Source organism: Notolepis coatsorum (assembly GCF_963971535.1).
Source record: "Notolepis coatsorum genome assembly, chromosome: 1".
Classification (NCBI taxonomy): Eukaryota; Metazoa; Chordata; class Actinopteri; order Aulopiformes; family Paralepididae; genus Notolepis; species Notolepis coatsorum.
Window position 1 is genome coordinate 152,150,430 of NC_140165.1, and position 72,089 is coordinate 152,222,518.

The 72,089-nt window shown below is 44.1% G+C and overlaps 2 protein-coding genes across 2 annotated transcripts; one reads left to right on the forward strand and one right to left on the reverse strand.

Annotated features, from left to right (window-relative positions):
- Window positions 1-987: 987 nt before the first annotated feature.
- On the forward strand, window positions 988-34,039 carry lrrc75ba (leucine rich repeat containing 75Ba; the record flags this gene model as incomplete). The annotated part of the gene is made up of 4 exons (XM_084315616.1): window positions 988-1,269; window positions 17,666-17,794; window positions 20,599-20,711; window positions 31,456-34,039. 4 exons carry the CDS (start codon window positions 988-990, stop codon window positions 32,039-32,041), a joined length of 1,110 nt encoding a protein of 369 aa, XP_084171742.1. The 3' UTR covers window positions 32,042-34,039.
- A 2,421-nt stretch (window positions 34,040-36,460) lies between these two features.
- On the reverse strand, window positions 36,461-43,598 carry ggt5a (gamma-glutamyltransferase 5a; the record flags this gene model as incomplete). Its single annotated transcript, XM_084315537.1, has 12 exons — window positions 36,461-36,952; window positions 37,133-37,243; window positions 37,404-37,510; window positions 37,745-37,836; window positions 39,033-39,217; window positions 39,984-40,114; window positions 40,594-40,740; window positions 40,988-41,148; window positions 41,301-41,484; window positions 42,464-42,559; window positions 42,671-42,798; window positions 43,414-43,598. The coding sequence occupies 12 exons, from the start codon at window positions 43,596-43,598 to the stop codon at window positions 36,806-36,808; spliced, it is 1,674 nt and encodes a 557-aa protein (XP_084171663.1). The 3' UTR covers window positions 36,461-36,805.
- Window positions 43,599-72,089: the final 28,491 nt, after the last annotated feature.

Sequence of the window (72,089 nt, forward strand, 5' to 3'; positions counted from 1 at the left end):
AGTAGACGACAGAGTACAGCAACTTGCAATGGACCTGGTCTAAAAGATACACTACTACACGACCAAGGTACCCATGTACATGTCAAAATACTTCCCAAAGGTCAGTGAATACCATGATCACAACACCAGAGGGAGCTCCACAAATCATGTTAAACCCAGATTCGGCTCAAACAAGGGACTAAACACGTTTCGCAATTATGCCACATCAATGTGGAACGCCATACCCACAGCTGTAAAGGAATGTAAATCACTACCCACTTTCAAAACCACTCTCAAAGAACACCTACGGGAGACTGCAATTCGAAACTGGCCCCTGTAAATGTCCTAACCCAACCCCCTCCAATGTACAGTAAATTACCTAGTATGGTTGTCAATATTCCAATGTACAGTTTTGCTTGTACAGTTGTACAGTGCACCCTTCTGTCCGTGTCAGGGAGCAAACAAACAACCTGTCGATATTAGTCAACCTCTCCAACACTTAAGGATGTTCCTGTGGCATATGACTCTGTGGGCTACCTGCACCATATTATGACCTGCACAGTGGGACATTTCAAGCATATAGGAGGACTTTCCAGACGCGCAACTCCACACAATGCTCTGATTGGTCGTATGCTCAACGAGCCTGGTGCTCGCCGTGCGCTGCACAAACCTAAACAGCAACGTGAAAAAGGGACAATGGGCGCGTCATCACCGCTGAAGCTGGCGCACGTAGTCCACGGTAGGGATAGGGAATCATAATAACAGGGATTTGTGTGTCACGGGCGCGCCAGAGACAGCTGATAAAAGAGGCTATCGAGGGGTATTCTGTAGCTCTGCACTGGATGCTCAATTTGATGACAACAGCGCGGCATTGGTTGCAGACAGACAGGTGAAACAGTATTATCAACTGAAAAGCATTTACAGATAAAACCATAGTTTGTAATGGGTTTAACCATTTGATATGGTGCAGACTGCAACGAAATTCTGTTTGCATCTCTAGAAAACAACATGGGTTCTAGACTAACCAGGCAGAGCAGTCTGGACGATGAGAATTTCTCCAAAAAGCGACGCAAGCATCTAGATAGCACCGGAGAAAGCGACAGGGGTAACCGGGGCGGCGGGGACTTTCTGTTTGCACTGATGCTGAAATCAGACAAACTGCCCGGGGTGCTGCGGAGGACGAACCATAGCCCATACACGAGGCGAGTGGCATGGATCAAAGAGATGCAGAAGCTACTTCGTGATCGCAAGATAGAGCAGGCAACCGACGTGCTCAAATTGCTGAGGAAGGTAAGGATAAACAACAATAATCACATCATCACATACCACCTGACTGGATGCCCACTATAAATTGTTTACCAAACGACACGAACGAAAGACAATATTTCTGTTGTCCCTGGCCCCTGCTTTGATTTCACGATGCAGCCTTATTCAAAATACACCATAGGCATATAGCATCAAATACAAAATAAACAAACCAAAAAACACTGGTCATCAATGTGCATAGAGGAATTAGGCGCAGTTTCGTTTACTGCATGAGGCCTCCAGGTCAATTGCAGTCCTGCCAGTGCAGCCAGCCACAGGTGACCGCTTAGCCAGGTGCCACTGAACCAGAGACACAATACTGTCACCTAACACTAACCCACTTTGTCCTGTCTGGATGTTTGACTGGTTATCTTTTGGCAACTGTGTGGCCTCACCTTTAACAATATACATGATAGACACTAGGCCGACATAATTTTTGTTCCCATAGCAAACACATTGTGACTGACAGAAGTTGTATATTCAGAAATACTGCAACGTGGACCCCTGCTGCTAGTACTGCACATCACCTTTATTGCTTGTATTTATTGCTTGTATTTTTCTTTTCCTATTCTTATATTTCTATATTCTATTGATGTTGCTGCTGCATGAGGAACCAAGACCAAAGGGTAAACGCAGTAAAGTAAAACAGTCCTCCTGATGTGGCAATAGATAATCTGAATCCAAATCAGAAGTGCACCACTCCAGCTCCTAAAGTGTGTGTAACATTGACATTTGACTCTGAAGGACAATCTAGGCATTTATTCAATACGTTCCCTGTATTTCCTGTATCGTCCACGTGAAGCCGGAGCTCTGTAACTGCCCCTGTGTAACTGCTTCTTCTTCCTCCCCACCTCCCGCCGTCTCCTCGTCTCTCCTTTTATGGATCTCACCTCTCCCTAGGCTGTCTGATGCATCCATTAGAGCAACATGTCCACTGCCACCCCTCTGTCTGCCTCCTAATGTCTCTCTCTTCCCTCTGTAATGGACCTCTGCTGTTGTTCCAGGAGCACGTGCGTTGAGCCCCAAAGCCTGGTATTTCTAAAGGATCCCGCACATCATATATTGATCTATCAAGATTCACTTTCATGGACAGTAGTTCCACAAAGTGAAATATCCAGATAGTACTGATACTGCAATCTTGTCTTGTAAGTGGTTATGTGCGAGTAGACATACTGTGGGGCGGCTTTGGCTCAGGGGTAGAGCGGGTCGTCCAATGATCGAAGGGTTGGTGGTTCGAATCCCGCTCAAGCCCATGTCCATCCCATCGCCGTTGTGTCCTTGGGCAAGACACTTAACCTACTTGCCTCGTATGAATGTGTATGCATGTGAATGAATGTTGGTGGTGGTCGGAGGGGCCGTAGGCGATGATTATTCGCCACGCTTCAGTGAGTCTGCCTCAGGGCAGCTCTGGCTGCAATTGTAGCTTACCACCACCGGTATGACTGTGTATGAACAAATAATGGACTCTGTGAAGCGCTCTGGGTGTCATGAAGAGCACTATATAAATCCAAGCCATTATTATTATTATTATTGTATATGTTTAACTGGAATCTGCGTAAGATATGGAATATTATTCAATGTTAAAATCACAGATTTGAGAAGATGCCGTCTTCATCAAAACTATTTGTATTATAACATAATAATAGAATATGTAGCTTTAATATTACCCCCCCCCCCCCCCACACACACACACACACACACCACTCTTTTTTCATTGACCAATGTTAATTACTCTGCAAGCTTGACAGAGAACAGAGTGGAACCTGCTTAATCAAGCCGAGCAGACAAACCGTGTAGCCCAGGTAGCATGACAGCTGCATCGCAGGGGACTAGCCGCTTGCCTCTTTTAAATGAGCTCCACTTCTATTAAATAAGCCCTGGTGTATCTGCACTCTGGGTATTGCAAATTGGCAGACGTCTCAGAAACTCTATTCTGGGATCTGTCTAAATCTCACATATGAGATTAGGATTTTGAGAACCAAGCATTATAATGGTGATGGCTACTGGCTATTGAAAGCTATAGAGTGGTAGAATTTGGAGAAAGCATTCTAGGGATTACAAAGGAATTGAGTTAATTGGCATACTGGCATAATTGTGGTGATATCTCTTATTTCAAAGCAAGAATCACTTTGTTAAAGTTCAAGTTCAAGTTTCTTTATTAGTTGTCATACAGAAATACAGAATACTTTTGCATGAAATGCTTCTTTCTGTTTTGCTCCTGAGAGTATGCTAGATAAAATAACAAGATAGTATAAAATAGTATAATATAAGTATAAAATAGTAAGTCAAGTACGTAAACATGTGTAAACAAAACAAAAATGTTCAATATACATATATACACAGTATATGTACAGTCTATACAGTACAGTGTAGAAATGGTGAGGTATCGCTTAGCTTGTGGTGCCACCTTGTGGTGGTGAGGTGCAATGAGGTGCATGAGATTGATGCCAATAAATATAAAGTGTGTTAGTGTCTAAAGTAGGGATGCACGATAATTATCGGGCCGATAATTATCGGGCCGATATCAGCAATTATGACGTCATCCCGATAAACTCGATAACGTTATTGATAGCTCCGATAACATATAATACATTTTTTGGTTAAAAGAAATCCGGTGTGGGTGGATTTGGATGAAGGGCGCTTGTTTTTATTATAGCCTCCTCCCGTTTTGCCAGTACTGTGGTAAAACTGATAGCGTGTGGTTTAGGAACGGGGAGTTTTTCACAAATCGAGCGCTCCCTTTCTTGGCTGTGACGTAGTCACGTTACATTCGGAGACAGACAGTCGATCTGCCAATTACGTCCCACGGCTTGCACCCACCTCTTCTTCTTACCACCAATCAGAAGCTCTCGTTCGTTTATTTACCTCCGGATTGTCAGCCATTACTCTACTCGGAGCTAACGTTATCTCCCCGCCAGCCACATTGACAAGTACCAGCGCTTATACATTACTGGCGTTGTCAGCATCGACTTTAGTAAAATAGACCCAGACTTTTGAACATTTCGTTCTCTCCGCCATTATGAGAGCAGAGCTGTCTGTACTGAGTCGGCAGCGCAGCACCCGTGTGAGTGTGTGTGTGTGTGTGAGTGAGTGTGTGTGTGTGTGGGAGGGAGCCCGCTCGCAGGGAGAGACAGAGGCAGGAGAGATAATAGACAACGGCCAACAAGATTAGTTTGCGACGTTTAAATTCCTCAAAAAAAACCTCCATAATTTCTCGAGTACCGATAGCAGTACCGATGACGTCGGAGCTTATAAATACTAAAAAAAAAAAAAAAAAATTGATAAAAAAAAATATATATATATATATATATATAGTTAAAAAAAATATTATAATACAATAAATATCGGGTATCGGTATCGGCTTGAGGAGCATAAAGTTATCGGTGTCAAAAAATCAATATCGTGCATCCCTAGTCTAAAGTGGGTGCTACAGTGTGTTGTTTATTTAAAGTGCGTGTGGATGTGTGTGCTGTGGTGTATTTGATGATCTGTTATTGTTCATTGTTCATTGTTCATTGAGCATCCTGATGGCCTGGGGATAGAAGCTCCTTCTGAGTCTCTCTGTGCTTGCCATGAGACTCCGGTATCGCTTGCCTGACCGCAGCAGTTCAAAGAGGCAGTTGTTTGGGTGGCTGGGGTCTTTGATTATTCTCTTAGCCTTACCCATACAGCGCTTGTTGTAAATGTCTTGGAGAGTGGGAAGCCCCCCTCCAATTGTGCGTTCGGCTGAACGGGCCACTCTCTGTAGTCTGCTTTGTATCTACTGTGTTTATACTTGCCCTTGTTAAAAGGGCATGCTCTGATGTGTATTTGCCAGCCTCCCACTCACACTGTCTGTTGTGTGTGTGTGTGTGTGTGGGGACATGCATCCGTCTGTCTAAGACTTTCTTCTCTCATTACAGCTTTATGTTCTGTATGTGTGCTTCAACCTGGCATCACAGAGTTTGCCTCATTAGGATCTGGTTGACTGAAGGTGTAGACTCACAACTAGACATGCAATGAAAGCAGATGGGGGGGGGGGGGGGGCATCGCTCAGTGCAATTTATCCACAAGGCACCTTAGCTGACTGTTCATTCTCTCTCTAGATTTTAAAGGTTATCTCTGCAATCTTCTCTAATTGGTTGCTTTGATTTGTGACTTATTACAGACTATACATTTAACTGGAAGAATCTGTTACAGCAGCTGTCTGTTCTGCCCCATTTAGACATGTATTTATTGCGAGTACAGTAGGGTTGCCGTGGTGATGTGACATTTTTACCATGAATAATAAACTCTTGACAACACTGGTATTACCAGTGACACCGGACATTTTACAAAATTACGCTCAATATCTTACTTTGATCTTTGATAAACCTTATGCTGCTACATTGATCCACTGTGTCTGTCCATCTACGTCTGTTTTTAATTCATTTCAATGACTAGTATCCACAGACAGAGTTGACATGTTATGTATTCTCTAATTAAAATATAAATGGACAGTAATACCTTTCTATCCGTTCATTGATGGATCAATGTAGCTGCAGCCTTATTTAGTGCATCACGCAAACATACTGTTGCTGGTCTGGACTGGTCCTCAGCTTCTCTTCAATCATCTCTAGAGCCTCCTTTCTCACCTTCAGGCGAAGTGAAATCTACTCTAAATGAAAGTGAAACTTAAGCTACTCTGTACAGATGGTCTTAATCGCATTTACTGAAAATGTAACCTTTTCAAATGCCACTGTTTGTTATTTATGACGGATGTGAATACTTGGTGATAAAAGGGTTTTGAGTGCCAACGACAAGATATCTCGTTTGTTCATGCCAACCGTTGAGTGCCAGAGAGACGAGAGATCTAGTTTTTTTTTTTTTAAACTTTGGCCATTCCCCTGGCTCTTTTTAGCGTTTATCGCATTTACTCTGGTCAAGAATGACCGACAGAAACAGGCTGAAGGGGTACAGATGGGGGGGAAGACACTCTGGGAAAGGCACGGCTGCAGTCCGGGATTCGAACTCGCTAAACCCCAGATCCGTGACGAGCACGGTTGTCCCCGGCGCCGAAATAGCGCTCGAGGTACGTGGTGAGCTACTGGAGCTCCCCCCAGAGAGATCTCGTTTTTGATCGTTTTATTTTTTATTAGCGATTTCCATTCATATTTCATCAATCTAGCCTCCCGTTACCACTGGAACTCTCTCTGAGCTCCATTGGGAAAATACCGCCCCCTATCTTCTCTCCCTGTGGTACTGCACCCCTTTGGATTAGACTGAATGAAACGCATGGGGGGGGGGGAATCCTGCTTCCTCATTTGACTTCTCAGGCAAGTCACCCGAGACGATTGGATCCATTGTGGAGCCACCCAGCGTTGGATCAATAAACGCGATCGATATTTGGAATGGCGATCAGGAATTTGAATAATCTTTTTGGAGAACATCTGATCTGAGGTAAGGAATCTATTTTACCAGTCTTAGGATAATCAGAACTTTTTTCACAGAGATATCAACGTGGGCCCTATGTGCGTGTGTGTGTGCTGATCAGGAAATAAGATAATCGATTTTTCAGCCCGCTTCTATAGCGTGCATAAGACTTATGCACGCTATAGAAGCGGGCTGAATAAATCTAGCGTTTATTTAAAAACTATTTATAAATAGGCAGAAAAATTACAAAATGTTTTGTATATTCCAGTAAAGGGCGATTATCACAGAATCTTCAAAAAATTTCGGGAACTTTCATAAAACGAGCGTTTTTCAAAATGGTATAAAAAACGGAAATGAACCGATTTAAAAAAAAAAAAAAAAAAAAAAAAAAAAATCCGTTTCGACAAAGTTGACTGCAAACAAGTCATTGATAAGCGACGGTCATATTATACACATAGCCATAATTTAAGATGTAGTTTATGCTTTCGCAAATATGAGAGCTCTATCATTGAAGTGGGCATTGGCACGCAACAGGGTTCTGGGGCACCGGAGCTCCGGCACGGAAAGTGTTAAGGCTGTCAATCTATAAAAATATTTAATCTGATTAATCGTATGATTGTCCATAGTTAATCACGATTAATCGCAAATTAATTGCATATTTTTTATCTGTTCTAAATCTACCTTAAACGGATGTTTTTCAAGTTTTAATACTCTTATCAACTTGAGAGTCAACAAATGCTTGCTTTATGCAGCAATTTAACACAAAAGGATGACCCTCATGCATTGCAAATTTGCATCAAATTCAAAACAGAGTGATGCACAAAATAACTTAAAAGAAAATAATAGTTTAAAACAATGAATAAAGTGTGCATGAAAGGGGAAAGAAAACATTAGGAACTTGTTACATTCACCCACACAAGGGCTGAGGACTCACCCCCCCGCCCCCCCCTCTCTCTCTCACACACACACTCCCAGCTCCCTTTCTCTCTCGCCCCTTCCTCATCTTTCACCTCTCTCTCTCTCTCTTTCATACACATACACACACACACACACACACACTTTGAGTCAGAAACAAACATAGTATCAATGAGAGTATCAATAATACACCTGAGTGAAGTCTAGAAAAAAAAAAAATATATATATATATATACCGTAATTCCTCTAATAGTAACCCCGGCTTGTATTTGTTTCAACAGTAGCGGATACCAGGCTTGTATTAGGAGGAGGCATGTATAAGAGAGAGGCCTATATTTCTAATTTTCAAACCGATCATAATGAATAAATCAACATTTTGTGTCAGTTTGAACCCAGTAAAATGTACTGGGTTCATTTATTGAAACCAAGTACTGTATGAAATACGGTAGTAAACAGTGCAATTACAGGTGGCCAAAAAAAGTTAAATAAAGTAAAATAGTGCAATCACAATACTGATATAATAATAATAATAACTTCATTTTATACAATTCTGAGGTAGGCTTACTCTCTTGGTAAACATTAACACCATACCATTATATGGTATTTACTGCACAGCCAGGCCAGCATATAACAACAATAACAAAATATATTGCCTATGGTAAATCCGTTGAGGGAAATACCGTAATTCCTCTAATATACATGAGACCCGGTTTTTTATTGAATACCGGTTACTATTAGAGGAATTACGGTATATATATATGTAAACGCTAATCTTGCGTTTAAAAAAATGTGTGGCATTAAAAGAATTGTGCGTTAACACGTTAATAACACGTTAACGTTGACAGCCTTCGTTTTTATATGTGGTTACAATCATTTTGTTTTTCAAAACAACATACAAAATTGGGATGTATCAGTCAGTAGAGGTGCATATTATATGGCATTGCATGCTAGCCTGAGTCTGATTCACAGGAGTGTGATTATATATGCCAAAGGGAAAAGTCTTTGCCTGAAGCAGCATGCTTCATTTTAGAGTCCCCCTGCACTTCACTTTCCAAGATAAAAGCGCCTGTAGACTGAATAACTTTTACTCCAGATTTGATGAAAATAACACAGAGCGTCCTGTTTTTACTCCTTCCAACCCCAGTGACTTGTCTGGGCTGACTGTCACAGAACATGAGGTGCGCAAGGTCCTGTCCAGTACTAAGGCTAGGAAAGCCACTGGCCCGGACGGCACTCCTCCCAGTGCCGTCAGACTCTGCTCTGAGCAGCTCGCCCCTGTGCTCACAGACCTTTTTAATATGTCACTGGAGCGCCGCCTTGTTCCAAGGAGCTTCAAGGAATCTACTATCATTCCGGTTCCCAAGAAATCACCTGTGACTTGTCTTAATGATTACAGACCTATTGCTCTAACCTCAGTTTTAATGAAATGTTTAGAACGGCTAGTGCTGAATTATATAAAAGGTCAGATTCTAGCGTCCTATTCTATGTTTCAAGTTCAAGTTTCAAGTTTCTTTAATAGTTGTCATACAGAAGTACAGAATACTTTTATACAAAAATAACAAAATGCTTCTTACTGTTACGCTCCAGAGACTGTGCTTAGACAAGATAAGTATGAAATAAAATAAAGTAGCATGTAAAAAGAAGTAAAAATAGAGATCACAGTGTTCAGTATAGACATATGTACAATGTTCGATGCAGACTAGAAGTGACTGAGTTACCATACAATATACTATGCAATATACTAATATACAATACTATATAGTGCAAAGCAGAAATGGGATGAGGTACAATTTACACTTACAGTAAGGTGTACGAGTTGTAGTGCAAATCCTTTACCAATAAATATAAAGTGTGTTTAGGTGATCTAAAGTGTGGAGAGTGGGTGCTGCAGTGTGTTTGTTTAAAGTGCGTGTGGATGTGTGTGCTGTGTGCATTTGATGGTTGTTGCATAGTGTTTATTGTTCGTTGAGCAGCCTGATGGCCTGGGGATAGAAGCTTCTTCTGAGTCTTTCTGTGCTCGCCTTGAGACTCCGGTATCGCTTGCCTGACCGCAGCAGTTCAAAGAGGCAGTTGTTCGGGTGGCTGGAGTCCTTGATGATTCTCTTAGCCTTGCCCCTGCACCGCTTGTTGTAAATGTTCTGGAGGGTGGGAAACCCCCCTCCAATTGTGCGTTCCGCTGAACGTGTCACTCTTTGTAGTCTGCTACGGTCTTGTGATGTGATGATTTCGATCACAGATTTTTGAAATATTGATATCAAAGACGCTGTCCAGCGTCAACGGCAGAATGAGCATGGCGGGGAATGACGTGTTTCAGCGTCAACGGCGATTAAAGGGTTAAATGCCTCCCGTGAGCCATTTAGCCAATGTAGCATTTATTTTTCAGCAAAGAAAGTGCAATAAAAGTGCAATAAACAAAACGGATACATTCACTGTGTTCTGCCTCTCATTTGTTGATGAAACAAAACTAACATCAACACAATTGACCACCAAGAGCGGAGTTTAGTCTCACAAAAAGATCGTCGCAGATTTTGTTAGCTTACGTGCTAACGTGATTGGGATATGCCAGTATAACAGTATAGCATTGTGGCTAGCAGCGAAGTTTGTTAGCTTACGTGCTAACGTGATTGGTATATGCCATTATAACAGTATAGCATTGTGGCTTGCAGCTTGGTAATGTTAATGCTAGCAGAATGAATGGATGTAAACTTTATTTAACAGATTGCAGAATGGGTACAATACGGCTCAATACAAACAATTGTTAAGGGAATGCAGACTGTTGTAGCTTGGACTGGGCTCCTTATAACAATAACTTGACAACACATGATAGCCGCAGCTACTTGGGACAGCTCTGCTGTAAACACTGGAAATAACCGTGCAGGTCTCTACTGCGCATGGGCATTGGGCAACAACGGCTCCGTATCCGGCTCACGCAGATTACATGGCACCATTGTCTGCGAGTTTTGGCGAGTATCCAAAACGGAAACACCTTTTCAGCGTTACCAGTAGGACAACGCGTTTTCCTGCCAAAACTGCGTTTCTTTTTAACTTGGACAGCAAACATAATCATTCAGCAACAAAAACGTTGCTGTATCCCCCAGTGTAACCATGGCCTCAGGCATCAGGGTCGGTGAAAGGGAGCACAAAATTACTCTTTACGCAGACGACGTACTAATCTTCATATCCAAACCCGACTCTTCTATTCCCTGTCTAACCCGGATGATTTCCACATTTGGAACCTTCTCGGGGTACAAAATTAACTTCACCAAATCCGAAGCAATGCCACTTGGGATGCTGAAATCCATTCCGATCCTGCCTAAACCCTTCCCATTTCGCTGGTCACCCTCCGGTTTTGTATACCTAGGAGTGTTTATAACACCTACTTTTGATAAACTATTCAAGGCCAACTTCCCCCCTCTCTTAGACACTATAAGGGCAGACTTAATTAGATGGGCCCCCTTACCAATCTCCTGCCTGAGTAGGATAGCTCTAGTTAAGATGAATGTACTCCCCTAGACTGTTATATATATAATAAGGTTATCAAGGTCCTAGAAGGCTGGCTAAGCTCGTTCATCTGGAATGGGAAGAAACCACGTCTGAAAATGGCCAAATTACAGATGGATAGTGTTGATGGGGGTCTGGACCTGCCTAATATAAGACATTACCAACTAGCAGCGCACCTTAGGGTGCTTGTTGGCTGGCTTAAACTAGACCCACTCGCAATCTGGCTAGACATTGAATCTTCACAATCTAAATCCCCCCTGTGGAACCTACTATTTATCAAAGACTTTAAGTCTGTTAGGAAACTATGTTCCAACCCCATCACGCTATGCTCAATCAAGGCCTGGAGGTCCGTCCGTAAGGTGGAGGACCAAGCTAAGTTAACTTCTCCTCTTACCCCGATCGTAGGCAACCCTGACTTTAAGCCGGGCCATATTGGCGGTGGCTTCAGGATCTGGCATACGCAGGGCATAACCAATCTTGGTGATTTATTTGATGGCCAGACCTTGATGTCCTTCTTACAGCTTCAGCAGCGCTATGGCTTACTGAAAACGGAATTTTTCAAATATTTACAAATTAGATAGTTTATCACTAAGGACACCTCACTTTTAACCAATAGCTCCACCTCGCAGGGAAAAAAGGCTTCTCCTTACAGCTCTCCAAAAGACAAATCTCTATTTTCTATAGTACGCTAAATCTCAATTAATCTTTATCCTCCCTTGTCACCAAACAGTCTTGGAAGAAAGATTTAGACACACAGATTACGGACGAGGACTGGCAGGAAACGTGAATTTATGCAAAGAAAATTTCGGTTTGCAACCGCACCAAATCTATTCAATTCAGAATCTTACACCGCATACATATAACCCCTGCCCTCAAAAGTAAAATGGATGCCAATGCGTCCCCACTCTGCTTTAAATTCAAGATAGAGATTAGAAACCATATCCACTGCTTTTGGTCCTGTGTAAAGCTTCAGAGCTATTGGTTTGACATTGTGGAGGAACTTTCTGACATATTCCAGATCCCCATCGAACTGGATCCCCTATGCCTTTTACTCGGTCTCCCAGATGTCCACATTGTTAACTTCAAACACAGGAGATTGTTCAACTTGCTGACATTTGCTGCTAGAAAAAACATTATTTTATTCTGGATCAAGGACGAGGTCCCATCAAAGAGGTCATGGCACAATATTATTATGGACTGCATTCCCTGTGAATACATCACGTGCACGTTACATTCTAAACTGGACACTTTCTATGAAATATGAGACCCATATCTGTCTCGTATCGGACCTGCACTGTCTGCCACTGTACTCGGTGGGTTTCCCCACTACCCATAGCCTCCCTATAGATCACTACTGCCTTGTTTTATCTGTGCTTTGTGTCGTTGCAGAGGGTATTATAATGTATGTGAAAGTACATGCATGTACAGTACACGCACAGTCGCATACGCACACACACACACACACACACACAGAATACACATGCACTCACACACATATAAAACATGCACACATAAAACACACAGGCATACTAAACACACACATAAAACACACACATAGGTCGACACACACACACACACACACATATATAAAACACTATACACACATGCACACACACGCAATCTATCTTAGTCCAATGGGTCCTAACACTGGCCAGGAGCCGACTCCTTAAACGCCACTCTTGCTGTATGTTTTATAGGGATGGGAATTGATAAGATTTTATCGATAAGATTCCATTATCGATTCTGCTTATCGATCCGATTCTTTATCGGTTCCTTTATCGATCCCTGATAAATTTATAATTTAAATAAATAAATTGGAAATGCAACAGAACTAAGGTTACGTTTAGACGGAGAGAGTCTGAACAGAAACCGCAAAAGTCGTCTTGCGGTCTCACTTTTAATTTTGCGTTTAGACTAGCGTTTTGGGACGGAATTCTGCGTGCATACGAGGCTGTAACGACTCGAGACGACGGAGCCCCGCTGTCACACGATTGGCGCATATGTCACATGACGTGCTGTGAAGACCCGCCCTACTCTGCCTCTGATTCGCAGACTGTGGGTGGGGGAATGTGATTGGACCAAAGCAGAGTCACTCACAGACAGTGGGTCCAGTCACTAATAGTTGTGATAGCCGCGGGACAGATTCTTGTGTATTTAAAAGTACTGCCAATGTAGCCTTCAGGTGATCGCCATGGATAGAATCAGACATGCTTTGTTTACGCTTCTAGGCTACTGGCGCATGTCTGTGATGTAAGCAGTACGCGCGACGAGAGCCTTGACAACCCTTTCGTCATCGTTTTATGCGGTTTAGATGAGAGCGCGAAGGTTTATCGTTTCTAGGAATTCCACCCTGGAAGGTGGTCTCACTTTTTTACGGTTTCACCCCGTAAAAACGCCGTTTCCGTATAAACGAAAGGCACATCCGGAAAAATATTTTTGCGGATTCACCTACTAGCATTTCCGTCTAAAGGTAGTTAGAATAACAACATGCAACTTGACATTTCTGATTGTCATTTATTGTTGAGCCCCCATGTCAGAAAAATACAAAAAATGTAAAAAAAAAAAAATTAACTATAGCCTACACTTAAATAAAATAATGTATTTGAGATTCTCTTAAAAAAATAATATTTTTTGAATTTTTGTATTCTTAAACTAATTTAATCTATTGAATAACGACCTGTTGAATGTAACTACAGTTCAATGTCTTAAACTAATTTAATCTATTGAACCGTAGTTGCATTCAACAGGTCGTTATTCCTCTGACTTCTCTGTCTCTGGTCTTTCAAAGACCAGCACACACACACACACACACACACACACACACAGAGCTCCCTCCCCGGTCCCCGCTCGCCCCTGTCCTGTAAGGTATTGGCTCGTGTTGCTACACGGACATGTTTGTATGTTGCACGGTACTTTCTGACTTACCTACTAGTAAACAGTCAACCCTCTGTCTCTTATTATATGTGAACTAAAGAGTACAAGGTTTACACAACAAGGGCGGTCAGGTGGCGTAGCGGAGATTGCACTCGTCACCAATGCAAGAGGCTGCGGTCTCGACTCCCGGAGTCAGCATTGCCTTGGCTTGGGCTGATCGCTATACTAACCCGTTTGGCTGAGTTAGGGGGAGGGAAGTCACGGGTGGGGATCTGCCGTTGTGGACAGCGACGCCTACAGGTCAGGTCTGGGCGCTTGCTCAGTGGAGGCAGGACTTGATGAAGGCAGCGTGACCTCCCACGCGTTACACTTCACCAATGAGAGTCCTCGCTGCCAGGTGAAAAAAGAGGCACTGGCTGTCGCCGCGCGTATCGGAGGAAGCGTGCGGAGGACTTCAGGTTTCCCTTGTACCAACCAATTGGAGAACATGCGAACAACAAACAGGTAGGGGGGGGGGGGGGAATTGGCACAAAGACTAAAATTGGGACGGGGAGAAAACAACAGAGAACAAATCGGAGAAAGAGGATAAAAAAAATTTAAAATAAAAAGGTTTACACAACAGCCCCCACCCCTTATTTTTGTATTTGTACCTGTACTACCTGCTGTCAGCTGTTATCTCTCTCTGTGTGTCTGTATGAGCTTGATTAGCTAGCGTTATCTCCGTGGCTGTTAGGTTGCCCCGAATTAAATTAATGACTCGGTTCTAAAGCATTCGAGTAGTTTTCAATCACTGCACTTAGAAACAGTCAAACAGCGGGAGCATTTCGGGAGCAATTTAGAGCCCTTAAGGAATCAAATAGTCTGCCATGGCTACATGCGTGGCGCTAACGTTATTGTTTTGAAATGCGCAACTGTCAGAAAAACCTGGCAGCGATAAGAGGAATCGATAGTCACGGAGGCATGCGATTCCAGGATTCGGACAATTAGGAACCGGCTCCCAACGGGAACCGGTTTTCGATTCCCATCCCTAATGTTTTATATATAATATATGTACTTGAGCCATATTCTTGCTTGTTTGTCTCTTGTCATGTCTGTGTTAATGAATTTGTCTATATTCAGTTTTTATTATTTGCACTGTCATTACTGTTGTCTTGTTCTGTGTATGAAAGAAAAAGAAAAGAAAAACATTTATAAAAAAAGAAAAAAAAGAGCGCCCACCGAGCTCGGCGAGGGTTCAGGGGGCGTTTGGCCTCCTGGATGTAAGCGATATTTTGGTGGTCTGTCCAAACCACAAATGGATGCTCTGACCCCTCCAGCCAGTGATGCCACTCTTCTAAGACTAATTTCACCGCTAAGAGCTCCTTGTTACCCACGTCATAATTTCTCTCGGCCAGCAGGAGTCGCCGAGAGAAGAATGCACATGGCTGCAGCTTCTGGTCGTGAGGAGATTGTTGCGATAACACTGCCCCAACCCCTACATCTGAGGCGTCCACCTTAATGATAAAAGGCAGGGATGGGTCTAGATGAATGATAGGTGGGTGCAGTGGTGAACCTTCTCTTGAGCTCCGTGAAGGCCTCTTCAGCCTGCTGGGACCACCTAAATCGAGGGGAGGTTCCCTTAGTCCAGTGCTTCTCAAACTTTTTCTGTCAGGCCCCCCTTTGGCGGACCAAAATATTTTGGCCCCCCCCCCCCCTCGCCCCAACAAAATAGTCATGAAATGGGCCATGTTTAAATTTATTGAAATAACACAAATATCGTGACCTTTCAAATTGACAACACCTTCCCCTTCCCCTGTTTTTGACATATTTGCAAAACAGCAGATCTTCACTCAGTGACTGGGAATTTACAAAGCGAACATAGGAAATAAGCAAACAGTCTTTATTGCTGTCAGTCTTTGACAAGGCAACACGCATGTCATCCTCAAGGCTCAACTTGGCCCTATATTTTGTTTTCAGAGGTGTCATGGATGAAAAGCCAGCTTCACACAGATATGTGGTGCTGAATGGTATCAACACCTTAACTGCTGCATCATGAGATACTTGGTACTCAGCACCACACTCTGAAACTAGCTATCCAGGTGGTATCGGATGAGATTTCAATGAGTTCTTCCAAGAGTTTGGATGGAGATGTGTCAGGAAGCTTTGTCTCAATGTTGTCTGTATTTTTTTTTTATCAAGAGTAACTGATCCTTTTCTGTGTTTTATTAAATAATGATTTCAGATTTTGAGAAATGGTCAAACTTATCCAAATATGGTATTTTCATGGAGAACAGTGCAGCTGCAACAGATAGCACTTTAGTGATAATTTTCTGTAATCCAAAAAAATTAAAATTGTATTTTTATTTTTTTTAATCTCAAGGCCCCTCCTGTCATGCCTCTGTGCCCCCCCTGGGGGGCGCGCCCCACACGTTGAGAAACACTGCCTTAGTCAATGCCGAGAGAGGGGTGGCGACCGAACTGAACCCCCAAATCAACCGCCGGTAAAGATTTGCAAAGCCCAAAAACCGCTGCACCTGCTTGACCGAGGTTGGCTGGGGCCACTCCAGTATGGCTGTGACCTTGCAGGGATCCATCCTCACGCTGCCTCCAGACACAATGTACCCCAAAAAGCAGACAGTGGAGGCATGAAACACACACTTCTCGGCCTTAACATAGAGTCGATACTCTACACTCTCCGCAGTACCTGTTTGACATGACCCACATGCTCCTGATAGCTCTTAGAAAATATCAGGATATCATCCAGATACACGTAAACAAACATCTCAAGCATGTCCCTGAGAACATCGTTTACGAGTGCCTGGAAGACCGCAGGGGAGTTGGAAAGGCCAAAAGGCATGACGAGATATTCGTAGTGTCCTCTGGGGGTATTAAAGGCCATCTTCCACTCATCCCCCTCCCGTATACGCACCAGGTGGGTAGCGGTTTTTAACAGTGATCTTGTTCAGGCCCCTATAGTCAATACAGGGTCTGAGCCCTCCATCTTTCTTCCCCACAAAGAAAAACCCAGCTCCTTCCGGGGATGAAGAAGGGCGGATGAAACCACCCCGATGGGACTGGGGTTGCAGACGTCATCTGCGGTCTTCCCTATGGGACAGGAGGACCCATGAGCGGAGACGTCAGTAGCCATGGACGGCTGGAGGGAACAAGGACCTAGTGGAACTGGGTTGGGTGTTACACAGTGAGATAGAAAGGAAATTATTTCAAAATGTGTGCCAATGCACATCTTAATGTGACCCGTAGTTCTGACGAGTTCACTCGTTTCCCTAGATGGGTCTTCCCTGCATTGTGGGGCACCTGGAAAGGTAGTGACCGGTCTCTCCACAATACAAACAAGCCCCGCTGCTCATCTGCTTCTCTCTCTCTGCTCGAGAGAGCCGTGAGCGTCCCAACTGCATGGGCTTGTCACTCCCAGGAGAGACGCGGAGCAATTCGGTGACTTCCTGCGAGCCGGTAAACTCCACTCCCAATGTGGAGCGAGTGAGAATGCTCTTTCTCTCTCGGTTGTGTTCGCGGATTCGGCTATCTATCTTAATAGCCAATGAAATGAACCCCTCAAGTGTATCGGGAAGAAAATTGCTTCAGGTCTGTGATGATTGCTGCAGGATCAATCTCATACCTCCTTTTATATTTATAATTAATTATAATCTCATCTCATGTTAAAATCTGTAATCTCTGATCTCATTACGTCTTGATTCTGCAGGACCTTGGTTTGGAGGGCGCCTCCCTCAACGATATCTTATATAAGAACGCTGCCTTCCTCAACCTGGTGGATCCCATCTCCCACGAGCTGCTGCTCAGCCTGGCCAGAGAGATGCAGTGCCCTAAGAAGGTAAGAGCTCTCCAAGCTTTCCCCACCATCAACACATGCTTAACATCAAGCCTCAGGGAACCGTGCAAAGAACCAGTTATGCGTTATGTTTAGTGCTGTCAGGCGATTTAAAAAAATTATCTAATTAATTACAGGATTTGTAATTAATTAATCGAATTAATCGCATTTTAATCGCATAACCATTTTAGGCCTGATATTCTATATTCTATAATCATATTTCAAATTGCATGTGTCCGGATGGCAGAATTCAGTACTGTATCTACAAAACCTTCTGTTTAATCATCTTCCATTTATTAATTTGCTTAGATTTTTCAGGTCTGGTCAATTTTAGCATGGTGTTATTCACAGTCAAAGATTAAAAAAAAATGTATTGATATTCTCATTTGGTTCATTACAATTTACTCAAGCCTAGTAACAGACACAGTATTTCTGACACTGGGAATACATACCCTGAGATCCATAGATGTCCCTAGAATCAGATACCAAGAACATGCAAATGGACCATATTAAAAAAAGTCTGTAAATGTGTATTCTACGTTCTTATGGAATGAATGAGATAAAAAAATATTTTTTTTAATTAATTTTGAGTTAATTTTCATAACGCGATAATTTGCTGTGTAATTAATTAATCTAATTAACGCGATAAACTGACAGCCCTAGTTATGTTATGTACACAGAGAGAGAAACTCATAAATCATAATTTTCAATGCCGGATGATTAATTATACGCATCAGCCACCAAAAGCGACAACGTGATGTAGCTAACGGTAGAAAATTGTGTGTACCAGTCAGGTTGTGTTGAGTCTCACCTGGGCTCTGTTCCCTGTACATGGCTAACTGAGTTAGCCAGATAATCTTCAGGATAACTTGACATAAATCAGGCTTTTCGGTACCACGAAGCAGGTTTAGCTAAATCACTATGGCAACAGATCGAAAATGTTTAACCTGCTCCAGCGCAGGTTTAGTTAAGTTAACTGGATATGCTGGCCACTCCCTCTAGAAAAAATGCCAGCTCCCTTCCTCAGAGATACCATTACCATTCTGAATAATGTTTTTGTGCTTAGTTTTTCTAGAGGGGGCTTTTGAAATGTAAAATAATAGACCTAAAATGCTGATAATAAATCATATTCAGCCTATGGATTTACTTTGTCCTAAATAATGCACGTTATATATACGGTGCATGCGACACAAACTATGTGGTTATTTTAATAACGGAGCATTGCAAATGTGAATCCTGCTGGGATATTTTTAATGAATGAATTGGATCCGAGGTTATTGTAAAAGGCCTATCGGGCCTTTGGCTCTGATTCGTTTCATATTCTCTGCTGTGGATGTATTTGCTTAACCGGAGAGCCCGGATTGTGTTTCATTCAAGCATAAATTGAAGAGTCTTTATGCGTGGATTGTGGATGTGAATTACGAGGAATCTGAATCTGTGGATTGTTGAATTGTATCACTGTCACACGTTATTGTGATATTGTAACTGGGATTAAAATGTCTGATGATGAAAAAGAGGGTGATGAACATGACTATATAAACCAAAGGTATATGATAGCCTCCATGCTTATTAGTGCGTCCAAACGTTTGCATGTTTACATTTTTACATTTACATTTAGTCATTTAGCTGACGCTTTTATCCAAAGCGACTTACAAGTTCTGTACGACAAGTCATCAGGAAGGGCACAACTCTATCAGCTGAGTAACAATGTTCATCAAAGTGTTGAGTGCTACACTGTAGGTTAGTATATTAGGACATGTGCATATAAGTGCATGACAGTAAGGTTAGTTAGGGTTAGATTATTATTTATTTATTTTCATTTCAGATAATTGTTGAAACTTGATAATGTTTCAACCACCTCCTATAATAGTGGGGTTCGCTGCTCTCTGACACCGTTATTTCGGGGTCGCGCCTTGAAAACTTTATATAACGTATTTATATAGTACATGATACCTAAGCGCATATAGTACAGATATCCTCATAAGTATCTATTAATTCGTATCAATTAGATACTCTTTGGGCTTGTTTTTATCTACTTATTCCGAAAGTTGAACAAATTATTTTCGCTAAGATCTCATTCGATTATTCATTCCATTAAGCCTACTGCCAGCAGGCACATTTAAAGAAATATAATATGATTGATTGGGGTAATGAGGGACTTAAAATTAGCCTATAGATATGCATTTAACTTGTCGGTGATATCTTCACGTTAGAAAATCATGGTTTTCGGGGATCGACACCTCCCCCTTTTCAGGTAAAACGGCCATGCGCAATTATCCTGATTACTGAAGTCTGGTTCGAATTAACGAGACCGAATCAGCCTTTGAGAAACCGAGATAGCCTGACTTCAATCATTGGGTTAATTTAAGCTGGCTAATGGGACTTTTGATCGACTTAGTTGAACCAGGTACAGGGAATGGGGCCCAGGAGTCAGGACTCTTGATTTCCTGTGTGTTTTCCAGGGATGCACATTACATGTGATTAGATTTTCTTGCTCCAGCAATGCGCCTAAATTGTGTTTTGTGTTCAGGAACAGCTCAAGGCAACAGAGATAAATAACAAGACCTATTTTCTGCTTGTGTGAAAGATCTAAGGTCTAGAGATTGATAACCACTCAAGTTTAGGGAAACTATTATCGTGACGCAGCTACAATGTGAAATGATGGATAGCAGAGAGTTCACATTTGCGCGTGCTGCTTTCACACAGGACATATTCAAAGAAAGAAAGAATCTTAAAAAAAGAGAGTTTTTAAAAGAATAGAAGGCTTGCGGAAAATGTCACATTATTTCCCGGACATGTTTTCACAGGATACAGACACTATAAAGTCCTCGGATAAGATTTGCAGACAGCTGATCTACCACCTGACCCCACACTCCAAGTGGCTGAGACAGAGCATGTCCAGACGGAAGTCCCAGGCCTGGTAAGCCCCTATGTAACAAACACGCAGTCAATAATAAATCTGCTGCTCTGCACACGTGCACGTGCACACACACACATACACATGCACACAGACACAAAGGGCAAACATTCATGTAAAGTTGCTGAGATTTCCATCTTTTGGAGCTGACAGTGAATTGAGACAGGCCTGGCCACAGGCTGACCAGAACTGTCAATCATCCTTTTGTTCGGTGCTCAGGTCACAGCCAGAACTGTCAATCATCCTTCTGTTCGGTGCTCAGGTCACAGCCAGAACTGGCAATCATCCTTCTGTTCGGTGCTCAGGTCACAGCCAGAACTGGCAATCATCCTTCTGTTCGGTGCTCAGGTCACAGCCAGAACTGTCAATCATCTTTCTGTTCGGTGCTCAGGTCACAGCCAGAACTGTCAATCATCCATCCTTCTGTTCGGTGCTCAGGTCACTGCAATGTACTGCCATTGGCCTTATTTTCTTATTGGCCTCATTTTCTTAAAAAGCAGCAAAGCTGTGAACTGGCAATATATGTCTATCTGGTTCCGAATCACATGTTGATTGTAAATTATGAATCCAGAAATAGCTTGTGTGCAAATTGACTTTATATGCCCCCAGATGTCATTCTGTTTCTGAATCCTAATCTCATTACATGTTTTTGAATGTAATTGCTTGTTATACAGATGGATAGAAAGTCAATCCATGCGTCAAACCATTTAAATAATCTCAGTTGAAAAGGGGATAATGTGAACACAGAGGGACTAGACATTATGACTTCATCGCAGGTATCAACACACAGTCAAAGGGAAAGGAACACAGATTTAAAAAGGATCTGGTGCACAATAGTAGTCACAGCACGGCTATGATGTGTGCCTGTGGATATTTAACTCAACACTCCTGTGTTAAAACTAGTAGCTGCAGACTAGGCTCTGTATAAAAAGTTGCAGGCTGGCCGCTGTATGACACTGACCGTAGCAGCAACATTCATTATTTAAGTAAAAATCCCACCCCGTAACAAGATGTACATACAGTGATCTTGGTGGTCCACCTAATCTAAATTGGTGGACGTGAACAAATCTTGAGAACAAAACTAGAGAGATAGAGGTCTGTGATGTCATTAAGTGACACATTCTGGAGCTGCCCCTGACACCGAACAGGAGAAGGACTTTGTGGACACTGTCTCAGTGGCCACTGCCAGGGGGATTTTATAGGGAGATGCATATGTTTTCTGGTTTGCAACCACTAGAACATCTTTTACAACATGAAAGATGTTGGCATATGATGACAATGATTATTAATCTCCCGGTCATTATTAATTAGCCTTATTCACACGGCCACTATACAGGTTGGTGGGAAGGTACGGAAGTGCCCATTCACTTCAAATGCTAAAACGTGGCTATAAGAATACCAATTCAAGAACCAAAATACTCAACCCAACAGGCAGAATACACAAATGTAATTATTCTGATACAAATGTATAATATTCCATACAAAGTTACAAATGTAACTCCTGATTACCTGACTGTTTTTAACCGCTCTAGATTTTATCTTTTGAAATGTATGGATGGTGAGTTAGTCATCTGCTAATGGAAATGTGTTCATAACAATCTAAGTAAATAACACAACCTGAAAATAATTCGGCAGCATGAGTAAATTTGGAAGTTGGAAGAGTTATGAAAACTATTTCCACTTGTTTTTTATCATTTTCTTTTTTTTTAATCTTTTTCCCCCTCCTTTTTTAGTTTTTCTCCCATCCCAATGTTAGTCGTTATGCCATTTCCCAATCCCCTTCCTGGTCGTTGCACACCTACCCCCTACAGTCGGTCTGGGAGAGTGGAGGCTATCACATGCTTCCTCCGACACATGTGTAGCCAATCAACCGCTTCTTTTTCACCTGGCAGCGCGGACTCTCACTGAGAGGGTGTAACGTGTGGAAGGATCACACTACCTCACCCAGATCGTTCCCTTGCTGTGCAGGCACCCCGACCGAACTGTAGGAGTCGCTGTTTACAACGACCAGGACCCACCCTCACCGGCTTCCCACCCACTGACACTGCCAATTGTGTCAGCAGGGACGGTCGACCAAGCCGGAGGTACCGCTGGCAGTTGGATTCGATCCCACTGTCTCTGCAGTGGTAGCCAGACGCTTAGTCCACTGCGCTACCCGGCCACCCTGTTTTTATCATTTTGATGCTAGAATAGCACATCTGTAGCAGATGTAAAATAGGAGTCAATTGGTTCAGGCAAATTATGCGCATCTATATTAAATAATACAATATCACTTTCCAAAGTTTCTCAACATTAATTGGAAACAGAAAAGCCTCTGTCTGTCTAATGCCATTCATCCCTTCATTATCCAGCATGAGCAGCACTGTATGTACTGGTTGCTCTTAATACTGTACAAACATTTTGGACTGAAATGCGACGCTGAATGAATGACTAAATCGCACTAATCTCACTAATCTATCTAGCTATTGTTGTTTGTTCAGGAATAATTTTTAGCCAGACATGTTTGCTTTTCAACCCTAATGAAAATTGGAGAGTTTGACATTCAACCAATAGGATCAGTGGCATTGGAATGGCATAATTCATCGAATTAGCATTTTAGTGACCCTCCTCTAGTTTTCACACATTTCTGCTTTGTCATGTGTCTGTTGGCACTCAAATGTTAAAATACACATAGAGGATAATAACATATATGGTATTAAAGGGGCACTTCACCAAAAAAAACAATGCTGATTTATTTTGCACATAATCTTATACTTATCCAAAAACTCAGCGCCATCGCTTACTGAGCCAGGGGGCGCTAGAACGCCATCGCTTTAATCAATGGGGAGACTGCGAGATTTGCGAGTGCTTAAAATATACCGTAATTCCTCTAATAGTGACCCGGGCTTGTATTTGTTTCAACTGTAGCGGGTACCAGGCTTTTATTGAAAGGAGGCATGTATAAGAGAGAGGCCTATATTTCTAATTTTCAAACAGATCATAATGAATAAATCAACATTTTGTGTCAGTTTGAACCAGGTAAAATGTACTGGGTTCATTTATTGAAACCAAGTACTGTATGAAATAGTAAGCAGTGCAATTACAGGTGGTCACTGGTCATTTAAACGTTTTCAAAGTGAAATCAAGTAACTTTACCTGAGTAAAATAGTGCAATCACAAGCCAACCTTTACTGGCCACAAACGCCATGCCTCCATCACTCACTGTTGGGTAGATTTCCATTGCTTTTCTTTGTATCATTTTGCGCGACACACAGTTGTGTTTGTCGCGCAATGCATAAATCCACTCGGAAAGTAGTGTCTCCATCTCCTCGCTCACTTTTTTTCTCCCTCCTCCAGTTATGCGTGTTCTTTTACCGTCGGCTGCTTTCAGCTCATTCCTTTGTTTTTTCCAATATCGGATTTGTCTGGAATCAATGTTAAAGTGCTTTGCGGCTTTCTCTCCCGAATGCTCCACCGCATACCTCAAAACTTCCTCTTTAAACTTAACGTCAAACTTTCGTCTCTGTTTAGTACCGGTAGCCATGCTTGCTCTGTTGTTGTTGTGTTACGTGCTGCGCGCGACCCGTGTTCCATATACGGAAGTGAAACTCCGTTGGGGAAAATATACACGCAACCTGGCTTGTATTAGGAGGTCGGCTTATATTGCTTATTTCAACAGCGCACCCGGTCATTAATAGAGAGTCGGTTTTTAATTGAATACAGGTCACTATTAAAGGAATTACGGTATCTTATATTATAGCTATGGGTCTAATACACCCGTCGATTGTCAGTGAGTTGCTTCGAGTCAACATGCACGAAACGGATAGTTTTTTCATCCGTACATTTCTGTTTTATACCGTTTTGAATATGAGTATAGTTTTGGTGATTCTTAGTAATCCCAGGAAAAGACGCGATAATAGCCCTTTAGTGGAATACACTAAACACGTTGTCATTTTTCGCCCAATTATCGAATCTTCCTGAAATCAATGCTAGATTATCATTATTATCCTTAGCATACATGAAATGGCCCTTGTAGCGCGGCGCTCCCCCGCCACCTCCTGCACTTAACGGTAAACAGCCACACACACACACACAGATAGCTTCGATCGCGGTAGAAAGAAATATCAGATCAACGCAAGATTTTATATATAGAGGGGCGGCTGGGTAGCGCAGCAGACTAAGCGCCTGCCTACCACCGCAGAGACTCTGGTATCGAATCCAGCTGTCAGCGGTACCTCCGGCTTGGTCAGTCGTCCCTACTAACACAATTGGCAGTGTTAGCGGGTGGGAAGCCGGTGGGGTATGTATCCTCGTCGTTGTAAACAGCGACTCCTACTGGTCGGTCGGGGCGCCTGCTCAGCAAGGAAGGGATCTGGGGGAGGTAGTGTGATCCTCCCACGCATTACACTCCCACAGTGAGAGTCCTCGCTGTCAGGTGAAAAGAAGCGGCTGGCTGACTCCACATGTATCGGAGGAGACATGTGATGGTCTTCAACCCTCCCTAGGCCGGCAAGTGGGGGGAAAATGGCCGCAACGACCAGGAAGGGAATTGGCATACAGACTAAATTGGGATAGGAGAAAAATACGGAAAAAGGGGGAGAAAAAATATATTAAAAAAATATTTTATATATAGAGACCTTACCTGGTCTCTGATGTAATGCAAAAGAAAGAATCCAATTATCTGATCGCCATTCCAAATACTGCTCGTGGAGGTCCGTCCCACATTGCCCGGCATTGCATATGAAGGGGGAGCAGCCTCGCAGATGTATAGTTGTAAACGCTTGTCCTGCCGGAGTATTTAAACCCCGCCCGCACGGCTCAGATCGGCCCAGAAAAGAAACTACACCATTTCTAATAGAGTGCAATACCGGCTGGAAGGCGTAGGCGGCGGTATTTGCCCTTTTGCGAGTTCAGACCCATTCCCAATGATAACATCAGGCTGGATGGATGAAAAATGAATGGATATAGCTAATAAAATAAATAACAATTAAAACCCGACTTTACTCGTGATTGGCGCTGAACGGTTGGCGAGTTAACCCGACTTTACTCGTGACTGTCGCTGAATGAGTTAATGTAGATGAAAAAATAGCAATACCTTTTCTTATAGGGACTGCTACCTTCTAATTTCATTGAGCTCTAATTAACAACACAAGGATTCAATATACCCGATGACATCACAGGTGGCCATATTCAAACTAATTTACTCTCTATAACTGTCAAACGACATGAATGTGTGCAAATTTTTTTAGAGTTTTTGGATGTGTGTACGATTATGTGCAAAATAAATCAACATGGTTGAAGTGGCCCTTTAAGAGTAGTAGAGCTGTACTTCGTAGGGCATCTGGCACATTTCTGTTTCAAAGTATAAGTAATACACAACAAGCCATTCACTCACACTAAAATACGACGTGTGGGAGGACAGCAGTGTGTGCACCTAGCAACCTAGCAGCCGTGTGTGCACCTAGCAGCCGTGTGTGTGCACCTAGCAGCCGTGTGTGTGCACCTAGCAGCCGTGTGTGTGCACCTAGCAGCCGTGTGTGTGCACCTAGCAGCCGTGTACGCACTCCCGCTTTAAATGCTGTTTCGGGAGATGTGTGTAAAAAGAAATTAAAGAACTTTGGTAAGATTGCACTTAGAAAAGGCTCTTTACCTCTAAGATCAATATTGGGTTACAACGTCCTTGTTTTACTCTAGTGTTTACGAACATTGCAAATGTAAACAAAACTTGAAAGCAAACACAGAACAGCCTAGAAATCAATGTAAACTCATGACATACTGTCCTTTTATCAAATACTTAAACTATACATTTGAGTATTCAATCCAATAAATTACTATATAAACAAAGACAGCAGTGGGACAGTTTTGATGGTATAATAGTATTTAATGGTATAGTTTTCCAGTAAAAATTTCATTGTGATATGACATATTGTTTTATGTCTTTATCTTGTAAGACAATTGTCATGGTGCTATTTCATTATGGACTACCGGTATTTAATTTGACTTTTTAATATTGCTGCAAGGAATCTTTTTTTGATTCACTTAAAGTATATATATATATTATTAATATATTAATATATAATATTATAAAAATTACGATATGTATATAATCATGGACGACGGTATAGTACGAATCCATACCTTTGGATCCATAATGGTATACCTTCAAATTCGGTACACTTTTCTAGCCCTTGATATTCAATTCCTGTCCCCTCTGCAAAAACTGAATGATGGAAGCAGTACAATAACAGCCCAAAGGAGAGTTGTAGAGAAAATTGAATTCTTAAAAAAAATGCTGTAGCCTGAAGTCGGACTGAAATTAGATTTTAATGGCAGTTATTCTTATTTAGAATATAGACAAACACATATATATTTTAGTATTTTCGAAAAATAATATTTAATAAAGAAAATTGTTAATTGAATAGGGACTACAGCCTTCAGACATGAATATTTATGTAAGGAAGTGACTGTTTTGGTTGGCTAAATTCAAACAATGGTCAATGAGTTCAAATAATGGATTATAAATAGATTAAAATAACAGATAATTTTAAATTATGCAGACAAATCATCTATACCTGCAGTGCCACAACAAGGCGTGGTACTTCTTTTTTTGCTAGCTTAAGTACTGTAATATTACTGAATTTTTCCATATTCTTAAGTTGTATACTGCATGTAAGTTCTTGCAATGGCAGATTTGTAGATGTGACAGCTCTAAATCATTAAAGAAGAAATAACAGTAATGGGCGGCTACGTGGCGTAGTGGGCAAGGCGCTCGCCACGAATGCGGAGACACTGGGCTCGCCTGTTCGAGCCCAGCGCTCCACATTGCTTTCAGTTTAGCTGGTCGTTCATACTAATACACATTGGCCGTATTAGGGGGTGGGAAACTGATGGGTGGGGATCGGGCGTTGTGGACAGCGACTCCTACAGGTCGGTTGGTGCGCCTGCGCAGTAGAATCAGGAAGTGTCGGGGGCAGCGTGAGCCTCCCACGCGTTACTCCTCGCCACTGAGAGATCGAGCTGCGCAGGTGAAAAGATGCGACTGCTGTTACCTCAAGTACCGGAGGGGACTTGTGCTATGTATGACTTAGTCCACATTGCAGCCGGCTTGTGGGAGGCAAGAAACAGCGTTCGTGACAGGGGAGGGTTGAATTGGATGATACGAAATTGGGATGGGAGAAAATATAGAAAATGGGAGAAAAAGTGGACCAAAAAAAAAGAAGAAATAACAGTAACGGTTTGAGACCCCTTGAAACCCCCTGAAATCAAAATCGGAAAGTTTTCTTTAGAAATAAAAGATTGCTTATTTCCCCCCCTCTCAGTTGTAGTCTCAATGAGCAATACTCTTGTGGATATTATGGCCATAAAATCATGTCTATATCTAAAGTCACTTTTAATGACATCCCTGGCATGGTGAGAGAGTAGGATGGGAGATGGATTAAAGGGATTCTTTTGAAGGATGTCTGAGACATCTCTCTCTTTTTTGTGTTCCCTGAGCTCAAAATGGACGTGACTGTCTGAAGAGAAACTGGAACTGGCTGATTCCATTCACACCTGCAGGGGAGCCGTGTCTGCCTGTAGCCATCAGAACCTTTTATGTGCTGAATGAGGTTTTGGCCAAATAAAAGGCAGTGAGAGATGAATGGAACAACGGGGAGATGAGCTGGGCTCACCAATACTTCTATTAAATAATATGTTCCCCTATGTGACACAGCACTGTCCTTATGCCTTTGGATTTGGCACTTTACAGCTCATTCAGTAAAGAGTGTGATGGACATCACTGTTTTCTTATTCCTTGTTTTGTCCTGTACAAGTCAATCAATCAATCAAATCTGTATTTAAGTTTGGACAGTCATGTCTAATGGCAATGAATACAAACAATCACAGATTACATTTATGATGCTCAGCGTCTGTTGGTCTTAACTCTTTAATTGCCAGACCCGAGATATTATAGATAGATATTTCTTCTTTTATTCGCTATTTTCATTCATTATTCATCCATTGCCATATGAAAGGATTTTGAGATTGCCAAAGTGCAATACCGGCCGCATTCTGCCAGATGGCAGTGTCTCCCACCCTTTGAAACCTTATATCTAACTCTGTGTTACTCTCAAATGTCTCCGGGCGCTATATTTAAATGGAGCCGAGTAAGTCACTTCATCCGACCTATTCGAAACGTATCTGGCACACTCGATCCATAAGTTGTGCCAAATTATGTCCGGGACCAGATGGACACCAATACTGGAAATCGCGATCAGACAATTGGAATATTCTTTTTGGAATACCACCGACCATAGGTAAGGACGATCTGACATAAATTTCAGCTTTATCCAACAATGTTTTCATATCCATCCAGCTGATCGGCTTCTGTAGTGTTCAACACTAATGCCGTTACTGGCCATCAAAGCATCAGAAACGACCCCCCCCCCTTTCATGCATTCATGATGAAACATAATAACTATTATATACATTTGATTTGGAAATAGTAGCGTGTCCAGGCAAGAAACGCCAACGCTTATAGTAGAATTCACGTTGCGCCCTATTACTCGCTTCCCAGGAATTATCCCGGATCACTCTGAAATTATACTTATATTCACCACGGGATAACTCGTGAACGTATGCATGAAACAATTATCTCTTTTTTGCATCTTGGACAGAAGAAAGTCAGTGTCAAATGACCATAGTATTGTCCCCATAGCTAGAATATAGAATATAGATATAGCTCTAGAAACAAGGTGACGCACTCTTATCTTTAAAGCGTGGCATAGCTACAACGGGACCCGGCTAATGGCTGGCGCTGAATGAGTTAACATAAACTGTATACACTAGCACAATTTAGAGGGGCTCTTGTAAATGTTGCTCTGGCACTCCCTCCTCCAAGACATTAGAGACTCCTCAAGACTCTTCTCCACTGCCTTCTCTTACCCCCCCCCCATCCATCCTTCTATGTTTGTGTTATGTTTGTCTGTTGTCCTTGTGTGTTTGTGTTATGCTGGTCTGTTGTTTGTTTCACTACCATCCTTGTGTGTTTGTGTTATGCTGGTCTGTTGTTTGTCTCACTACCATCCTTGTGTGTTTGTGTTATGCTCGACTGTTGTTTGTCTCACTACCATCCTTGTGTGTTTGTGTTATGCTCGACTGTTGTTTGTCTCACTACCATCCTTGTGTGTTTGTGTTATGCTGGTCTGTTGTTTGTCTCACTACCATCCTTGTGTGTTTGTGTTATGCTGGTCTGTTGTTTGTCTCACTACCATCCTTGTGTGTTTGTGTTATGCTGGTCTGTTGTTTGTCTCACTACCATCCTTGTGTGTTTGTGTTATGCTGGTCTGTTGTTTGTCTCACTACCATCCTTGTGTGTTTGTGTTATGCTCGACTGTTGTTTGTCTCACTACCATCCTTGTGTGTTTGTGTTATGCTCGACTGTTGTTTGTCTCACTACCATCCTTGTGTGTTTGTGTTATGCTCGTCTGTTGTTTGTCTCACTAGCCCCCCCCCCCCCCTTAGCATAAAGCCACTTTGAGTTCTAGAAACGCACTACATAAGTCCTGTTTATTATTATCTATTTGCTTGACCATAAATACTATGAAGCATCATAAGTGACAGATACTGCAGTGGATGTCACTCTAAGTCACTGTAGGCTGAGGGGTGTAATAACTCACACTGACAGCTGTAGCCAGAGTCACACGGGACCCTTCAATGACAACCCCAAGAGGAAAACACGCCCTCGGAAAGAGCGGGTCCGCTGGTTAACCACTTGTGAGTTGACACAAAGGTTCAATGGTGTGTGAACCTTTGTACAAGATATTGTGTGCTTTTCACGTGTATGTTGTAGGGTAGTTGTAGGGTGCACATCCCATTAAGTGGTCAGAAAAATCACTTATCTCGGTCTGTGTCATTTCTGTCAGGTGCAACTTTGTAAGTCAGCGTTAAAGCTCTATCGAAAAGTCCAGTAACTTTGACACAGATCTAGCTTCAGATGTTTGGATCAAACAAATGCAACCATTCAAAGGGCATCGACCATATTCACACAGTGGCCATTTTGCTCTTATGTCATGCCAGAATAAATCCCAACCTGAGCATGACATAAGAGCAAAATGGCCACCATGTGAATATGGTCAATGAGGATTTTCATCTGAAAGGCTCAGGCTTTGAGGCTGTGAACTGACTGACATTCAATACAGAATACTGCTGATAAATCACATATGTATTCATTCTCAACCCTGCCTTTAACGACAGACATTGGATACAATACTGTATGTTGCTACATTTCTGTGCAGTTAATTTTGATATTTCAGTCTTTCTCTTCTTTGTGTCTTTCTTTTAAATATATTGTATTTTTCTTGGTTAGACTATTGTTATGTGGTTTATATTTCATGATGATCAAACTGTTTATTTGTCTCACAATCCAATAGTTAGGGAATCAGGCTATGTTTTATAAGGAGCTTGAAGCTCTTAGTTCTCAGTGCTCTAAGCTCAGGCTGCTGGTTCATTCGGATGTTTTGGCTCTTCTGTTTACACTAGCAAATCCCCATGCTGGAGTCTCTATGTCAGCCTTCCGCTACAAGCCTGCCCCAAGCCCCCCTCCTTCATACATCACAGGAAACACAACATGACACCAGGGCCATGTTCCCAGGTTATAGATAGAAGATTCACTCAGGACAAGCATGCTCACTTACTCCAGAATGAAACGATGGTAAATGAGCTGTCATGTCAAAGTTGTTTCCAAGACTAGTAAGTAATCATGTTTTGTTCCTCTAATTTTCTCTCACAGTCTCAAGACAACTTTGCAGAAAAAGTTGTCCAGTGATACTGTAGATCTGTCTGGCATCCCCCTGTCCAATCGAGATGTCCGTCAAGTGGCTTTCTATCTCCAGAACAATGGCGACACAGTGGTTGCCGTGGACATCAGTTTCACTGAGCTCCACGACGGGAACCTGAGGCTTCTTCTGCCTCTTCTTGGCTCATTGCCTAAACTCAACACCCTGGCTCTCAATGGCAACCGCCTCACCTTGACCATAGTCAAAGACCTCACAGAGATCCTGAAAGACCCCAAGAAGTTCTCCAGCCTGGCTTGGATTGACCTGGGCAACAACGTGGACATCTTCACCATGCCTCAGCCACTCCTGGTCGCCCTCCGTCGACGCTGTAGCCTGAAGAGCAGCTTGCCCACCATCTACGAGTACACAGAGGGCCAGCCCTACTGTTACCACATGGAGACCTCTATCGAGGAGCCCAGCCTCTACGAGGAGGAGGAAGAGGAGGAGGAGGGGGTATACGGAGAGGAGGAGTTAGAGTCATGGGGCTTAGGGGGGAAGAGGCTTTCCAAAGACTTCACCCTTCACTATTGCGAGAGGTGATGTGATGGTTTCTTGTGGTTGAGATGTTGTCCCACAGCTCCCCTCTTGCCCTCACCTCATGAGCCCGCCCACCGTTTTTGGATCCCGAGGGGAGTTCAGCCCACATTCTGAAGCCCTCATGTCAACACAGCCACCACAGCTACTCTTAACCATCTATGAGTTAACCCACACAACAATGACAGCAAAGTGACAAATGAGGTGGTGACTTACTGTGTTGGCGGATGGTGCTCCTGAGAACGAGGTGCGGTTTCATTGGAGGGGGGCTGGAAGAATTTATGAAAAGGTACGCGTGCTCTCTCTCTCTCTCTCTCTCTCTCTCTCTCTCTCTTTCTCTCTTTTACGGCGGCAGATGAGGAGCCAATCCCAAGGAGCTCAAATCAAACGGCTTGATGGAGGAGCAGCATGGTTGATGGCAGATGAGGTGGAACTGGAGTAAATTTGGAAACAGTAGATCCCTCTGGGTTCTCTAGCAGGACTGAGACTATCTCTGGCAGGCAGGGCCCAGCTCCACACTGTGTGTTCTCTGTTAATCTCTCAACAAAAGCTATGAAACAAGTTCAACAGACTATACAGCCGACACCACCATCACGTGACGCCGGCAAAACTGCCAAGTCAAGACTTTTTGCGTTTTCCCCCCCCTTTCGAAATGTCCACTTGTGAATACCCACGCATCACTTGTGTAGATGTAAATGATGACACAAAACATGGCTCTGTTGTATTTCCACAGGCTATTTTGCGCACTATTGGCGAACAAATCAATCTTAGAAGACAACAGGTAGGACTCAACAATGGGTAGTTGTCGCTGATTGTTTTTGTACTTGCCTAAATTCAGATATTCACCTTTTCATGTTTGTTGGTTTGTTTTAGTCATTATCATGTCGGCTACAATGCCACACAACCCTCCCTCTAAATATGGGCCAATGAGTCCAGGTAGTAAGGGTGTCCCAAATGGAATCACAGATGAGTGTTTCCTACCTTCCACCTACTCTACAAATGTGTCGTAATATTCAGTATATTTATTTGTACATGTATGTGTTCCAGTGTTTTTTCTTTTTTGGTGAGACACGGCCAGAACTGTTATGTACTGGCTGTAGTAAAAGCAGATTGCCAAAACAGTCTAAACTGTGTAAACTGATGAATGGTGATGTTTTCGCAATAGCACATAGTAATAACTAAGTTAGGCTTACCAACATACTGCAATGCACTTTAAGGAGCTTTGTTTTCTACCATTACCTCATAACTAATTAACAGGCAAATACACAGTTTTGACAAATATGAATTCTCACAAAGACTGTTACAAAAGCAGACTGAAAGCATTTAACCTCAATTCAGTAATATGATATGGGAAATCATACTTGCATAATCGGATATTATAAATGTTTGAGTATGTATAATATGTGTTTGTAGCTGTGAAATGTCTGATTACTGTTGTAAATGTTTGTATCATTGTTTTGGTATTGTCTTTTGTCCTACTAGACTATTAATATAATTGCTATAATGGCTATGAAACTGAGTGCAGAAACCTCCTACACTGAAGCAATAGGAGATAATCAAAGGGGACGCGATTAACATAATTACATCGCAACAGATTATTCACCATTTCACCTCTAAAATCAAATGTACACTGAGCAGAGAATACTTACTTTTGCTATTAGCAGACACTATTCTGTCAAATGTTATTCGAATGAAGGAGAGTTCTGTATAAAATGTAATCCTTGAGATGAAGAACTATGTAAGTCCTTTTTCAATTTTCAGATGGACAATGTTTTCAAGCCTAATCATCTTTAAGATGGTAGGTTGAAATGTTGTGTACATTCAAAACAGTAGAGGTTGAGCACTTTTTGGGGGCGAAGCATCACATACACATTGCAATTTGGAACTGCAAATACACAGGCTATCCAAGAAACGTCAAAACAGACTCATATGGTTCTTTGTCTCGGGGTTCAATTTGCTTTTTTTGCGTCAACGTCATGCTGTTATCTGTAAACACTAATTGTAGGCTGTATGTATTTGTCTCACGTCAAATACTTGACAATTGACTGCCAATAAAAAACAAATAAAATCATTCATGGCATTCTTTTGCTTTTAAGTGAAGATTTTCATTCCAAAATTATATCTGCCATTGCTTGAATGAAATGGAATATTGTTCAGATTGTTAGCCATCTTGAACCCTTTACTTACCGAACTTTTCGGAAAATCACATGTTGGACTACTTTTGAAACGATGAGTAATGAATAATCAGGTGATGATAATATTCCAGAATGGTTTTATAGCATTTTGGAATTCATCTTTTTCAAGTGCTCCTGAAGGAGAAAGGGCACAGTGGATTACTCCACATCTAGGTCACCACTGCCAGCAGAACCTACTGCTGCTCCATGGGAGGGCTGCGTTATGCAGTCGGTTGGGACTGTTTTGGATTGGTTGAGTGGACATACTGTATGTGTCCCTGTGCCAGCATATCATTTGCGTTGTTGCATCCCATCAGTAGAAAGCCTGAGCTACCACTGTGTGCCAGGGCAAGATAGGGTGGGCCATGGTCACATTTGGCCTCATCCCTGGGTCTCAACAACCTGCTGTTCCCACTGATCGAGGTGGCAATGTGACATTTGCACCAGGTGACTACTGGAAGCCATGGCACAGTGTGACTGTCTCACCGCCCAAGGTCCAAATCCCAGGCTGCAGGGCCACTGAGACAAACTAGGAAAAAAACACTGGGATCTCACCAGCTGACCTTTTCCAATCAACATCCATTTCTCTTATTGTGCGACAATGGGTAACTCTTAAGGTATTTGGCCGAGATATAAAATACAAACACTCCGAACATTTAATCCCGGGAAGCTTTGTGTTTGTGTGAGTAATTTTCTGCTCCAATTATCTTGCTTGAGCTGCTGCATGCTCCAGTGAAAAAGAGAACAAATATTTATATAATAAAAACAGCAGAGAAAAGGCAACCATGGACAGCTCTGAATATAACATGGTTTGCAAGGACAGATTTGCAAAGCGCATTTCGGCATGGATAAGCTCAGTTTAGGCCATGGGCATCGAACACATTTCTTTCAAGAAATGTAACATCTGAGATATGAACTTCCACAAAGAATGTGTTAAGTTATGTATAGTTGAATCAGCTGCAACATAGTATTAATTTGTAAGCAAGTAAAAAAAAAAACATAAAAATCATTGTATAAATTCTGTCAGGAAGCATTTATTATAATGCAGAATAAATGGCAATGGCAATACGGTAGTCTTGGCAGAATGGTTCTACTCTTAGGTGTGTTCCCTGCTGCATAACACCACAGAAGATAAAAAGCACAACAGCATATTGAAACTGAACAGCAGGGAGCACTACGAACCAATCCCCCATAGGGGATATAACTTACAACACTTGAGTAGTTGCATACAGAGTAGAACCAAAACAGATGGAGGCTGGAGTGGTGGTAGTGGGGGCTGGGGTGGAGGCTGGAGTGGTGGTAGTGGAGGCTTGGGTGGAGGCTGGAGTGGTGATGGTGGAGGCTGGGGTGGTGATGGAGGCTGGAGTGGTGGTAGTGGAGGCTGGAGTGGTGATGGTGGAGGCTGGAGTGGTGATAGTGGAGGCTGGAGTGGTGATGGTGGAGGCTGGAGTGGTGGTAGTGGAGGCTGGAGTGGTGATTGTGGAGGCTGGAGTGGTGATGGTGGAGGCTGGAGTGGTGATGGTGGAGGCTGGAGTGGTGATTGTGGAGGCTGGAGTGGTGGTAGTGGAGGCTGGAGTGGTGATGGAGGCTGGAGTGGTGATGGTGGAGGCTGGGGTGGTGATGGTGGAGGCTGGAGTGGAATCTGGAGTGGTGATGGTGGAGGCTGGAGTGGAATCTGGAGTGGTGATGGTGGAGGCTGGAGTGGTGATGGGTGCACGGTGGCACAGTGGTTAGCACTGCTGCCTCACAGCAAGAAGGTCTAGCTAATTAGCTCAAATCTGGCACATTTACATTGATGTGGAAACTGAAGATGTTCATTCATGGGTAAAAATAAATAAAAAATAAACAAACTTAAACTTGTGTGTGTGTGTGTGTGTGTGTGTGTGTGTGTGTGTGTGTGTGTGTGTGTGTGTGTGTGTGTGTGTGTGTGTGTGTGTGTGTGTGAGAGTGAAAGGGGGGGTCTTAAATAGACGGCCAAATCAGTGTAGGTGGGACAATGATGCATGACTTAGATTGTCCTGCCAGAACTCGCTTTGCCCATTCAGTACTTCAGTACAAAAATGCCATATAGATATATTCAGTGAACAGTATTGGAATATCAGTTGCTCAAAAGTGGATTATACAAAAGACTGACAGAACAGAAAGCCTGAGCATTAATGTAATTTAATGCCACCTGTTGCTGAATTGTATTCTGTCTGGAAGTGATCTAAGTGAGATGTGAAGACACATATGCCCAAAATAGGGTCTAAAATTGCCTCTTACATATTTCACATTTGAGGTATTATGCTGAATATATAATCAAAAGTGATCTAATATGTGCAAAATTAAATAAAGGTACATTCATATAATTCCTCTTCTAATAATAAACAAGTGCTGAGAGACAGCAGTGGTACAAACCAGGAATGTGAGATGGAAGTGGATACAAACCAGTTGAGGAAAAGGATGTGAAAAGGTAGGTATACAAGAGCAAGGGTGTGGAGTAGTCCTTGTTTTTGTCCTCAATCTTGTATGACCAGTGTTCCATCATGTCATTTCTACAGTCTATTCTGTTGACAGGCTATGATACCCCATTGTGAGAGGCTGCTTTAATCACAGATCAATATCCAGCTGCTTTGCCCGATTTCCTGGCATCCGATACGGCACGGATGCATCCATCTTCCCTCTCCACAGCATTCACCACATTGTAGAAGTACTTTGCCACGCCCTGTGTGTGTCCTAGAGCCTTCAATGCCTGTATCACAGACTTTGGGGAGAAAAAGGAATATATACATGTTACGGAGTGAATAATTTCTTTTACCTTAAACTTTCAAAAGATTCAATATGTTGTTGTTGTTGTTGTTGTTGTTGTTGTTGTTGTTGTTGTTGTTGAAGTGGAATAGATCAAACATTAACCACACAGAATAGAGGAGTGCAATGTATTTACCTTATCAAAGTGGGGTTCGAATTTCAATGCATTTTTAGAGTCTACAAAGATGACGGGGGCAGCAATAGCCTCCTGGAGACTCTTCCCAAACCAAAGATGATTCATTAGGGTCTGGAAGAGAGGCAGAACAATGTACCTAAATAGTAGAAATGCTGTCACAGTCGAGAAACAGACTATTACAGTACAGATTTGGAAAAGCACACTGTATACCTATGGCAATATACAGTATATTAGCATAATAGCATACTGTATGATTCCTATGGACACATACCAAAGCCACTCCTGTCGTGATCATACTGCCACCAGACCCTCCAATCACAAGCAACTTAGACTTGGACTGCAACACTAAAGGAGCCATGGAGGAGGGAGGCTGCTCTCCTGTTAACAAAACAAACCCTAGATTGAAGCACTACAACACTGAATATGAATATGAAGAAGATAGTAATAGTCACACATAATGAAAAGGGTTACCATGAATGAATGAATATGTTACAGTATGAGTCATGAAAACATATATAATTTATATATCACAATCGTTCAGAGAGACGATGGCAAAAAGTCACCCGTCATCAATGACTAAATGAAAATGTAAAAACAATTTAATAGAATTACCTGCAACAATGTGATCCGTCTTCCCACAGAAATCGTACAGCTGGTTGTTAAGGATGATGCCGGTGCTCTGAGAGAATACCTTAGATCCAAATCTGAGGAAGAACACATTTGGCAAGCTTGACATATAATGATGAGTCACATTGTGTTGATATCTGGATAGCATCTTGAAAGGATTCTTACATTAATGTATTCATAGACTACATTCATAGACTAAGCGACAACAATAACATTCTAAAAGGACCCAAGTTTATTTCCTGTTGCAAAGCAAGGAAACTATAAAAGAAGGAAGGGTCATCATGTCAGAATACAAATGTTCTATGTTCTGCATAGTGCCAGACTTTGGTGCCAGTTCTATTGAAGCCTATATTAAAATTCAAAATATATCTGAGGAAATATACATCAACCAATCAAATGTTAGCTAGTTAACAATGCAACAAATTGCCATCCAAGGTACCTATTTAAATGACAGGTCATAAACGAGGAGATAACAATCCATTCAACTCAACGATGTGCGTGTGAACACATGTGCATTCACATGCTACATGGTGATGTAATGACCCTTCCTTCATTTATAGTTTCCAGGAAAAACATGCATAACTGATGACTTACCGTTCAACTCCCACCCACCTAGCCCCCCTCACCCCCACACCTACACACACACACACACACACACACACACATGTCTCTTTTCCAGGTGCTCAGTGGATTGGGGTCCCAGGGGAAATCCGAGGGTATGAACAGGCTCAGAAGCTCTTTGGGAAACTGCCTTGGGGCAGCAGTTGACAGTTGACAGGAAAAACATTTGGGTCCAAACTGTTCCCCAGCAAACTGAATTCCAGTGAAACTGTCTATATCAGCGGTTCTCAAACTATGGGTCGCGACCCAAAGTGGGGTCGTGGGTAGGTGACAGTGGGGTTGCGCATTGGCAAGTAAAAAATAATTATAATAATCTATAATTTTCTTTTAATTTGAATTTTTTTATGTTCTGGCAACATATTTTGGCTAAATATGCCTTGTTTTATAAATGTGTATTGATAACATAGTGCTGTAATAAAATGTTCTAATAAATATGCATGATCAAGTTCAACAATGTGTGCTTTTATTTTGATATTCCTTAATTCCACGCTGAAATTCCATGATACATTAAGTGTGGGGTCGCCAAAAAAAACTTAAATAAAATAGGGTCGTGGACTCGTGGTATAAAAAAGTTTGAGAACCCCTGATCTATATAGTTGTGGACACATTTTGATGGACTGAGGATGCGGGTTAGTGATTATGTGATACTCACATGTGATTTATGGTGCTGGTGGCAGACACAGCAGTTCCGTCTTCAGCCAACACAGATACATGCGTTGTGCCCATACTGTCGAAGGATGGGGTGATGTTATAATACTGGGATTCGTGGCTCTTGTCATTGCTTATCAGGCTCCGGATATGATCAGCAAAGCTCTGCTTGGTGAAGTTCTTTGCCAACTAAACAACCACAGGAATGAGACCTTCATAAAATTATCATATCACAGTAACCGAAATGTATTCCGCCCCAGTTAGTTTGTGTTGTGGCTCCAGGTGTCTTGCTAATTCACTACAGGATACAACAATAAAACATATCATTTGTGTTTGTATCAAAGGGAGAGATTCAAAGCCTAAATTCTAGGGAGACTTACAATTCATGCTGCACACATCTAATGATAAATTGTCCTAAAGGAACACGCCAACATTATGGGAAATGCACTTACTGTCTTCTCCAGAATCAGACAAGAAGATACCAATTTCCTTCCTCTTTCCTCTCCTCTCTGTGTGTTCAGTAGATAGCTAACCGATTGTAAGCTAGCCTAGCATAGCAGACATCTCCCGGAGTTTTAAACTAGGCTAGCTGATCTGTATCCACTTCCATTCATTTGTGCTAAGCTAGGCTAGCTTGCAGTTGGATAGCTTTCTACTGAACGCACAGAGGAAATTGGTATCACTATCTAGCTCTTTGCCTAACTCTGGTGCGCATTTCCAATAATGTTGGCTTTATGGTGTGTTTTTCATACATGTTAAATGTATCATTCATTATTTCAGCGTGTGTTGACAACATGGGCATGTGGTGCTGCACTTTCATACTCCTCAGAGACACAACATGACCTCTTGACCTGTGCTGGGTTAAAATGGGACTACGGTCATTCAATATTTAAGGTGAGTGACATAAGTTCGACCTGCCTACACCTTACGATATGGGAGAAGTTGTAAAACTTACTTCTTCTGAGCTGAACTGTGGATCACGGATGTACTTCCTTAGACCACTGGCAAATTTACACGCTTCAGCATAGCGGTGGTAGGTGAGTGTCTTTTGTTCACCCATCAAAGAGGTTGCACCCAGGTTGTATCCTGCAGATAATCATAATAATTAGAAGATATAGGATTGCAGCCATTTAATCATTCCAGAAATGTATATTGTGTTGTATGTATTTACAAAAATCGTCATTGATTAGGGTAAAATAAATAATTCCATGATTCCTGATTTATATACTCTACTTGAGAGCACCAATGTATAATGAGATTGAACAATGCGTGGTTTATTAAAAGACCTGATCCACAAAAGAAGAGGTTTGCAGCAGCTATTCGCCTTATTCACCTTGCCGCCATCTTCCTTTTAATAGATTGCTATGAACGCATTTCAATGAGCTGATGACTAATTCACTTCCATGCCAACAGTGTTTTGACTACTTTGGTTCTTGAAGTGGCATTTGTATAGCCAAGTTTTAACATTGAAGAGACCAGGCACCTCCGCATCCGTACCTCACATTGCATCAAACTTGTCCAATATGGCGGCAAAGTAAATAAGGAGAATGTGGCTTGACTTCAACCTTTCATGATGTTTAGGATTAGGCCGAGGATGGCGCCTCCTGCAGGTGGTGGTGGTACGTGCATCTGGTACTCTCCCAAGGGAATGGTCCATGCATCTGTCACTGTAACATTATATGAGGCCAGGTCCTTCATTGTGAGTGTACCTCCTGGGAAAAAAACAAACATTACATTTTTTATTAAATACAAAAAAACTAATTCCACTCAGAAAAACTGAATAACAGTTGCATTTCAGCAGGAGATAATCAGCACTCATGATGGGTCCAGTCAGTGTGACGGATCAATGTGAATGCTTTCAAGGGGACTGAATTGATTTGTTCATTTGTAATTACATCGCTCTGTTGGTCAGCGATATAAAATGGCTAGGAATGGAAAACATAACGAAACTCATTTCACCTGCTTCCTTTATCTCACGGATTAAATGTTCTGCGATTCTTCCTGTGTAGAATGCGTCTGCCCCTTCGTTTGCGATGGCCTCCAGTGTGTCAGCCAGCTTCTCAAACTTCACTGTGTCTCCAGCCTTCAGGAGGTTTCCTTTCTCATCTGAGAATAACTCACTATGGGAAAAGAAGATGCAACGGAATACAACATCACAATATACTTACTATATGTACATATTGACAATTAAATCATTTTCTCTCAGTACATTTATCGTTCAACTGTTATTCAGCTCATCTCGTCATTCGTCTCTTCTCAGTGTGACCCTTACCGCAATGCCTTGGTTTCGTTTCCGATGTACGGGATGAAGCGACCTTGCACTTCAGGTATGGGGAAACCCTCCCTGGCCAGTTTGATGGTTGGCTGAAAGAGGCTGTCCCAAGGCAGTTTCCCAAAGAGCTTGTGAGCCTGTTCATACCCTCGGATTTCCCCTGGGACCCCAATCCACTGAGCACCTGGAAAAGAGACGTGTGTGTGTGTGTGTGTGTGTGTGTGTGTGTGTGTGTGTGTGTGTGTGTGTGTGTGTGTGTGTGTGTGTGTGTGTGTGTGTGTGTGTGTGTGTGTGTGTGTGTGTGTGTGTGTGTGTGTGTGTGTGTATGTAGGGGTGGGGGTACGGGGTTGGTAGGTGGGTGGGAATTGAACGGTAAGTCATCAGTTATGCATAGTCCTGTTTGGTTGCACATAACACACATACCTACCAGTTGCCTACAAACAAGATTAATAGCCAGCTTGGGACTGGCTTCTTCTCATAGTGTGTGGTCTTGACCCAGAACTCAGCACGTGGCCAGATCCTGTCCTGACGACTGATGGGGCCCCATTAGCACAGCTACATGTGTACAGTCAGATTGTATTGTATGTGTGAAGCAAAAAGAAGCAAATCCATCTGAAAGTCCAAGAAGGAACTGACAAGAGTGTCCACAACACTAAAGCATGTCAACTGATGCAGTTTATTTTAATGTCATAGTACTGAGGTATTATTTCAATCAAGACTATTCAAAGGAATTTGTTGTACAGTAGTAATTTGTATTTAATCTCACGGCATAACACAAACTAGAGAAAAACAATGCCACAATAGTCCCTAACCAGACCCTAACACCCGGAGCAAAAACCATGCCCAGCCCCCCATCTCCCCATACCCAAGTGCTTGGAACTCCAAGTGCCCTTTTTAGTTGATTTGTCCCAGTTCCTGGAAAAGCCTGTGCCTCAGTGGTATATGCAGCACATTATTTTTACATAGTCAGCACAGTGTAAGATGACAGACTAAACAGTACCTGACATCATGACAATGTAAGATGACAGACTGAACAGTACCTGACATCATCATCACAATGTAAGATGACAGACTGAACAGTACCGGACATCATCACAATGTAAGATGACAGACTGAACAGTACCTGACATCATGACAGTGTAAGATGACAGACTGAACAGTACCTGACATCAGCTGGAAGCTCTGTGGACATGAACTCATCAGGTCAGCTTTGAAGTTCTTGGGGACTGTCTCTCTTGAGTTGATGATCTTTATGTTACCTTTGAGATGGATGGATAATTATTATTAACAGGTTTGTCTTCTCTATATAATTAAAAACAGTCACTTCTGTTGGAAATGATCCCCCACCGGGCGCCGAATTAATTGATTACCATTACTATCCATCACTGTGAATATGGATCCCCCTCCAATGCCCATACTCTGTGGGTTGATGACAGAAGTGCACAGCAGCGCAGCAATGGCGCCATCTACTGCTGAACCTCCTCTTTGAAGGATATTTCTAAAGATAGATTGCATACAATGTACATCGAAATAATCTTGTAAGAATTGGAGACATGAATATGATGAACAGCGATAGTAAAAGCAGCAACTGAACATTTATATTATTCCGTCAATTTATAATCTGCATGAGAGAGTAATTTTGTCGAATAAACTTTGCCTTTGATATTCGCATTGTTGTTGCGAATTTGTATCATTTAATTTCGTTGTACTCTGTACTTGTACTTGTATACTTGTGTAATGACAAATGACAATGAACTTGAATCGATCTTGATGTGTAAGTATTAGGCTATAATACAGTACGTGGTTTGACAGTACTGTGCCTACTTTGAGTAAATAACAGCCATTATACGACGTTACCGTGGTCTCAGACGCTACTCCTGTGAGCCCAAGAGGTAGGCTACATGGGTTTAATAACAACACCAGGAGATTTTCACTCGGCACTGTTTATTTGAAGACCACCATAAGGTAAACATATAAATGTATATGATAACAACGTGCTTCTATCTAGCTTAAAAATAAAATAAAATAAATTTATTAAAAAAAATAAGACTGTTGGTAATAAGTGTGTAACTAATTATTACATTAGATTCATATAGATGTATTTGCCACTCACCTTCCAACCTTTGAACAGGTTGCTGAGTCTGCGGCCACTGCTGCGCTTGAAAATGTTTCTTCTGAAAAAAATGTTTCTTCTGAAGACTGACGCTTTGCCAATACAGAAATACAAACAATTATTGTAACTATACACAGTAACATCAGACAGCAACACGTGTATATCTTTGCCTTTGATCTCGCCATGGCTAATAGACTACCTCCAAATAAATGACTGTGGCTACTAGTTAAATTAGTTCACTTATGTGATTGACAGATGAGACTGAATGATATCCCTCCGCCGAACTTGACCAGCACCAGTTGCAATGAGGTTCTACCTCTAAAGACAGGCACCAGAAAGCCTATAACTCCACCCCTTGAGGCCAGAGTTTTGGTGAGTCATGCCATGCATTTGGAAATGAATGTCTGATTAAATGGAGGATAACTAGGTTATATTCAGATTATAATCTACAATAGATATACCTGTTAGGCTATGGCACATTCTGACACATTGAATAAACAATTTGGGATGAAATAGACCTAGGTTTATCAAACTTACTTGTGTACAGTAATGCCAGTAACAGTTACTAAGTAACTAGTTACTCTAATCTGATAACTTTTTTCAGTAAATAGTAATCTAACTTGTTACTTTTTACAAGCCAGTAATCTGATTACAGTTGCTTTTCCAAGTGGCTGTGCGTTACTATTTAGTTACTATCTCATAATGCTGATGATAAGAGAGCCAGGGGTACAGTCAGCTATGACCGGAGATGGGACGTGCACTCGCGCACGCACGCACACAGCCACACACACATGAGAATAACAAACTATAATGGCGGCTGGGTGGCGCAGCGGACATTGCACTCGTCACCAACGCAAGGGACACCGGGTTAGAATCCGGCTGTCGGCGTTGCCTCTGGCTTGGACCGGCCGTCATATTAACTCAATTGGCAGAGTTAGTGGGTGGAAGTCGATGGGTGGTAACCTGGACGTTGTGGACAGCAACTCCTACAGGTCGGTTGGGGGACGCCTGCACAGCAGAGACAGGAAATGGCGGGGGTAGTGTGAGCCTCCCACACGTTACACCTCGCCAATGAGAGTCCGTGCTGGCAGGTGAAAAGATGTGACAGGCTGCCTCCTCGTGTATCGGAGGGGACACGTGATGCAAGGCTTCTATCCTCCCTACAACCGGCCAGTGGGGGGCATATGCGAGCAACGATCAAGACAGGGGAGGGGAGAATTGGCACAGCGAAATTGGGATGGGAGAAAAATAGAAAAAGAGGAGAAAAAGTGGATAAAAAAAAGAATAACAAACTATAATACTATGTTTTATATTACACAACGGTTTTACAATTACATTTTTTATTAAAATTATATTATATACATTTTCTATTTTATTTAGTTTGGGAACCACTGTCCTAGAGTGCCTGAGCAGATGGCTGATGATGTCTCATGATGACCTGTCTGAGCAGCCAATCATGATTTATGACATTATGCAGTTTCAATAAAGCATTATTTAAAAAAAAAAAAAAAAACTGTTGTCATTCTTATGTTGTGGCAGCAGCAGGGGGGACGACGACGACTTCGTAACCTAGTTACTTTCAAAGTAACTAAGTTACTTTGATAATCAAGTAATCAGTAAAGTAACTAGATTACTTTTTAAAGGAGTAATCAGTAATCAGATTATTTTTACAAGTAATCTGTGGCATCACTGCTTGTGTATGCCCACTGGTTAATTACCGCGGCCAAGCCATCCAGAAAATTCGATCAAGCTAGCTGTCACTTTATTTCTGTTTGCATGTATACTCCAAGTATTGCGGTAATAATTGGAAATCGTCTGCAGATTTCCATTATAGATAGGCCTACTCCGAATTTGCATGATTTAATCATTATATAGGCCTACTTTATAGTGAAGAAGTATTTGATCAAATCAAATGAAAATACTCTATACAGCACTGTAAAGTGCAAGTACCTCGAGAGTGGGGGGTAACTGTACATTGGATTATCAACGAAACCTTACTTGGTCCCAAGAAGAGGGTCTCGTGTATTATTGGGTTAGGACATTTACTGTACATTGGAGGGGTTTGGGTTAGGACATTTACAGGGGCCAGTTTCGAATTGCAGTCTCCCGTAGGTGCTCTTTGAGAGTGGTTTTGAAAGTGGGTAGTGATTCACATTCCTTTACAGCTGTGGGTAGGGCGTTCCACATTGATGTGGCAAATCCTCCCCCCTGACCGACCTCTCCATCACAGTCGAGAATGCAGCTGTGACCGCGTCCCCGACCGCCAAGAACCTTGGTGTTGTCCTCGACGACCAGTTGAACTTCTCTGCTCACATCGCAGCGACAACCAGAACCTGCAGATTCCTCCTGAGCAACGTCAGAAGGATACGCCCCTTCCTGACAAAAGAAGCCACCCAACTCCTCGTCCAATCAACAGTCATCTCCCGCCTCGACTACTGCAACGCACTGCTAGCTGGCCTCCCGGCCACTGCCACCAAGCCTCTTCAACTCATTCAAAACGCAGCGGCCCGCCTGATCTCAAACCTACCGAAGTCGGCCCATGTCACCCCACTTCTTAGGGACCTACACTGGCTCCCCATTGCTGCACGTATCCGCTTCAAGGCCCTCGACCTAGCATACCGTGCGGCAAAGGGAACCGCTCCCGCCTACCTCCGGTCAATGGTCTCTAACTACACACCCTCAAGACCCCTACGCTCTGCATCTTCTGGCCGCCTCAGACCTACTCCTATCCAAGCTCCCGGAGGGTCATCAAAGAGAAGCCGCCTATTCTCAGTCCTTGCCCCACAATGGTGGAATGAACTACCCATCCCAGTTAGGACAGCCGAATCCCGTCCAATCTTTCGCCGTCGACTAAAGACTCACTTCTTCAACCATTATCTGAAATGATTAATAAAAAAAAAAAAAAAAAGATCTAACCCTGACTAACCTTACTGTCATGCACTTGTCCTAATAAACTAACCTACACTGTAACACGCAACACTTTGATGAACATTGTTACTCAGCTGATAGAGTTGTACCCTTCTTGCTGTCTTGTCGTACAGAACTTGTAAGTCGCTTTGGATAAAAGCGTCAGCTAAATGACTAAATGTAAATGTAAATGTAAATGTAATTGCTAAACGTTTTTAGTCCCTTGTTTGAGCCGAATCTGGTTTTAACATGATTTGTGGAGCTCCCTCTGGTGTTGTGGTCGTGGTATTCACTGACCTTTGGGAAGTATTTTGACATGTACATGGGTACCTTAGTCGTGTAGTGTATCTTGTAGACCAGGCCCATTGCAAGTTGCTGTACTCTGTCGTCTACTCTAAGCCATCCTAGGTTGTCAAAAGTGGGCAGGGGTGAGGTGGGTTCTAGGAGTAAGGTCAAGCAGTAGTCTGACCAGTTTGTTTTGTGATGTTTGTCATTTTGTTTTTAGCGCCTTTGAGGTGCTTTGGTACCATAGTCGTAGTACCCTTGAATGAGTGCTCCTGCCAGAGTCTTCAGGGTATTCTTGTTTACCAGAGAGGAAATCCGGTACAAGAATCTAGTTTGTTGGTTGACTTTTTTTTATTACATTGGATGGCATTTTGTCACAGGAAAGATTTGCCTCTAGGATGGAACCTAGGTATGTTATTTCATCTTTCCTTGTGACAATATTGTCACCCACTGTAACTGAGAAGCCGTCGGTCTTGAAGATATTACCTACCTGGGTTCAATCCTAGAGGCAAATCTTTCCTGTGACAAAATGGCATCCAATGTAATAAAAAAAGTCAACCAACAAACTCGTTTCTTGTACCGGATCTCCTCACTGGTAAACAAGAATACCCTGAAGACTCTGGCAGGAGCACTCATTCAAGGGTACTACGACTATGCTTGCACCTCATGGTACCAAAGCACCTCAAAGGCGCTAAAAACAAAATTACAAACATCTCAAAACAAACTGGTCAGACTACTGCTTGACCTTACTCCTAGAACCCACCTCACCCCTGCCCACTTTGACAACCTAGGATGGCTTAGAGTAGACGACAGAGTACAGCAACTTGCAATGGGCCTGGTCTACAAGATACACTACACGACCAAGGTACCCATGTACATGTCAAAATACTTCCCAAAGGTCAGTGAATACCACGATCACAACACCAGAGGGAGCTCCACAAATCATGTTAAACCCAGATTCGGCTCAAACAAGGGACTAAACACGTTTCGCAATTATGCCACATCAATGTGGAACGCACTACCCAAAGCTGTAAAGGAATGTGAATCACTAACCACTTTCAAAAACACTCAAAAAACACCTACGGGAGTGTTAAGGTTTGACACCGACCCCAAACGCAACGACACAAGAGAGTAGGATTCAGAGTTGCCAAAAACAAGGGCTTGTTTATTTACACTAAATAAACAGCATAGACTTGGTAGAGTTCAAACAAAGACTGGAATACAAGCAAGGATGAATGTTGCTGCTCTGCAGCTTCTCCCGGGATGGTAGTCTGGGGAAGCAGACGCTGACGTCAGAGCCGCTCTGCAGACTTCTCTCGGCAGAATCTCCGAGGTGGTTGCGGGACCGAGAGGGAGAGAGGGAGCGAGTTAGCTCAGGGTGCAGTTGGAACAGAGCAGGTGACAGGAGAGGTGACTTGTACCCAAAAACTGAGTTATCCAAGTGACTGAATCTTCGGTGTATATACACACTGTGAGTAACGTTCCAAACACAATCCCACGTGATAGAAATCTTCGGTGCAAAATAAACACTGTGAGCGAAGTCCCAAAATACAAATCCAAGTGATAATATCTTCGGTGTAAACACACAGTGGGCGATGTTAGGCCAAAATATTATCCCAATGAAACAATCCAAAAAGGGCTAAACGCTGGGTGAGTGACTGTCTGATAAAAAGCAGGAAATCTTCAGTGTTATATAAACACACGAAAAACGGAATAGGATCAAAGACAGTCATAAAAACTCACCCAGGCGCTGTGCGTAAAAAGAGCGTTGGAACAGAACGGAGCGAGCGCGTCGCCACGGGAAAAGGGTGTCCAAGAGGAATGCTTCTTGAATATCCTGGAGGCAAAGCACAGGGAAAAAACAGCAGGCAAGGCAGGAACGGCGAATGCAACTGAAATATCAAAACGATCCAACAAAACTTGAATGGGGAAACGGGGTATAAATAATCAGGGAATGCTTAATTGACAAGCAGTGACAGCTGAGGGATGTGATTGACAAGCGTGTGGTTGGGGGAGCACCAATCAACGACGTCTATGGGAAGAAGCGTGTGAATAGGGGAATGCAATGATTAACAGAAAACTAATGGAAACAGAGCGAGTAGGCTTAAAGGAACAGAGCGAGTAAGTGAGCAATGGACAAAAACCTCACAGTACCCCCCCCTCCACGGGAGCCACCCGGCGACCAGGCCGACCCGGCTTGTCAGGATGGGCACGATGGAAGTCAGTGATCAAGCCGGGATCCACGATGAGCTGCCGGGAGACCCAGCTACGCTCCTCAGGGCCGTAACCCTCCCAGTCCACCAGGTATTGGAACCCCCGACCCCGCCGACGAACGCCCATCAACCGGCGGACCTGCCACTGGGGGTGACCATCCACCAACACGGGAGGCGGAGGATCAGGAGCTGGAGGCATCAGGGGACTGAGGGAGACGGGCTTAACCCGGGAGACATGGAACACGGGGTGAATGTGCATGGACGCAGGAAGTTTCAGGCGTAGGGCCGCCGGACTGAGTATCTTCAGGACCTCGAAAGGTCCGACGAAACGGGGGTTGAGCTTCTTGGCCGAGGATCGAAGCGGGAGGTCCTTTGCGGAGAGCCACACCCTCTGCCCAGGGCGGTAAGTCGGCGCAGGAACCCGGCGCCGGTCGGCCCCACGACAGGCGCGCTCAGATGTCCGGAGCAGCGCGGTCCTGGTGATCTCCCAAACTCGTCGGCAGCGGTCGAGGTGGTCCTGCATGGAGGGAACTGCCACTTCCGCCTCCTGTGCGGGGAAAAGAGGGGGCTGGTAGCCCAGGGAAACCTCAAATGGTGAGAGGCCGGTGGCGGAACTGACCATTGAATTGATGGAGTACTCAACCCAGGGAAGGAAACGGCTCCAGGATGCCGGTCTCTCGGCTGCCACACACCGAAGAGCAGACTCCACGCTCTGGTTCATCCTCTCCGTCTGTCCGTTAGTCTGGGGATGATAACCAGAGGAAAGACTGACCGTCGCCCCCAATCCCTTGCAAAAGGCCCGCCATACCTGGGAGGTGAACTGGGGCCCCCGGTCAGAGACGATGTCCTGGGGAAACCCATGAAGGCGGAACACGTGGTGAGTCAGGAGGTCCGCCGTCTCGGCCGCCGAGGGAAGCTTGGAAAGGGCCACGAGGTGAACCCCCTTGCTGAATCGATCCACCACGGTCAGAAGGCAAGTGTTCCCCTGGGAGGAGGGAAGACCGGTGACGAAGTCAAGCGCCACATGTGACCAAGGACGGCTTGGAACGGGAAGTGGCTGTAAGAGCCCGGAGGGTGCCTGGTGCGAGGCCTTGCTGCGGGCACAGACCGCGCAGGCCAATACGAACTCCTTGACGTCGTTCCGCATGGTGGGCCACCAGAAACGACGAGCCAGGAAGGAGAACGTGCGATGGACGCCCGGGTGGCAGGCGAACCGGCTGGTATGGCCCCAAAGCAGCACCCGGGACCGGACAGAGTCGGGGACGAAGAGACGATGAATCGGAACGTTGCTTGGAGCACGCTGGAAGCGTAGGGCACGTCTAACCACACCCTCGATGCCCAAGGTGATGGCTCCAACCACTCGGGCCTCCGGGAGGATGGGAGTCGGGTCCTCAGAGGGTGGAGCCCCCTTGGAGTGTAACCGGGACAGGGAGTCGGCCTTCGTGTTGCAGGAACCGGGGCGGAAGGTCAGCGAGAAGTCGAACCGACTGAGGAAGCTGGCCCATCTCGCTTGCCGACCGTTGAGGCGCCTGGAAGCGCGGATGAATGTCAGGTTCTTGTGGTCCGTCCAGATGGTAAAAGGCTCCTCGGCCCCCTCTAGCCAATGACGCCACTCCTCCAACGCAGCCACGACCGCCAGCAGCTCCCGATTGCCGGTGTCGTAGTTCCTCTCGGCAGGGAGGAACCGACGCGAGTAGAAGGCGCAAGGATGTACCTTCTGGTCCGAAAGCGAACGTTGGGATAAGACAGCGCCCAGTCCAGTATCCGAGGCGTCCACCTCTACAATGAACTGTCTCTTGGGGTCAGGGTGGAGCAGGATAGGGGCGGAAGTGAACCTCTTCTTGAGGGAGCGGAACGCAGCACATGCCGCTGGGGACCAGTCGAACGGCAGAGCGGGAGAGGTCAGTCTGGTAAGTGGCTCCGCCACTTGACTGTAGTTCCGGATGAACCTTCGGTAGAAGTTGGCGAACCCGAGGAAACTCTGTAACTCCTTCCGAGTGGTGGGTTCAGGCCAATCCTCCACAGCTTGGATCTTGCGAGGATCCGCTCGGGTCAAGCCCTTCTCAACGATGAAGCCCAGGTAGTCGACGGAGTCGGAGTGGAAACGGCACTTCTCCGCCTTGACGAAGAGCCGATTGTGGAGGAGGCGCTCCAGCACACGGCGGACATGCTGGATGTGTTCCTCGAGGGTCCTGGAGAAGATGAGGATGTCGTCCAGGTACACCACCACGAACACCTCCAGCATGTCACGAAGGACGTCGTTCATGAGTGCCTGGAATACCGCCGGGGCGTTGGTGAGGCCGAACGGCATCACTAGGTACTCGTAGTGGCCCCTGGGGGTCTTGAAGGCGGTCTTCCATTCATCGCCCTCACGGATACGGACAAGATGGTAGGCACTCCGGAGGTCCAGCTTGGTGAAGACGGTAGCCTGGGTCAGTGGCTCGAAGGTGGAGTTCATGAGAGGTAGAGGGTACTTGTTCTTGATGGTGATCTCGTTGAGCTGGCGATAGTCGATGCAGGGTCGCAGGTCCCCATCCTTCTTCCCAACAAAGAAGAAACCGGCCGCCACCGGGGAGGAGGAAGGCCGAATGAGTCCTGCTTCCAATGACTCAGAGATGTACAGATCCATCGCCTTCTTCTCCGGAACGGTCAGACTGTAAAGGCGGCTGCCGGGAAGGGGAGCCCCTTGGCGGAGGTCGATGGCGCAGTCGTAGGGGCGGTGAGGTGGAAGGGCCTGAGCCCTGGATTTACTAAAAACCTCCAAGAGGTCGTGGTACTCGGGAGGTATGGAAGAGAGGTCCGGAGGCGACTCACCAGCGGACCTCCGGGGCGGGGGACAGGACGCCGCCTGCAGACACAGGGCGTGACAGGAGGAGCTCCAGCCCTTGATGGTACCGGAGGACCAGGCGATGTGGGGCTCGTGCAGCGCGAGCCAGGGCCTACCCAGGACCACCGGGACAAGGGGGGATCGGGTGATGAGGAACTGGATTCTCTCGACGTGGTTCCCAGCGATGGTCAGCACGACTGGGCCGGTGCGTTGAGAGATGTCGGCCAGGCGGTGTTGGTCCAACGCAAAGATCTCCAAGGGCCTCATAAGGTCCTCAAGTGGAATGTTGGCTCGGGTAGCAAACTCGAAGTCGAGGAAATTCTCGTCTGCCCCAGAGTCGATGAGGGCCTCCACCGTGGCTCGTTGGTCCCCCCAGGCCAGGGTGACGCTCATCAGATGGCCAGGTGGTGCGCGGCTCTGGGAATGGGAAAAACGGCTCACCAGGATTTCCCGGCGTCTCGGCGAGCCTGATCTTTTGGCCGGGTGGGGCAGTTGGCGATTCGGTGTCCCTCCCTTCCGCAGTAGAGGCAGAGACCGGACCTGAGCCTTGCCTCACGTTCAGCCTGGCTCAGATGAGAGCGTCCCAGCTGCATGGGTTCCTCCTCGCGAACCGAACGGGAGGATCCGCTACCACCAGTCGTGTTGAGGGCAGGGCGTTCAGGAGTGACGTCATGCGTCCGGGGAATCCGGGGTACCTCAGGAGGTAACAGTCGGGTCCTCTCGCGCCTTCTCTCCTGGAGGCGTCCGTCGATGCGGATGACGAGGCTAAACAGGTCCTCGAGGGAGTCGGGCACCTCCCGGGTAGCGAGCTGGTCCCTGACCGCGTCACTGAGCCCCCTCAGGAAGGTTAGGCGAAGTGCAGGGTCGTTCCATCCACTCTCCACCGCCGCCAGTCGAAACTCCAGGACGTAGTCAGTCACCCCGCCGCTCCCGTGTCGGAAGGTCCCCAACCGGGCTCCAGGGTCCAGACCACGGGCTGGATGGTGGAACACTCTGCGGAGCTCCGCCACGAAGTCTGGATAGGAGAAAACAAAATCTGCATCCATTGCCCAGGAGGAAGTGACCCACTGGGCAGCCCGGCCTGAAAGCAAGTTTGTCATATAGGCCACTTGGGACCCTCTAGAAGTAAATCGGCTTGGTTGATGACGGAAAACCAACTCACATTGCATGATGAATGTGGCACACTCCTCGGGATTGCCGTCGAACAGCCGTGGGACGGAGAGACGGGGTTCCCGAGGTGCGGGATCGGGGTACGTGGGAACTGCTGGGGCTGCGGGGAATGCTCCTGAAGGAAGTGAGGGGAGTAAAGCGTTAACGGTGTCGCTCAGCGAGTGAAGCTGAACGAGAATACCAGATTGTTGTCCTGCCAGAGCGGCCAGTGACCCTTGAATAGGCTGGACTTGTTCCCTGAGATCCTGCACCGCAGCCGCAGCCCTCTCTAGTTGGTGACTGTGATCCTTGGTCAACTCGATCTGATTAGCTAGTGCGGTTCTGACCCTCTCTGTGTCGGCTGGGGTCGTCATTTTGGTTGGATCGTAATGTTAAGGTTTGACACCGACCCCAAACGCAACGACACAAGAGAGTAGGATTCAGAGTTGCCAAAAACAAGGGCTTGTTTATTTACACTAAATAAACAGCATAGACTTGGTAGAGTTCAAACAAAGACTGGAATACAAGCAAGGATGAATGTTGCTGCTCTGCAGCTTCTCCCGGGATGGTAGTCTGGGGAAGCAGACGCTGACGTCAGAGCCGCTCTGCAGACTTCTCTCGGCAGAATCTCCGAGGTGGTTGCGAGACCGAGAGGGAGAGAGGGAGCGAGTTAGCTCAGGGTGCAGTTGGAACAGAGCAGGTGACAGGAGAGGTGACTTGTACCCAAAAACAGAGTTATCCAAGTGACTGAATCTTCGGTGTATATACACACTGTGAGTAACGTTCCAAACACAATCCCACGTGATAGAAATCTTCGGTGCAAAATAAACACTGTGAGCGAAGTCCCAAAATACAAATCCAAGTGATAATATCTTCGGTGTGTAAACACACAGTGGGCGATGTTAGGCCAAAATATTATCCCAATGAAACAATCCAAAAAGGGCTAAACGCTGGGTGAGTGACTGTCTGATAAAAAGCAGGAAATCTTCAGTGTTATATAAACACACGAAAAACGGAATAGGATCAAAGACAGTCATAAAAACTCACCCAGGCGCTGTGCGTAAAAAGAGCGTTGGAACAGAACGGAGCGAGCGCGTCGCCACGGGAAAAGGGTGTCCAAGAGGAATGCTTCTTGAATATCCTGGAGGCAAAGCACAGGGAAAAAACAGCAGGCAAGGCAGGAACGGCGAATGCAACTCAAATATCAAAACGATCCAACAAAACTTGAATGGGGAAACGGGGTATAAATAATCAGGGAATGCTTAATTGACAAGCAGTGACAGCTGAGGGATGTGATTGACAAGCGTGTGGTTGGGGGAGCACCAATCAACGACGTCTATGGGAAGAAGCGTGTGAATAGGGGAATGCAATGATTAACAGAAAACTAATGGAAACAGAGCGAGTAGGCTTAAAGGAACAGAGCGAGTAAGTGAGCAATGGACAAAAACCTCACAGGGAGACTGCAATTTGAAACTGGCCCCTGTAAATGTCCTAACACAACCCCCTCCAATGTACAGTAAAAATTACCAAGTATGGTCTTGTCAATATTCCAATGTACAGTGTTGCTTGTACAGTTGTACAGTGTCCCCCACCCACCCCTCCTACCCAACCTCCCCCCACCCACCCAACCACCTCCAATGTACAGTACCCCCCCCCCCACCTACCCAACCTCCTCCAATGTACAGTTTCTACGTCAAATGTATATACTTCTTTTCTGGACTCTTTTCGTATCACAAACAGTACTGTATTTGCAAATCTGGTATGTCATAAATGTATAGATGTAGCAGTACTGTCTATCTGTATGTCATATATGTTACGATGAATTGAAAATGGGGGACCCTGATGTAAACAAGACGAAAGTCTTTCTCTGGTCTGCATCCCCTTAACAATTGTATGTATTGAACTGTACTGTACCCATTCTGCAATCTGTTAATAAAGTTTTCAATCAATCAATCAATTGCTGAGTTTGTTATTTGAACCGAAGAGAATGGACTCTGTTTTACGCAGGTGTAATGATAGTTTGTTATCAGCGAGCCATGTGCAGATTCTGCCTAGTTCAGAGCTGAGGGTTTTTTCAACCTGTAACTTGTTCTTGTCAGAGACCAGCAGGGCTGAGTCATCCACGAACAGGAACAAGTTGCAGTCACAAGCTGATGACATGTCACAGTATATAAGACAATCCCAATCCATAGAGCCGATCTCAATTAGGGGCACACAGCATCATATTAGTTTATATGCGGACGATGTAATATTGTTCATGCAAAACCCTACCACCTCACTGCCTCATCTTCTCAAGCTGATAGATGATTTTGGCAATCTATCGGGATTTAGGATAGACTGGCCAAAATCGGCCTTCCTTCCACTTAATGTCACTGCAAAGGCTACCTTCCTTCCAGAAAATATACAAATGGTAGAACACTTTAGATGTCTTGGAGTTGAAATATTCCCCACTATATGCCAAACAGTGAAGTATAATTATACAGGAATCCAAGATAGGATCACAAATGACTTTGACAGGTGGTCAAAACTTAAAAACTCAGTACAGGCCCGAGTATCAATAGTTAAGATGGATGTTTTACCTAGAATCAACTTCTTCAGTTCAATGCTACCGTTACCCCCCCCCCCCCCCCCCCCCCTGTTGGTTACTGGAAAAAATTACATTCCGCCGCATATACATTTATTTGGAACAACAAACCTCCACGAATAAAAAGATCCACCGCACAGAGAAATAAAGCCGACGGAGGTCTAGCATTTCCAGACTTCTACTACTACTTTAAAGCGTACTCTTTAAGACCACTGATCACCTGGTTTGATTCTCAAGCATCCGTATCCTGGAGAACATTAGAAGAAAACATTGTGGCACCACATAGACTGCAGGATGTAGTATACACCAACCTATCAATTAAGCAATGCAACATGAAATTTGGCCCTCTTATTATACATATGATCCGGATATGGCATGAAACACATTTTTTTTACTAACCAACATAAATGGCATAGACACTCTCCCATATTTAATAACAATACACTCCTTATTGCACAACAACCTATCAGATTTCCCAAATGGGAAAAGAATGGCATACATACATTGGGAGATATCTTCAACGAACGGGGTTTCTGTAAGGTTTGGTTCTTTCCCCACCACGGGCTTCTAGAAGTACTGTGATGATTGGTCCGCTGCTCACTTACCCGCTTTGTTCCTTTAAGCCTACTCGCTCTGTTTTCCTTTCGTTTTCTGTTAATCATTGCATTCCCCTATTCACACGCTTCTTCCCATAGACGTCGTTGATTGGTTCTCCCCCAACCACACGCTTGTCAATCACATCCCTCAGCTGTCACTGCTTGTCAATTAAGCATTCCCTGATTATTTATACCCCGTTTCCCCATTCAAGTTTTGTTGGATCGTTTTGATATTTCAGTTGCATTCGCCGTTCCTGCTGCCTGCTGTTGTTTCCCTGTGCTTTGCCTCCAGGATATTCAAGAAGCATTCCTCTTGGACACCCTTTCCCCGAGGCGACGCGCTCGCTCCATTCTGTTCCAACGCTCTTTACGCACAACGCCTGGGTGAGTTTTTTATGACTGTCTTTGATCCAATTCCGTTTTTTCGTGTGTTTATATAACACTGAAGATTTCCAGCTTTTTATCAGACAGTCACTCACCCAGCGTTTAGCCTTTTTTGGATTGTTTCATTGGGATAATATTTTGGCCTAACTTCTCCCACTGTGTGTTTACACACCGAAGATATTATCACATTGGATTTGTATTTTGGGACTTCGCTCACAGTGTTTATTTTGCACCGAAGATATCTATCACTTGGGATTGTGTTTGGAACGTTACTCACAGTGTGTATTTACACCGAAGATTCAGTCACTTGGATAACTCTGTTTTCGGGTACAAGTCACCTCTCCTGTTCACCTGCTCTGTTCCACCTACACTCTGAGTTAACTCGCTCCCTCTCTCTCTCTCGGTCCCGCAACCACCTCGGAGATTCTGCCGAGAGAGGTCTGCAGAGCGGCTCTGACGTCAGCGTCTGCTTCCCCTGACTACCATCCCGGGAGAAGCTGCAGAGCAGCAACATTCATCCTTGCTTGTATTCCAGTCTTTGTTTGAATTCTTCCAAGTCTGTGCTGTTTATTTAGTCTTAATAAACAAGCCCTTGTTTTTGGCAACTCTGAATCCTACTCTCTTGTGTCGTTGCGTTTGGGGTCGGTGTCAAACCATAACAGTTTCTGTAGCTATCAAGATATACATAACAAATTTAACCTCACCAGTTCCACATACTATTTCTACAGACTGTTATTAGCATGTTTGAAGGCTCATGGAGTCCCATTAAAGGTACCACTTGAGCACCACAGATATCACAAATTATTTTATGAAAGGGAGACATCGAGAGGTTTTGTCTCGGACTTTTACCGTCACTTACTTACATCTTCGTATGAAGTCCTTCCCCTAGACTCAGTTTGGAGGAGGGATATACCAGACTTGGAAGTAGATTTTGATTGGGCTGAAGTCTGGGCAAACGTTCGGCTATCGTCACGTAACCCGGATCATCAAGAGATTAATTTTAATTTTATTCATAGGATTTACCTAACTCCTATTCGACTGAACCGTATGGGGCTTAAACAAGACTCTCGATGTTCCTTATGTACAAACGGTGATAGTGGTACATTTATGCATATGTATTGGGAATGCCCACCTGTTAAGATATTTTGGGAAGAAATAACCACACTATCAGGATTTTTGTTTTTGACAATACCTGTAATGCCTTCTGTATTGTTGCTGAATGATGTCTCTCAGTTATCACACTCTGTACTTATAAAAAGCATAATCTTGTCCGGTCTTACGGCTGCCAAAAAGCAAATAGCATCACGCTGGATTCAACCTGATAAAATGTGCCGGAGGGTATGGATTCTTACCTATCTTGATGTGATTTACTTAGATATATCTACCGCACGAATTCTAGGTGTTAATGAAGCCAGCATAGCAATCTGGTTAGAAGTGGTGGAGAGGATAAAGCATTATATGAACTTTTAATCCTTGGTATCAAACGGAATAATGGATGTATTCAAGGGGGGTCCGGTGGGGGGGGGAAAGGACGAGCAAGAGCATTTATGTGTTGTATTGTATTGTAATTAATCTGTGTATATCTTTAATCTTGAATCTACATCTATTTTAATTTTAAAAACCGGGCTGTCATTATTGTTAGTATTATGTCGGTAATAGCCCTGTGATTTATAGTGGATTTCTACTGTAAATGTTTGTATGTCATGTCAAAAAAAAGAAAAGAAAAAAATTGTTCACAAGCTGATGACATGTCATTTGCATAAATTAGGAACAGTAGCGGTCCTAGTATGCTTCCTTGTGGAACACCACAGCTCACTGGGAGGGGGGGGGGGATAGGGTACCGTTTACCTCCACCATCTGTTCTCTCCCCTCCGGGTAGGATTGCATCCAGCTCACTGATAGACCAATTGCTTTTAGCTTGTCAATCAGAATGGAGTGATTGACAGTGTCGAAGGCCTTTTGTAGGTCCAGCATGACCATGCCGCAGTATTTGCCCGTGTCCACCTCTTGTTTGATGTGGTCGTTCAAATAGAGAAGGCATGTGTCAGTGGAGTGGGATGTTCTGAAGCCAGATTGGAATTCGTAGATTCGATTTTTTTCTGCAAGGTACTTTTCGACCTATTTTAGTTCAATTGTTCACTCTGTATGACAACAGCAGAAGGTTAAGACCAGCCAACTGAGAAACATTGGTCATCATGCTCAAACCGACTTACGAGAAAGTTACGGACAAATTTCTTCGTAACTCCACTTCCGATTTTGGAATGATCGAACGGTTTCTTTTCAGAGATTCGTTCGTAGCTATGAACAGGGTTTACGAACGCGGAAAGGCAGTCGTAAGTCAGACAGGTGTGTGCCCGTGTTCTTAACAGCTTCATTTGGGAGAAATCATTGGTGATTGTGTTCACGTCGATTTTACAGACATCCTTGGAATTAAATAATTATAATAATAATAAATACGACAATATTTGTATCATTAACAATAAAATTTTACATTCATAGTCATGACTGAACGAGGTATTGTGATAAAAGCACTACACAAACAGTGCAAATGACAGTGAATAAATAAATAAGAATTAAACCCAATTGCGCGGATATAGCTATAATAATAACTTTATTTGTATAGCACCTTTCATACAGGGGATTGCACTTAAAAGTGCTTTACATCAGTAAGAAAAAAGACATAACATCAGTGTAAAACAAGCAGCAAGGGCAAAGCATAAAGTGGGATAAAATAATGCAGATATATTAATCAAAATCATATCAGAACCTCACGTTCCAATAGGCTTCTTGAATTTCTGTAATCTGTTACAAAACATGATAAAGGTCATAGTATGCACCCAGCGGATAGTGGGGCGTAGAAAAATAAGTCAAATAATAGCAAGGATAAAATGAGCACATAAAGTGCAGACATACTGTATAAAATAGAAATAAATTACATTAGGATCTAACATCCCAACAGGCCACTTTGTTTATGGTTTGATTCAGTTTTAGTAGAATAGAATAGACATGAAATGAGCACAAAGTGCAGACAATGACATATTACATTTTAATAATATATCAAATTCATGTGTCGGTTATCGCACTTTTTACTTCTTACTGATGACTATTTTTAAACTGAATCATTTTAAACTATTTTTATTATTTGCTAGATCCAAATGTGAAACACTGTGATTATTTGTATTACTGAATAGAGAGCCTATTAGGATGCTAGATCCTAATGTGAAACACTGTGATTTACCATACCTTGCTATGCTCGCTCATGCCTGTATTTTTTATGTCCGTTCTATTTTATAATTTTTAGACTTTTTAAACTGAATCATTTTAAACAATTTTTATTATTTGTATTACTGAAAACTGTAAGCGGAGAGCCTATTGGGATGCTAGATCCTAATGTGAAACACTGTGATTTGCCATACCTTGCTACCTGTCTATCTTTTTTATGCCCGCTTATGCTTGTATTTTTTACTGTTGTGAAGCACTTTGAACTGCAACCTCTGTATGAAAAGTGCTATACAAATAAAGTTATTATTATTATTATTATTATTATTATTATTATTATTATTATTATTATTATTATTATTATTATTATTATTATATATCACTGTTTTTTACAGTGCAATCAAATAGTTATGGATTACTGTTTAACAGTTCAAAGTAATCTTTACCTTCTGTTTGGTATTCACAGTTATAAAACCTGACAGTCTTCCCTCTTGTTTGATACCCACTTTGACCCATCGAACCTCCCACTCAGGGCAAACTTCCCTCTCTAGGCCTGGGTCCTATATAGTTTTAAAGTCTGACAGTCTTTCTTGCTTGATACCCACACAGTTTACAGTTTCGAACCTGTAATAAAAAGCAATAGACAGAGTAAAATAGTGCAGTGCAATAAAATAGTAGAATAGAATAGACATTAAAAGTATGCATAATAAAATAAAACAAAACAATAAGAGAATAAAACAGAGGGAATACAAATAATAATAAATAATAATAAAGACACCAAGACTTGGTCTGTAAAGCCTTTCACATTTCCTGCTCACGGTCCCAAAACTTCCCGCCTATCTGTGGGAAAACAGTAATTGACTAGTACGGATGTCCAGCCTCGGATTTATATAAAATAAAACCATAAAAATGGAATAAAACATGGGGAATAAAACATAGAGAAATAGTGCAATATAAATGTCAATCACAGAGAAATAGTGCAGTATAATAGTGTAAAGTCAGTCAAATGCTTTGGTAAAGAGATTAAAGATGCCTTTTAAAACGTATTGGCTTCCCTAATATTGTTGGGTAACGTGTCCCACAGTTTTGGGTATAGTGGAATAGACTGTATTAATATTCCATACCATCTTGTTCTCTATTATTATTATTATTATTATTATTTATTGTTAGTTTTATTTATTTATTACGTTGCTTAGTGTGCACATCGTGGAGAACCCACACAAATTACAACAGACACAAGAGATAAGTTTAACAAATTCCTTATAAATCTATAGCTTATTAGCAACGATGCAGCAGCATGCAGCAGGTGCAGGCAGCTTGGTGAGGATACATAGGGAGCTGCGTGCTCCGGGGCAGCTGCGCTCAGCACACACACACACACACACACACACACACACACACACACACACACACACACACACACACACACACACACACACACACACACACACACACACACACACACACACACAATATGGCATATCTACTGCTGCTGGAAGATATCTCTGGTCAGGCACTGAGGAGCCAGACCAGATGCTCAAACCCTGTGCCACCACAGGTCCAGGTACTGTCCACCTAGGGCACGTGTGCAAGGCACCCTCCCCAGATGCGTTTCCATATCTCAACAGAAAACAATACCACTCCATCAAATCTGCGACGCCCAGAAACACCTGCTCTACGTGGTCTTGCGCTTCCCAGGAGGTGTACATAACTCCTACATTGTACAGAACAGATCTGTGGGTGTGCACCTCGAGCAAGGAGATGCTGGAGATGCATGGCTAATTGGTACGTACTGTGTGTACTATGTGTGTAATGAATCGTTCCAGCAACAGTAGGCTTCTATTATTCTAATGTTTTATTAGGAGATCGCAGATATGCGCTGTCCCCTGGTTCATCATGACCACACTCACCAACCCTGCGCAACATCGGAAATTTTTTTGGACTCTGATTTCAGATGAGCCCATTTCTTTTTCACTCCAGCCGCTGGGTGCTCCTCTGCTGACGCCACGTTAACCCCTTAACTCGTCCCATGCTGCTTCTTCTGGTTGGCCTTGTATTGACACTATTAAATAAATTGTCACTCTAAGATGTCATGTTCTACAGTACGACATACTACTAAAGGGTAGTATTTATATATTTTATACCCAGTTTAATCACCTGTGCATTGTATGTTACTATTGCACTTTACTGTTACATTTGTACTCTGGTTAGATGCCAAACATAGTTTTTGTGTATTGTACTTGCTTGCTGTTGCTGTATAATGACAATACATTTTAATCTAATCAAATACATTTTGATCAGTCGCAAATTGCTTTCACGTTGCCTGTAGACGGTCCTCACGAGGGTCAGCACAATGGGAGTGCAATGCTTAGCCTCTCTCTCCCTTATAAGGAGCTGGCAGGGCATTTCTGTATGCAAATTCAGGTGTACGGGGAGAACACACTTTCAGTGAGTGACGTTCTTCATTCAGGTGAGAACATTTTGGCCATTTACGAACACCGGTTCACGCGTTCAGGCATCCGGAGGAGGACTTTCGTAAATGTGTTCGTAGGAACTACTTACGAAGCATACAAGCATAGGTTCCACAGCACAGCAACAAAACGTCCATCCTTGACCCAGCCCCTTACAATGGTCAAACCGGGTTCTTATATAAATTGTTGACCCCTATTCTCATCCAAAATGAGCTGCTCCAAATCACACGTATTACAAAGGTTTCTTTGATAAACAGGTTTTAACAATAATGGTCTTGTGATCAGGGGTGGGTCAGGGCCCCACCCTGGGTTTCTGTGTGTGTGTGTGTGTGTGTGTGTGTGTGTGTGTGTGTGTGTGTGTGTGTGTGTGTGTGTGTGTGTGTGTGTGTGTGTGTGTGTGTGTGTGTGTGTGTGTGTGTGTGTGTGTGTGTGTGTGTGTGTGTGTGTGGGTGTCACCTGAATCTGTGTGTGTGTGTGTGTGTGTGTGTGTGTGTGTGTGTGTGTGTGTGTGTGTGTGTGTGTGTCTATGAGAGAGTCTAGTGTGTGTGTGTGTGTGTGTGTGTGTGTGTGTGTGTGTGTGTGTGTGTGTGTGTGTGTTGATCAAATTAACCAGTTTGTCCTGTTTTAGATGAATTTGTGGTCTCAAAATGTCCTGGTGGATGAGTTCTATATCATGCTAGCTTCCGCTCAGCGTCATATTGCATATATCTCGCTTCAGTGTATATGCACTGAATAAATTTCAAAATGTACCTTTACCTACCAACATCCGTCTGACCACACCCCCATCTGCTACCTATATAAGCAGGGGTGGGGCCACACACTCATCTCCTTCTCAAATTTCACCACAAGGAAGTGCCTGTTATATACCTCACTTGACGTGGGAAAGAAAGTATTTATCTGAAGAAAGGAAAACAGAAGACAAGGAGATACGTTGACATTATATCTTTATTTTCTCTCTCACTATTTTTCGAGAAAATACGGCGATATTGTCTTCGTCACTGGAGTGTCTGGAAGATGATGATTATTCTGACCTCCACCGGCTTTTTCGTATTAGGGGTTCGCGCCGCTGATATACTCCCCACCTGCAGTCCTCCTTGCTGCGGCTGGATAGGTATTGAACCTCCGGTCATACAGCTGGACTGTGGGAGGCACCGGCTGTTGTGAGAAACCGGTTTGCTTCCGAGCTGGGTGAGTACTGTTTGCTTGCGAGCACTAGTTGTCTGTTAATGCTATGGGGGTTAGCTGACAATTTTACGAAGGCCGGCCCCGGATTGGGGTCCTCTGCTCGGCTTCTTAAGCGGCGGACGGAGGATCTTGGTCTGACGCCCATGATGGTCAACCTAGTGGGCCGCGACCGAGACCTGGTTTGAACCCGGGATTCTCTGGACGAGCGGATGCTTCTCTGTCCCGTGCAGGCCCCATCTTTCACATGAATGTGGAAGTACACCCTAAAGCATGAGGAAAAATGGGCATGGATCTTCATTATCGGGAGTTCCATGCTCAAGTCAGCTACAGCCCATACGGGAATTGTGCCGACTCCGCTGCATGTCTGGTAAATCACTGTTGAAAACTGTGTGACATTTCTTTTTCTCTTCCCTCTTAGGATGGGGAGGGACTCAGGCGGCGGCCTGTCTGAAGTGTGGCTTATTATGTCGTTGTGTACAGTTCAGGTGATAGCTGCTTAGCTGGCGTGCTAGTTTGTGGCCTACTGTTGTTAGCCAGTCAGCTGTTAGCTGCGGCGCTAGCTCGTTGTGTTCACTAAACTAGTAAACGTTAGCTTGTTGCTATCAGTCGGGCGGCTGTTAGCTTAATGCTACACTGTTGAAAGTTACTGTGACTATAACATGCCTTAAACACTCTGACTACGACGTCATCTTTGACAGAGGATGTTAGTCGACCCTACACCCGGGTGCCATGCCAGCGAGGACTTCGTCAACATGGAGAACGGCGGCTGGGTGGCGTAGCGGACATACCCTCGTCACCAACGCAGGAGATGCTGGGTTCGACTCGGTGTCCCGTTGACCAGTGTTGCAGTCCTCTCGGCCTGCGCTCAGGGTGAAGGTAGGAGTCCTGACCGGACTTTAAACACTTCTTCTTTTCTTCCCTTCTAAATGTTTTGTAATAACGATGTTTCCAAAACATGTGTTGCTGCAATACATTGAGGATACGACGCGTGTTGTGTGTGAATTGTCTTGTCACTGGTATAGCTTCTCTCTCCATAGAAAATCTGCGTTGTTTTTTACATGTGTAAAAATGAGGAGTTTCCTGGTCCCACGCCCTGAAAAATTGGGCGTGTGCACCGCGGAAATTCCCCCGCCATAGAGTACGTCACTGAGCGCGTCTCTATTGGTAAGACTTCCGTGAGTTGTTCAGGTTCCATGTTATGGATCTGTTTCAGGGAGTTGTCAGAGCTCCTCCTCACGAAGCTCCTCCTCAGGGAGAAGTGCCTTCTGTGAGTTCGGACTCTCCTTCCCAGTGAGGGAGCCTCCTCAGAGTTTCAGAGCCTCCTCCTCAGATTGTCAAGGTGAGTAGAACTTCAAAAAGGAGTTCTGCTCTATTGTGTGTTTATTCGATTCAATTCGATTATTGAGTGTGTATTGGTTCAGTGCCTCCTCCTCGGAGAGCCCTAACCCAAGTGTTACATAGCTCAATGTTGCAATATTTCTTTTCAATCTATACAGCTTGCGTGGGAAGTCTCTCTGGGGATTCCCGTCTCCTCCCTGTGGCGAGGGTGGCGGGATGTAAAAATGTAAAAAAAAATTACCCTCAGCCGCGTCACATGGGATTCATGTCAGTCTGTGTTTCTTTCTTTTTTAATAAAAAGAGGAAAGAACATGAAGCACGACGGCTCCTTGTCGTTCTCCCAGGCGACTTGGAGGAACAATGTCTGATGTCTTGTTAGACTATCCATTGATGTGTTTGGGTCTCGACGCGTACATAGTGCTGGCTCGGGGTGTTTCTGATAAGAATCACGCATGAGGCTGGTACGCCTTGGTTGCTCGTTATTAAAACGGCGTTTTTATAGGGCAACTGGGATGGAGGTTTTCTCTTCCGAGCGCCTGTTACTAGGTCTCGACAAATTCTCCTTCATATCTGGGGGATGTTAACGGAATAGATCAAAACATAGGTAGAGGGGTCTCACGCCCTTGGGGTGGGCCACTGAGCGCGGTACGAATGGGACCGTCTGGGTGGCGCCCTCTTTTCATGTTTTAGATCGACACGCGTACCTACTCCCTCTCTTGGAGTGGGGATGTCGGCGTGATTAGGGCACAGGACTGGTTCTGGTCATGCTGGTCCAGGTCAGTTAACCCGTTGTCCGCCGGGGACGCAGATCTGCTGTTCTGGTACCTTGAGGGACTTGTGCTTTTTTCGGGGGAAAAAATGCCGGGTCGGCCCGGGTGTCACAGGGTTGGGCGTTATGGAGACCCTTTGTTGGGTACATGTTGTACCCTGCGCTATCATGAAGGGGCTGGTTCTCCATTCTTTTCGCTCCTCTCTTACGCATGGCGAAGAGGGGGCTGTTGGGGTGGTCTTATGGACCTCCTCTGGCATCCCTGTGTGCTTCCCGGGCCGCCAGGCCCGGTCCGAAGTTGTGTTTTGTCGACCCATAGGCCTGGAATAACCCCTTTTTGAAAACTGAAACACTTGTACTGCGGTATAGCCAGTGTATACCCGCAGGTGTGTTTTGGAGTTTTTTCTTGAGGGGTTATAGGAACAACCACCGCATGTGGTACCAAGAGGGTGGTTGATTCCCTGGTGTGTTGGAGCAGAGTCAACTCCCGGGTTACCCGGTTGAGTGTGCCCCTGCACGTTCATGACGTCTGCCAATCGTGTCAGCCTTCTCTGCCTCGGCCCCTCTGGGTTGGGGTTTTTTGGTGGAGGCTTTGTCATGGTGCGCAACAATGCCAGCATACGCTCCTTCCACCGGGGATGCTGTTTTCAGTTGACCCCTTTGGCGCCTGTCTTGTCCACAGTGCTCCAGGCTCGGGTCAAATGCCTGCTGCCTGGATTGAGAGATCGACCCCTTCTGGTGGTCGTCTCCCCGGTGCGCTGCCTGCTCCCGCTGTAGTGTAGCCTCTTGAGTGCTTCGAGTTACAGCCATGCTGACTGCCTGAGTGTGCCAGGGTCAGTGTGCCAGGCGGCGTGCTAGTGGGGGGAAGGGCCCGCTCCGAATACATTGGCGATGTGGGGGGCGGTGTCACTAGTGACCGCCTGGTGAGGTCTTGATGCTGTGGCGTCGTTGACCTCACCGGTCCCCCTTTTTCAGGGGGATCCAGTCCCTTCAGTGGGTCTGGGTCTTCCTTCGCGCTCCGCTGCTACGGCCTTGCCACGGGGTTGAGTTTGCTCTTGACCCCGTGTTTTTGGGGGCAGTAACGAGGTTTGTTCCTTCCGTTCGTTCCCTGGTGGCATGCGGGTTGTGCGTGTGCGTAGTCGTGGGGTCAAGCCACGGTCTGCTCACCCTGTGCGTTGAGTTGCTCGAGTTCTCTTTGCACGCTCGGATCCGTCTCCCTCCCGTCCTCCAATAGGGAGGGTATCCTCCATTAGGGAGGGTCGGGGGGGCTCGGTCCTCTCCGGTCTGATGGTTGTGGGGGGCCTCAGCGGGGTACATTTGTCGAGCTTTTAGCTCCCGTTCAGCTCCTGTTATGCAATATGACGCTGAGCGGAAGCTAGCATGATATAGAACGTAAGGTTATGAATATAACCAAGTTCTATGAATGCTAGTGACGCTCAGCGTCTAGACACCACTGCGGCCCTTGATTTTTCATTGTGGTGAAATTTTTTGGGAAGGAGATGAGTGTGTGGCCCCACCCCTGCTTATATAGGTAGCAGATGGGGGTGTGGTCAGACGGATGTTGGTAGGTAAAGGTACATTTTGAAATGTATTCAGTGTATACTGAAGCGAGATATATGCAATATGACGCTGAGCGTCACTAGCATTCATAGAACTTGGTTATATTCATAACCTTACGTTAGCGGGGGAGTGTCACATGAGCGAAGAATAGTGTGTCTATATGTAAGATAAGATAAGATATTCCTTTATTGATCCCCTTGGGGAAATTCAGGCATAATAGCAGCATGGGGGGAGGGGGGGTGGGGTACAGGTAGTAAAAACAACACAAGCTGTGTAAACAAATAGGTCAATATAATTTACTATCTAACTAACTGAAAAATATATTCACAGTATTCACAGTGTCACATAAGGTGCAGTATGCATAAGGTAGTGTTATAATTTACTATCTACTGAAATATACATTATTCACAGTATCACAGTATCCACTGAAATATACATTATTCACAGTATCACAGTATCCACATAAGGTGCAGTATGCCTAAGGTAGTGTTATTGTCCTCCTTGGGTTCCTATTAGTCCTAGGTCAATGTCTGGCAGCAGTCGCTGCCCCCTGTTGTGGAGCCTGGAGGCCGCTAGTCGCTGCCCACTGTTGTGGAGCCTGGAGGCTGCTAGTCGCTGCCCACTGTTGTGGAGCCTGATGGCCGCTAGTCGCTGCCCACTGTTGTGGAGCCTGGAGGCTGCTAGTCGCTGCCCACTGTTGTGGAGCCTGGAGGCCGCTAGTCGCTGCCCACTGTTGTGGAGCCTGGAGGCCGCTAGTCGCTGCCCACTGTTGTGGAGCCTGATGGCCGCTAGTCGCTGCCCACTGTTGTGGAGTCTGATGACCGCTGGCATGAAGGACTGTCCGAGGCGGTTAGTTGAGTGTCGGGGGGGTATGAGTCTGTGGCTGAACGAGCTTCTCATCTTGACTAGCTCGTCGTAGAGGGGGTGGTAGGGGTTCTCCATGATGGCAGCCAGCTTCCTTCTCATCCCCCTCTCTGCCATCACCTCTAGTCTAGGTAGCTCGACTCCCACCACGGAGCTAGCCTTCCTCACCAGCTTGTTGAGCTTGTTGGTGTCCCTTGAGTTGATGTAGCCTCCCCAGCATGCCACAGCATAGAAGAGGACGCTGGCCACTACAGACTGGTAAAATGTGTGGCAGTGGGTGTTTGTGTGTGTGAGGTTAATCCGGTTACACCAAAACCAAGGGCCCCTAGCCTTCAGCCCCTCAGATATCTCAAATACACATAATCAATATTATTTATCTAGCTAGTTTTAACTTAATCTTAACTTGATTGGCCATATGAATTCATTGTTACTTCAAAAGAAACCGACCGACCCATCAGAGTGCTAAGTAGACCATTATCCTATTTATGGATTTTCTTTTATTCCCCTCTTCACCTGAGAACCTCACCTTTCCTCCTGCTACTTAAACATATCCCCTTTAAGAATATGCTTCCTAGGCGGCTGATTGGCACAGTGGGCAAGGCGCTCGCCACTAACGCAGGAGACGCTGGGTTCGAGCCCAGCTCTCGGCGTTGCTACCGGCTGGCCAGTCGTTCATACTAACACAATTGGCAAGTGTTAGAGGGTGGGAAAGCCGGTGGGTGGGGATTGGACGTTGTGGACAGCGACTCCTACAGGTCGGTTTGGTGATGCCGGTGCGGCGGAAGCAGGAAGTAGCGGGGGCAGCGTGAGCCTCCCACGCGTTACTCCTCGCCACTGAGAGTTTGAGCTGCTGCGGTGAAAAGATGCGACAGGCTGCTTCCTCGTGTACCGGAGGGGACACGTGATGCAAGGCTTCTGTCCTCACTACAGCCGACCAGTGGGAGGCATAGTCTAGCAACGTTCAAGACAGGGGAGGGAAGAATTGGATAATACAAAATTGGGATGGGAGAAAAATTTAAAATGGGGAGAAAAAGTGGATAAAAAAAAATAATATGCTTCCTACCCATCCCTACCCTTCCCTCCTCCAGACCAGCTTCAAGCCATCCACGCCAGTTTGGAAGCAACCCTGTTAACCTCCGTTACCCACCTACGGCCACAAATATACCTGTCACTGTATGTGGAGGCTTATGGGAGTCTGGGAGTGTTGCATTCATTTATTTGATTTATTTTAAAATTCTTGGACTTCATGGTGTTTTTGTTTTGTTCTTGATTTATTGTGATGTTTCTTCTTGACTTGTTTAAAGAAGACGTGTCCGGCCCATGGGGACATTAACGTGTGTTGTCGGGCCTTACAAATAAATGCCAATCAGCCATCAGGAAAGCAAACTTCCTTACTGCCTATGCCCACAGTCAAAACCTCCAGGCACTGGTCTTTGACCTCTCCCTCGTGGTCTACACATTTAATATCACTTCCAGCTCTGTCACTCTCCTCTCTCGAATATCATACAGTATCTGTCTCTAAACTATTAAATCTCACCATTGTTACTCTCTATTGCCCTCCAGCAGGCCCGGACTGGCCATTGGGAGCACCGGGAGTTTTCCCGGTGGCCTGGCCTGCACAGATAAAAAAATATATATATTATATAAAAATTAAAATAAAATAATAAAAATGTAATTATAATATTTTTTCTTTTTGCCAGGCCATTGTTTCTAGTTGTGGCGGTGCAATAGTTAGATAACCTAGGTGGGTGGGGAACAACCAGGATTTCACTGTCTGCGACAGAGTTGGAGAACTATCTGACTCTCTCCCATCACACACACACACACACACACAAATGGAGCCGTGCTGCCGCTTGTGATTGGTGGAGGCGGGACCAGGCGATACAACTGATTGACAGCGGAGGCGGCGAATGGAATGGCAGATGGCACTCGGATGCAGAATAACAGCCAGGCAGTAAGCCAGGTAGTGAGGGACTCGGGAGAGATACAGTAGAGCGAAAGTCAATTAACGTTGATGTCAAGATGGACAGTGGAAGAAAGAGAAAGGGTGGAGGAGAGAGGCACAAAACAAAGAAAAAGAAATGCCCTTACAGGAGATGCTGCTAAATCCGGCAACATTTATCAAATGTTTTCTTGCACCAAGGTCAAGGAACCAGCAGGTTAGTCAGTGATAAAAATAAACATGTGGATGTTAGCTAGCTAACGTTACCATGCAATGCATCATCTCCCCTGTCAAAAGCCCAATGTTAAATCTGCCAAGAAACAAATTAATCATTTAACCCTTGTGTCTGAAAACTAAAGTGTTATACTCTTACCATATTAGGGGACTAAATTGAAAAACGCCATAAAAAGATTATTATGTTGAAATAATTTCCCACTTTCTTTTCCATAAATATTTTATTCAACTTCAGATTAAAATGAAATACTCCCACTTTTCTGAAAGGAGTTGTTAAATCTGACATTACAAAAAACAATATGTGGTGGTTATGATCGGGGCTGAAGTTGAATAAACAATTTATAATAAAAATAAATAAAATAAAAATAAAAGATTTCAAAGATAATTCAAAGATTACACACCTTTGCCACATATATTGGCTAGAAACATAATCACTGCAAAGTTATCAGAAAATAAGAATCTGATCAGACACAAGGGTTAAGTTGTTGTTCCCTTTCTAATTTCCTCAAAAACATCTAGTCTAGTTAATGTGATCAATATTATTTGACAATTGATGCTTTTTGTTGGACATTTCAGTCAGTGAGCTCATACTTTGAGCTCATTTTATAGTTAAAATGATTGAGACAACGCAATCTTCTGTCTTGGTTGTGCATGCATGCGTGTGCTCACCACACGCGATACATGTGTCACTATTCTGGCAGTGGCTACTGTTATTATAGTATTGTAATGAAAGGTCTGTTATTTAATGTTTGTGTAAAGGGCTATTTTAACTGTTGATGGGTAGTGCATCAGTAAAGTGAATATGGTATTGTGCTCTTGCTCTGTTTGAATAGGTGGAGAGAGTGGTTAACTGTATTATAATAGTAAAGAGAAAAATATGTTGTGCTCTTGCTTTTTTCTTTTTGAAGGTGGAGAGAGTAGCATTGCTAGTGCCACAACAGTTTTATTTGAGGTTCATAACAGTACATTGTACTAAGCAATTGCTGGCTCATTAGTTTGTGATTCACATGCACCAAAATTCAACCAGAATGCAGGAAATTAAGTCTTTGTAGCAAAAAATGTCCTGGTGGGGGACCCCCAGACCCCCCGCTTAAAAAGTGGCCTGACTGGGGCTATATTTCGCGCTATATCTCCCGGTATGAATTATTTCCCCAGTCCGGCCCTGCCCTCCAGGACCAATAGAGCGGGAACAATTTGAATCTACGAATTCCAATCTGGCTTCAGAGCTGTACTGTACCCATTCTGCAATCTGTTAATAAACTTTTCAATCAATCAATCAATCAAACCACTCCACTGACACATGCCTTCTCTATTTGAACGACCACATCAAACAAGAGGTGGACGCGGGCAAATACTGCGGCATGGTCATGCTGGACCTACAAAAGGCCTTCGACACTGTCAATCACTCCATTCTGATTGACAAGCTAAAAGCAATTGGTTTTGATAGTCTATCAGTGAGCTGGATGCAATCCTACCTTGAGGGGAGAGAACCGATGGTGGAGGTAAACGTTACCCTATCCCCCCCCCTCACAGTGAGCTGTGGTGTTCCACAAGGAAGCATACTAGGACCGCTACTGTTCCTAATTTATGCAAATGACATGTCGTCAGCTTGTGACTGCAACTTGTTCTTGTTCGCGGACAACTCAGCCCTGCTGGTCTCTGACAAGAACAAGTTACAGGTTGAAAAAACCCTCAGCTCAGAACTCGGCAGAATCTGCACCTGGCTCGCTGATAACAAACTCTCATTACACCTGGGTAAAACAGAGTCCATTCTCTTCGGATCAAATAACAAACTCAGCAAGACAGACGGTTTCTCAGTTACAGTGGGTGACAATATTGTCACAAGGAAAGATGAAATAACATACCTAGATTCCATCCTAGAGGCAAATCTTTCCTGTGACAAAATGGCATCCAAGATACAAGGGTTCAAGGGTACTACGACTATGCTTGCACCTCATGGTACCAAAGCACCTCAAAGGCGCTAAAAGCAAGATTACAAACATCACAAAACAAACTGGTCAGACTAAGATAAGATAAGATATTCCTTTATTGATCCCCTTGGGGAAATTCAGGCATCATAGCAGCATGGGGGAAGGGGGGTGGGGGTGGTACAGGTAGTAAAAAACAACACAGGCAGTGTAAACAAATA